The sequence below is a fragment of the Oryza sativa genome, chromosome 8 (assembly GCF_034140825.1).
Source record: "Oryza sativa Japonica Group chromosome 8, ASM3414082v1".
NCBI lineage: Eukaryota > Viridiplantae > Streptophyta > Magnoliopsida > Poales > Poaceae > Oryza > Oryza sativa.
In genome coordinates, this window is record NC_089042.1 from 15464461 (window position 1) to 15536104 (window position 71644).

Here is a 71644-nt window from a genome sequence, read left to right on the forward strand (position 1 = left end):
CGGAGGTTTATGCCAAGCATGTTCACATGTCAGCTGTCAAAGACGAGACGTGTAGCTTACCTTATATTAGGACGGTACGTCGTCCTACGTGGAATGGAAGCAGAGATGGACCTGTACTGTACACAGCACACCGGAGCCGATTAGCAGCAGGCCAGTCTAGTGTACTCCCTTCGTACTACGAAAACGAATTAACCAAATATAACATATTCAAATATAACATATTCTAATACGATAAATCTGTACACACGTATATTTAGATTTATAATATTAGGATATGTCATATCTGGTAATAGATTGGTTTTTTATAGAACGGAGGAAGTAGGCGGTCAGCGCTGGGCGCATGGCTAAATTGGCTACTCCTAGTAGGGTGGGTGGTCCGCCGCCGGCCGGCGACTGCTCCGCCGGAAGGATACCGACACGACCGGCCACCGCCTCAAAAGCCGCGCGCGCAACTCCCCCTACCAGCTACCAGCTACAGTATTTCCCCATACTCGCTGCTGCGCAAGCAGTTGTACTATGCTTCGTAGGTGCAGCCCATAGGGAGAATGTCTCCTCTTTTTTAGTCTTAATATTTTAACTGCTCTTTGTCTCTCAAATGTGGATCAAATTCTCATATTCTAACCCATATTTTTTTTTTCAAATTCAAAATCAGATAAGAATGGTGCCGAATTATATACCACTTATCTCATTTTATGTCCCATATTATTTCCTATGTATTAGATATTAACTATGGAGAAACACTTAAAGTGTTAAATAGATACACCAAGTAAAAAATTATACAATATTACATTTGAGCTTGTAAAATACTCCCTCCATCTCAGGAAAAACTAACTTTTGAAGATTAATTGTGACAAGTATTTATCCAGATTCATCCCTAAAAGTTGTTTCTTTTGGAGACGGTGGGTGTAATGATTAACATATCTTTTATTATGTTTGTAATGTTTGTAGGTGGAGTTATAATAGATTGTTCATATGTGTTTCATAACATAGGATATGAGGGCATATCCTAACCCATATTTTACTGCGTTTCTTTTTTTTCCTCCCACGTTCTTCCTATGAGTCTCAGGTCGAGCGGTCGGTCGGAAAATACCCTTCCCATTTTCATCCATACTCTCCATCCTAAAATGTAATAGTTCTTTTAACTACATTATCTTTCCAACCAATTACAATATTTTATCTTTAAATAAATTTCACAAAACTACAGATACTTTGGTTAAATTATCACAAAACTATAGATTTAAGAAGATGTATCACAAAACTACAGATTTAGTACTAAATTTCTCAGAGAACTACAGATTTAAGATAGGGTATTGCAAAACTACAGATTTAGTACCAAAATTATCACAAAACTATAGGTTTAGTGTCAATTCAATCACAAAACTTAGACATTTATAACTCAAATATAACACTAGTGCTAAGGATTTAAACTCCAATAGTTGTACTAAATCTATAGTTTTGCGATACTCCACCTTAAATATGTAGTTCTCTGAGAATTTTAGTGTTAAATATGTAGTTTTATGAAACATCTCCTTAAATCTGTAGTTTTGTGATAATTTGACTGAAGTATTTGTAGTTTTGTAAAATTTACTCTTTTATCTTTTAATTTCCTCACTTACTTTAGTTTCTTAACCAATCATAGTTCTTTTTCATTTAATTTTATCGATTTTTTTAAAACCTAGTTTGAGACGGAGATACTAGCTTGGTAGTATTATTTGGCACCGTAAAACTTGTTTAGCGCGTCCCGTTTCGCTGTTTTTTTTTCTCCTTGGTCTTTAGTGTCGACCTTAGTTTTTTTTTTTTTTACCTTAATAGGACCTTCCGGTTTATTTGCACCTGGAAGATCGAAGAAGGCCCTGCTGCCTGGTCGTACGAGCACGACATGTTTTGGTACGAGTAATAATCTGTTGTTGCCTGCTCGTACGGCGTGTGTAGGAGTAATAATCTGTTAAGAGGTAACTGTTACTAGTAATTCTGTCCACTGGATTAGGACCAAATTACCACACCTGACGAAGACACAAATCTCTTTTATACAGGTTTAGTATTAATTAGTACTCGTAGGACATAATATACAAAAATACCTACCTCTAATACTTATCCCCGTTATTATAGAATCATATTTTTTTCTTTATTTTTAATCCACTCTTTATTTTTTTTCTATATGTGCCTCAGGGTGGCTCATTCTCTTGTCCAGAGCGTTTAATAATCTTCAAGTCCCATTTACAATGCACATATTCTACAGAAATCGATTAGGTTTTTATCTGGAGCAATTTTAATCCTACTTAGAGCTTACAAACTTATTATAGTCGTCATGATAATTATAGTTTTATATAAAATAACCGCAAAAAATATACATTCAGAACAACATCAATATTTCTCACACGATGACACGGATAAGAAGAAAAGAAACCTACTCCTAAGGGCATGTCCAACAAAAGGAGCACCCCCAACATCCCACATGAGCAAAAGTGATGAAGGACCAGACTAGGGATATGCCTCACATTGTAAGCCATACCATCTCATTTTTACAATTCAGCACCTGTCAGTCGGTCACATTTTGTATTTAAACCCTTGGATTATTTTTATTCACATATAAGTCCAATATTTCAAGTATACCCCCCAGAAATCATAAACATATAAAAACATCAACCCCTCCTCTCCTCACCATATTTCCCCAATTTCTCCGGCGGTCTCTTCCCCGGCTTCGCCTCTCTCTCCCTGCACCTCCCCTCCCCGATGGCGCCGCCTCTCCCCGGCCCGGCCTTCTCTCCCCATCACCGGATCAAGCGGCGGTGGTGGCGGATCGAGGCGGCTGCTGCAGATCCACGCAGCGGCGGCCGGGATCGAGACGGTGGCCGCGGATCCACGCGGCGGCGACCGGGATCGACGCGGTGGCCGACCCATCGACATGGCGGTGCTTGGTATCGATGCGGCGATGGCCAGGACCACATCCCATCAATCTCCGATGCGCCGCTGCACTTCTTCTCCCCCACCGGTTAGCCTCGAGCTCGCCGGATCCACACGGCAACGACGGCCTCGACCTTGACTGTGATGGCAATGGCGCGGGAGCTCGAGTTGATGGCGAGCTGGAGCGACGGCATGGGGCGACACAGCTACCCAACACGCATCCTGGTCGATTCCTCCGAGCAAAAATGCGATGCCTCTGAGAAGGGCGCGTGGACCTCCAGCAGCATTCGCGCACCCCTACAGGGATGCGGCTCCTTCCGAGGTGACGTGAATATTCGCTTTCAGAGGTGTGAGACCACGCTCCAGGGTGGAGCGCTAGGCATGCCCTAACATGTCTTCTCTTGAATTATGAAAAAAAAATTTACAGGGTGATCATCATCTCAATATGCTCGGTCATCACTGGCTTATATAGCTGTGGGCCACCGGATTTCGCGAAATTCCATTTTCCACCGGTGCCCGAAACGAAAGGGGCTGTCAGAATCGTAAACCCTGGCTGTGGCAATGGCATGACCAAATTGTTAGCTTGCAGTCTCAAAAAAAAATGTGAGCTTGCAATAAGCCATTAAAACCCACTAATCCAGCCAAGTAATGCCGATTTTTACCCCACCTGGACCTGGACAAGGTGCCCCCAGATGGAGGAAGCCAGAGCAAACCAAAACCAAAGTGGGCACCACCAGCATCAGAATGCCCTTTATTCAAGGGGGCCCCACATTGTCAGCAGCTAGGCTAGTAACAGGTCATCATGCCTGAATAGGAAGAGGCAACAACCAATTGCCACACTTTCTTGCACAAAAACCCCTGACAGATCACAATATCACATGGCAAGTGTAGCCCAAGAAAACCCACAAGAATGCCATGGAGAAGAAGCTTCTGCTGCTTCTCTCTCTCTCTCTGTGTCTAGTCTACCAGCTTGCTGTATATTATTAGGTGCAACAGGGCAGCAGGCAGTGGTGGCCAACAATAGACAATTGGACAACCTGTTTCCTCCTCTTCGGCTCTCCTCCTCCTCCTCTTGCCTTCTCTTCTTCTTGTTCTTGCCCAATCCTAGTAGAAGCGCCTAACTTGTCGTTTGCTGTGGCTTGGGTTTTGAGAGCCGGAGGAGGCAGGATTGATTTTTCCATGATTGGGTTTTCTTGATTGATTGGCGCCTGCTGCTGCGGTGCGGTTGGTCCAAGAACCGGGATTTCCCGGCGCGGAATCCGGTCATCCAAGAGGTGAGATGATCTTTCTTTCCTTGCCCTGCTTCTCTCGCGGTTCTTTAGGCGTTCTTGGCGTTTCTGTTCTTCAATTATTATTATTACTATTTGTTAATTTTGAAGAAGTGGAGCGGGATTGTTCGCCTGTTCGTTGCTTTTGGCGAGTGTAGAATCCTGAAAATTTTAATGAGGTGGATGTGAGAGTCTGTTCTGTTGGTGGTGATTTTTGTCCCGGCCGTGAAGAACAACCGCTGCTCTACTGGGTGGTTCTTGATTTGGTTTTGGTCCGTTCTGCCAGTGTTGCTTGTTCTTTCTCAACTGCGAGGTGTGAGCATGGCGTTAAATTCCATCTTTTAGTGTTTATCCTCTAAATTTCTGAATTTTTGGGGGCGGTTGGATGGTTACACTCCATCCCGTATTTGAGGGCAAAGACAACTTCTATGTTAAATTCTGTTTTGTTTCTCTGTCAATTGGTCAGTCAGTATAAATTTGGCCCGTTCTTCACGCCAGTGAGGCGAAAATTGTTCAATCGGTTCAATCTTCAGAGAATTTCTTTATGGAAAAATCACAACTTCCGATTAGTGGATCAAGTCTCTTTCTTTGCGGTTTTTCCCCTGCAAATTTTTATGTCAAGTTTTGAGGCGGTAGCAGCAGCAGTCGTTTTCAGCATAGAAATATGCACATTGGAGGTATCGAATATTGTTTAATTTGTTTGGTAGTTTTGCTGAGGATATTCACCCAAGAACATAGTCTTCCCGGTCAGAAAAAATAATCTGATATATTAGTGGCAGTCCTCTTCTGAAGTCATCTCAGCTGAAATCTAGCCTGTTTTTCTTGCGGGTATTTTGTCGCTGGAGTTTTAATTTAGAAGTTTAAATTAAAGTTAAGGTTGTTTATATATATACGCTTATTGCTCCTCACCAATTAGTACAGTGAATTAACAAGCCTTAATTTCTTTATTAATCTGATATACATTGGGGGTGAACTGCTAAACTCTGGTCAAAGGCTGCTTGCCTGACCACACACTTCTTTTTTTCTGCAACTTGTGACAGGTCAAGTAGTGCATGTTACACGGTTTCTTCCGAGTGGTGCAAGAACTAGACCTTGTTTAGGCTTAACGTCTGATTTGTTTTTTTTTAACTTAGAAATTAAGCTACACTAAAATACCTAGTAGTAGCATGTTTTTGGTTTTGGTCGGTTGCACATTGTGGTGAGACAGGAAGTGCATAACACTTTTCCATTATTAGAAAAAGATTAGGTTGTTTTTGGATGATTTCCTTGATTTTGGGGGTGCTAAATAGTAGTAGTGCTGTTTGATTACATTTCGTCAAAATTACTTTTTTGACCTGCCTTTTGCTGTGCCATGGCCGATAGCCGTGCAGGGTTTGTCTGGGCTTTATCAGTGCACATATTTTTATGGTTCTTTAATCTGTGGTTACTCTCTGCTAGTGGTTTATTACCCAGCTGTAATCACCTGTTCATAGCGTGGAGCGTTTTGTTAATGCCTATTTAATGGAGTGATTCATTTTACTTTCCTGCCATGTCTTGGTAACTGCAAGCCAGATGTAGTAGTATATTAAAAGTTTCCCCTCCTAGTTTTGCTGGGGACCAAGAACATTGTCCAGCTTGTCTAAATACCAAAAGAAGTCTTCCCTTGCAAAGAGAGTGGAAGTGTGTTTTGCACTCTGAAAGTCTAGCTGGCATATTCTCATGATACTTTTCTCAATTTCTACTCCATTCCAGGTGCATCTGAATAGATAAGAAGAGAACATAATCTTTGGGCATTCTCTGTGGTTGATCTCTGAAAAAGGTATCAAACAGCCTGCAAATTAGGTCTCCTGCTCTTTCCATCAAAATGTCAGGTATCATTTTTTTTCTTATCTTATTTATATATTTGTGATGGGTTGCTGATGAAATGGTTGCTCATTAGTTTACTAATGGGTGCTATTGTGCTTTGTGTGTAAAGTTCGGCGCCGATCAGAGAGTATGGAGGGCCTGTTCTCGTTTGACGAGAGGAAAGATCGAAGGTCAGATGTGGAGAACTCGGAGGACGAGCGGAGAAGGCTATCCATTGGGTCACTCAAGAAGAAGGCACTGAATGCATCAAACAAGCTAACACATTCACTCAAGAAGAGGGGGAAGAGAAAGGTGGAGAATCGGCCCTCATTCACAATCGAAGATGTCAGGGATGAAGAAGAGGAGCGTGCTGTCTTTTCCTTCCAGCAGGAGCTTTTTAGCAGGAACTTGCTGCCTGACAAGCATAACGATTACCACATGTTGCTGAGGTTGGTGTTGGAACAATGCTGAAAGATTGAGAGCTACTGAAGCATGCAGTTGTTTGTTTCTTTCTTTCTTCCTTTCTTTTTTTCTTTTGTGCTGAAGCTCTTTCTAGTTTTATTTGCAATATGTGTCTAAAAGTTGTATGCCTTCATTATCTCTATAGGTTTTTGAAGGCTAGGAAATTTGACACTGAGAAAGCCATTCAAATGTGGGCTGAGATGCTCCAGTGGAGGAAAGAATTCGGCGCAGACACAATACTAGAGGTGAGGCTAAACGGCTAATGCTGCTATTAATTGATACATAAAAATTGAAAATTTAACTTCGCCAGATACTTCCTGAAGGATATTCAAATATGTTGGTCCATGTACACATTGTTTTGTTTACATAAATAGGAGATTCCATCTGGCATCTTAAACTAGGAGTGCTTTAAGGTATAGACTATAGAGTGATGAGTAGTAGTACGTATTTTATCCCCAAGCTCAAATCGGTTTATTTTGAAAGGATAACTGATGTCTACAAATAAATATTGCAGGACTTCAATTTTGAAGAGCTAGACGAGGTCCTTGTCTATTATCCTCAGGGTTACCATGGAGTTGACAGGCAGGGAAGACCGGTATACATAGAGAGACTAGGAAAAGTTGAACCAAATAAACTGATGCACATTACTACAGTTGACCGCTATATGAAGTATCATGTACAAGAGTTTGAGAGAGCATTCCATGAAAAGTTTCCAGCATGCTCTATTGCAGCGAAAAGGCATATTGATTCTACTACGACCATACTTGATGTCGATGGTGTGGTATGCTGATTCTTCTCATATCTGAAATCACATTTGTTTGTGCTGCAAATTCTCACGAATTATTTTATTACAAACTGTAATCCTAATAATGTTCCTACTATTCATTGCCAATTCTGTTGCAGGGTCTCAAGAACTTCAGCAAAACAGCCAGGGACATGCTGGGTAGAATGCAGAAGATTGACAGTGACTATTATCCTGAGGTATGCTACTTTTGTTAATTTCCTTGATCAATCCAAGGACTAAGTTTGGTTTACACTTTACCTGTATACTCAGACACTGCATCAGATGTTTGTTGTGAATGCTGGTAATGGTTTCAAACTACTCTGGAATACAGTGAAAGGCTTCCTTGATCCCAAAACTGCATCAAAGATACATGTGAGTATGAATCCTCCCTGGAGATATTCCTTTTCCTGCTCTTGTCCAAATAAATATACTATATTTTAATGGAGCTTCGTTTATAGGTTTTGGGAACAAAATTTCATGGAAAACTCCTTGAAGTGATAGATGCAAGGTAAGCTTTCCATTCAGAAACATTTTATATGGTTTCTTGATCATAATGATTTTGTCGTCATGTCTTTGATTTAATGCACATTGTTTTGCTATTTACAGCCAACTTCCTGAATTTTTGGGTGGAGCATGCACTTGTGCTGCTGAGGGAGGATGCCTCAAGTCTAACAAAGGCCCATGGAATGATCCTAACATTATGAAGGTAATTTTTGTTGATTTATTTCCTAAAAATATATGTGCTTCTTCTTAGTAAGGTTTAATAGTGGTTCAAAATTTGGATTATTTTTGTTGCTTTTGAATTGTGACAAGTGACAATATGATAATGCCTAGTTGATTTAGATTACTTAACTTACTACATAAAAACCCCAATATCTTTGTTCTCGGCATGCTTAAATTATAAATAGAACATGTTATATAATCAATCATTCAGGATTCTCTCTCTCTCTCTCTCTCTCTCTCTCTCTCTCTCTCTCTCTCTCTTCTGAAGAAAGCACACAGATCTCCTTATCTAGTTCAAACAATATTTTCAAAAGAATATTTTTTTTCCATACATGTTATACTGAAGTTTATAGCAGCATCCTCAACCGTGGTAATTTTGGTGGTTGCTTGCAGCTTGCACATAATAAGGAGGCAAAATTTACTAGACATACTCGGCGCTTGTCTGAGATTGAGCAACGAAGGGGTTCATTTGCTAGGCTACATCTTTTGAAGGTAAAGTCCACTTTTTATGTCTGAAGTCTGAACAACTTATATTGTTATGTTGAATATTCTAAAACATGAATGAAGGCATTGTGCTCTCCCATGAACCAGTTCACATTGACAATTAATAGCGTTTTTTTTTTCATGTACTCATGACAGGGTAGAAGCAGTGACACATCAACAGTGGAGTCGGGTTCAGATGTTGATGATCTCAGTTCTCCAATGATGAGAAGGCCAGTGGAATGTAGTCGATTAGCTCCAGTTCGTGAAGAAGTAAGCTTTTCCCTTATTCAGTTGTAGCATGAACTTGTTTATTCATGTGCCCATGCAAATTATTTTCTTAGTGTTTACGAAATCTCTTATATTCTACACAGATGCAGATCAGAGCACGAGACTCTGCAGCTTACTACAGCTGCGATGATCACTTTGTTGTGGTAGACAAAACTGTTGACTATGGTAGAGGAGGAGCGATGCCTGATAAAACTAGTGCCCCAGAAGTAAGAGCTCAAGCTCGGCCTTTTGGAGGTAGCACAACATCATATGCAACGGGTATGTTTATTTATAGTCTTCATATGTCATTTTATGTAATTCAGCAAATCTGTTTTTTTTTTATTCTCCCCTTACAAGATTCTATTCACCTTTGTAATTCTTATGGATAAGCTTTCCCTTGTGAATATTATGTCTGTGTTAAGCAAGGACAGCATTATACTTATCCCTATGCATTAATGTTTCTTGAAACATCCCTATGCATTAATGAAAGAACAAGCTATTGAACTTACTATTCTTAGACCTTAGTTCTTCCTTAGAACCATTCTTAACTATTTGCTTCGAGTAGTCTGTTCAGTGTTTTTTGTTTGTATAGGTTCCTCAAGCAACAGAGGCGGTATTTCCTCGAGCAACAGAAGCCGAACAGTCGTACCTAAAGAGAACACGGATGAAGGATTTTTCCGCCGTTTCTTCAGATTACTGCTGGCCTTGATTATAAAAGTTTTTGCCTTCTTCCACATAGCATATGGTCAGCAGGAGATGCGGGTTGACAATCCATTGCCTCCAGCTGAGCCTGAACCAACTTCTGATGATCATCCAGCAGTGGAGACTTTCAGTGTAGACCGCATCAGTCCTGTCATCGAGCGGCTTCAGAGGCTCGAGGGTAAGGTCGATGAGCTTGGCAACAAGCCACCAGAGATTCCCTTGGAGAAAGAGCGCTCCCTCTTGGAATCTTGGGATAGGATAAAATGTATCGAATCTGATCTCGAACGCACAAAGAAGGTAAGATGATCACATTATTTTCTGTCTGAGTCTTATCTCTATTTTCAAAATCCAGAAACTATTTCATAGTATATGAATATGAATAACTCTTTATCGTGCCTAAATATTTACTGTCAATAGCATAGAATTTAGATTATTAAACTCAGTACCAAACTACAAACTGAATACTATTATTTTAAGTGTTTCAAAAGAGGCAAGCCCACTGGTAAGATAGATAGAAAATATATGCACGGCACCTTGAATTTTATCTCTTTTTACAAAAATCAAGGTAGGTCAGAATCTTCTTATAGTCTTCTATATTACGGTGCTTGTGAAAATTGTCATAGCCTCCTGATAAAAAAAAAATGTCATAACCTTCTACCGAACTACCATTTAAATCTTGAGGCCCATCTCAAGTGTAAATATGAAACCTTTCCTCCTTACATTTATCAGGTGCTGCAAGCTACCGTGATGAAGCAACTGGAAATTGCAGAATCAATAGAGGAAGTGATTAGGAGGCAGCTAAGGGTAAAATTGGTCGCTCCTTCTGTTTCATCTTCTAACATGGATTGGCGTATCATATGCATATTCCATCTCACTGTTTTCCTGCATTGACTCTCCTTACACAGAGACGAAGATTTTGTGCGTAATAAAGAGACCTAACTCCAGAATTAACAACACATGTCATTGAGAAATAAGACTCAGGAGTACATTTGGCGGCAAAATTATGCATAGGACATGGTTGATGAGTGCAGACACTTGGATTCGGTGTTTGGATTGGCTCAAAGAATGGGTGGCAGGAGCCCAGAAACAGCAAAATATCAGCTCCCCTTCTGAATCTAAGAGGCTTGTCTATCCTTGATGTTAGCATAGGATGTTAGGATGGATGGCAAAAAGAAATGTAGAATAGGTAAAAATGGGAATGGATGTGAAACATATGTCATTGTCTGCATCTAGAAACATAAGCATCGAGTTCTCTTTGCCAAACAAATTTTCTTTATGTGATCCTGTGGTATGGCAAAATTGTAAGGGAAATTGTAAGAATTATGGAAAGTGCCTTGCATCAGGAATTGAGAGGCAAAGAGAAATGTAATCATCAAAATGATTACATTGTGAAAGTTGTGTCTTCTGCTCTAGCAAAGGGATTTTGTCAGAACTGAGTGATCACTACTAATTGTTTCTAATTAACCTGAAATTTCACTGCGCAATGGAAGTTTTTTTTTCTTTTCGCTGGGCTGCGCAATGGAAGTTGAGATCAATTCATCAGTAGATATGATAGTTGGACTTGTTTGATGTTCAGTTGCCAGTTGCCACCAGTCTTCTGTAGCTGTAATGTCATGCCATGAGTTCAGTTAGTAATAAGACTTTTTATGAGAGATTGTACGGTGAATGAGCTTCCCATTCTGTTGTGTCAAGAAAGTGGCAACATGATGGCGCAGTCCTTGTCTGTCCTCGTTGCATTGCTTTTACGTACACAATGTGACATCAGTCAGACATACTATCTCTGGCAGCGACCGAAAGGCACGCAACCCTGCAAATGATAAGTCCAAAGAGGCTGCATTCACAGTCTGTGTTTTCAGTTCACATTTCAGTACTGGTGTATTTTTCAGAACTAGTCCCTCCATCTTTGAATATATCAATATAGATTAAATATACTATAAATCTGAATTTATATTTAATCGAGATTGATATATTTTAAGACTAACAGAATATAACCGAAGCTTCATTCATTCAGAGAACCACAACTACTCCCGATAGGGGTGAAAACCGGGGGGGTGGGGGGGGGGGGTGAAAACGGTAATGGTAATTCCCGGCCAACCGACGTTTGTTTCCGGTAAGGGCGAGCCATATGGAAACGGAAATGGTTTTGCTGTTATACCGATCGTTTCTGTATTTACGTATTCTTATGGAAATTACCGTTTCTTATAATATGGTAATTACCGTATTTCTAAATATGATTTATAGGGCATGTCTCTACTTGACCCATAATTTAGAGATTGACGGACTCTTTAATCAAATCCCTAACTTGAGTGCATGGTTAAAATGAAGTTAATTTATAATTTATATAGTATAAGTTTGAATTTATTTATACATATAACATACTTATGTAAAGTTAAATATATGTTTTCATAGTTTAATGTTTCCGTATTTGTTACCGGTTTACGATCTGCACCGACATGTTTCCGTATGTATTGTTTCGTTTCTGGTTTTCCAATAATTCCGATATAGTTTTTGTTTCCGACTTTACCGTATTTGATTTTGTTTCCAAGAAAAATAAGGTTATGGAAATGGTTGAGGCTATTTTGCGATCGTTTCAGACCATTTTCCTCCCTAGCTCCCGAGTGGGTGGTTGCAATAGCCCTATGTGAGAGCATTTATGAACAGTAATAATATCTTTTCAAACTTCGAATAAAAGTTTGTCCAACACCCTAATTAAACCGGGCGCCTAACCCATGAACTTGGGTAAAATTCAAAATTATTCTAGAAAGATATCAATCTAAAAACAAACAAATTCAAAATTATTCTATAAGGATATCAATCTAAAAACAAACAAATTCAAAATTATTCAAGAAGGATATCAATCTAGAAATATTATATTCAAATTAATTTCGCTTAAAATTTCATGTTTTTTAGCTGGGATGGCATAAGAAGAGACTATCCAATGGTATTAAGATTACAAGAAAATTTTTAATTACAACAATAGAAGCCTGTCGAGGTTGTCCGTGCACCGGAGCGTACGCCCAGAAAGCACGTGCTAACCTCACAAAACACAAGCCTGTAAGACGGGGAACCTAGCACCAACCTCACCGCTGCTATACGTGGCCAATCACCGCCAATGCCAACACCGCACCACAAGACAAAGTCTTCAAAAACAATGTCTCCATGGAGGTTATGAGGCCAAATATACCGTCGCTGCTCATATAGGAACCTAGATATGGTTGCCCATAGAGATTTATGTCAAGAGAAGCAGGAGGGAGGCACCTCGACAACGTCCGGGGGTTATGGTAACCCATAGGCATCACCACTATCGGCCCAATGATTCGCCAGTCTAGACTTACACGGTTACACCTGAACCCGATACGATCCTTATCCACCATCCACCATCTCAGTTACCTCTATCCAAAAGTGGTAGCATGAGGCCTCCACCACACCGAACCGACCTCACTTCGCCAGCCGATCGAATTCAATGGGGAAAACATATAAAAGAATCAGGACCATCTGTAGTGCGTCGTCCATTTGAGTTAACCAGCACGTTCTCTTTTAGTAGCGTGTCTATTTCGATAGGGTCATCATCATATAAGTTGAACCTTTCTCTCAAAAAATTCATTGAATTTTTCCGCAAAAATATATACACTGAAATTCATGGGATATGAAACAAAACAGAGTGTGGCGTACCACTAGTACAGAAATCAATTTTGCAATCGGACTTTTCGCATGAGATTGGGTGGCCCGCATGCACCTAGATGTCTGTGAACAGTATTTTTTTCATGTGGGCAGCGCAACCACATGCGAACATCTCATCTTCACATGCGGTCCAAACTAGCCGAAACCCTAGCCTGCCACCACCCAAAAACCCTAGCCCCAAGCTGATGTCGTCGTTGCCGCCACCACCACCTTTGTCATGCTCATCGTCGTCCACCTTGCTGCCTGCCACACACGTGAGAGAGGGGACCGCTAGATCCATGAGGGAGGGGGGCCATCGCTGCCGGATCCGCGTGGGAGGAAGGCTGCCGCCGTCGATGCGCTGCTCCTCCGCTGGTCTCCCACTCGAGCCCGCCGATGGATCTGCGTGGGGGGAAGGCTGCCACCGTCGATGCGCCGCTCCTCCGCCAGTCTCCCATTCGAGCCCACCGCAGACCACTCGCTCCAGCTACCACCGCTTCGGCCGCCGGAGAAGAGAAGGGGGGGAAGGGAGAGGGAGTGGGAGAGGAGTTATGGCGTGGAGAGAAGAGAAAGAAAAAAAGGTGTGGTGCAGAGAAAGAGGAGAAGGAGAAAAAATGGTGCGGAAAAGTGTGTGGGCCCAAGTGCTCTCCATGTAGCCCGCATGTGAAAATCTATTTAAGAGACCTGTATGTGAAAATGGACTCATTTTTGCATGCGGGTATGTTAAGAGGTCCGCCTGTGAAAATTAATTTTTGTATACGAACGTTTTAAGCAACCGTATGCAAAAATGGAATTTTTTTAGAACTAATATTATTTTAATGGAAAATCGCAAAAGTAGTGGCCAACCGGGGGAAATCGCGAATATAGGGGCCTGTCGAACGGGTGTAGTTCGATAGGGCACATATCGAACGGCCGGCGCGTGATTGAAAAGGCGATCAAACGGCTGCAGTTCAACAGGGCATGTCAAACAGTGGCATTTCGACGGGGCCTGTCGAACAGGGGCATTTCGATAGGGTGGGCTGTCGAACAGGGGCAGTGCGACAGGCCCCTGTCGAATACCACCAGTTCGACAGGCTAAGCTGTCGAACAACGGTTGTTCGACTGGTCCACTCGCCCATTTTTTTTTAATAATATGTTGTTTGTTTCATTATTGTAATATTTTATGTGTAAGGAAGGAAAGATTATTTTAATGTTTCATGTATAGGGTTTAGGGTTTTGATAATGTATGGTGGGAAATATTAGTATTTATTTGTTTATTTAATATATTTTATGGGAAATTGTAGTATTTATTTGTTGGTTAAAATATTTGGATTATTTAGTTTCATTATTTGTATATATTTTTGGTTTCATGGCTTTGTCGCAATTTATTTAGTAAGGACGGATAAAGAATAGGAGGGGATCGAAGAGATTGCAGCGGATGCACAAATGAGCTTAATAGATGAAAAAGAGAATGAAACATTAGCTAACACATAGATAAACATAATCCATTCATGAGGCATACAACAACATTGTGAGGACGTCCCAAAGCCTAGGTGGTGCAACGCTCCAAGGCATGTCAGCGCGAAATATCTAGATGGATGGGGTCTCAAATAAAGCCCAAATAAATACGGTAACCATCCAACCTCATCACAGACCCCGACATGTCTTGAAGAGTGCACTACATAGGCTCTAAGCCATCAGATATGAAATAGAAGACACAACCATTGGAATAGCCACACTAGTCATCTATGTCATACGCCCGTCAACCACTCAATGGTGGCGACCAAAAGCGTACCCCAGAGACTCGATCTCAACAAAGGCATATTCCCCGGTTATCTCAACCATTTCAAACCCATCCTCATGTGGGACTAGTTGCCCAGGAATGCAACATAGTCTCACATAAATCATCTCAAGCATGATATCCAAATAATAAGTGGTTCTAAGCAATAAGCATAAATAATCTTAATAAGGTTCTAAGTAGTACTTGGTGACAAGCCATAAATATTGGTTCATGCGGTAAGCGTGCTACCCAAAAGCCCATAGGCAAACCGACTAGGATAAATCCCTAGTTAGAACCATCCTAGAAATCTGCAACATCACAAGCTGCATCAAACTCCTCATCCAAACAGTCATTACCTGCAGCGGGGTCCGAGCATAAACAAGTAATAGAAAGCAAGAAATCAGTACATTAATCAAATTAATGTACTGGCAAGTCGGAAACAATCCTAGCATACTACATGTTGGCCATATTCAAGGATAAGCTGTGTATAGGTTAATTTGCATAAATGCCAATTTTAGTTCACAACATGTTTCGCAACGGAATTTTATAACAATAGTATAGAGTAAGTAAAACTTGTAATGTGAATGAATAAATAATACACATCTACCCCTCAAGGTAGATCATCACCACTCTCCATCATCTCATCACCATTCACCGAACTTTACCCAAGTTCACAAACAAAACATTCCAACCATTTTCCAGGTTCACAAGAGTTTATCAAAATCACAAATTATACTCATGACACTTCACCATGCCGCTCATGACCGTGAGCACGGCTAATCGATTAGTTTTAGACTCTGCAGAGTTTGTACAACTTTTAAGCCCACATGATATGGATCGCTCTAGTTTTTCCGATACCCGTCGGTATCACCACACTCTACACATTGAGTGTGATCTAGAGGTCATAACGGAACCGTTACATTGTTTATTGTCTAGCCTTGCACCAGCACGATGTGTGTTTTACCCACGCTACTAGCAAGGTAGCGCCACTAGGTAGCGGGCCCACGCTTTAACCTAGCGCCGTAAGGAACCCAGCCCGGAATACCTCACGAGGCACGACACCGTTGTATTGGATAGACTACCCGCTAAAATCATCACATACCACATATCATTAATCAATTTCATCATATCACAAACCATAGGAAGTTCCGATAAGTGGCGGTGTGTCTCGGTATGCCCATGCATGTGTATGCAGAGGCTTGGTTAGTGCAAAGGGTTAGTGCATGTGCTCTCATATGGTACCAGGGTGCTCACCAAGCAGAGAAACGGAGGCAGCGAGGTCCAGGGAGCGGAGGAGGTGGTGGTTGTTGGCCAACGGCGGTAAAACTCCGGCGTCGGCGTCGCCGGGTCAACTCAAGGCGCGAACTGCAACTTCGAGAGTACGGGGGTGTTAGAGATGAGCCACAGAGGGTGCATGCACGAGGAATCCGGCGGAAACTCACCGGAGCTTGGTGTTGCTTCGGTGGTGAGGAACGGCGGCCGGAGCGGTGTCGGCGGTTCGGGTGGCCGGCGGCGAGGACGGTGACGCCCACCACGTGCTCGACAGATTGGTCCTAGGGCAAAAGGGGTACGGGTGAGCTCAGCGTGATGCGTAGGTCACATTCCATAGGAGGGAAGAGAGAGGAACTCACCAGGGATGCACGGCGACAACGGCTAAGTCGCCGGAGCCGGGTAAGACGGCCGAGCTCTGGGCATTCTGTGCGTGGGGTGTGTTTTCTTGGACTTGGAACGCGATGTGGGGAGTGTGCTGTTGCTTCTGGTGCTTTGGCATGGGATATAAGGAAGAGTGGAGTGGGGGAGTGAGAGAGAGAGAGGTCGCTGGTGCTTTCATTGTGTTCCTTGGGCATCCATTGGGCATGGGGGACGGTGGATGCTGTGAGGGGAGAGTGGGAGGCTGTCATGTGGGTCCCAGAGGGTGTGGGGCCCACTGTCAGTGAAAGAAATTCGAAAATAGCCTTGGAGGCTGTCAAAGAGGGTTGCCTGCCAAGGATCTTTGGAGGGGATTCAAGGTGGATTTTGTGCAGCAAGAAATCTGGGCTAGATATCCTCTTGGTCAGGGGTGATGTGGAGAGTAAATGTGCTGAAGTGGATTGGGTTAGAAGTCTCTGGTTTAGGTTTGATGGAGTGATGAACATGTATTGACAGTGTTGGTTAGCAGCAGTTGACAGTGCAGTTATGTCACGCCCAGAAATTCTCAAACCAGAATTTCTAAGCTGAATGTGCATTAAATCCCTGTCCAGGACCAGCCAGGGTACACAAACGACAATTGTTGACATACAGATCCACGTCTTACAAAAATAGAAAAGATTACAAATGCAGCGGAAAAGAATAAAAGCGAGCTAAACCGGGAAGCTTGACTTCAGCAGCGGGCGGCTCCACTCCACAGGCAATCCTTGACGGCAGCGACGAAACCAACTTTGACAAAACAGCTCCAACTAGGAAGATCTTCAGCTCTGGTGTGGGGGAAAAGAGAGCAAGACTGAGTACTACCCACTGTACTCAGCAAGTCATACCGGAAGAGGAGGTATGATGCAGGATATAACCAAAGGAGGCTAGAGGTTCTTTTGCATAAAGCTAGCATTTAAAAGCAGTAGTTGGAAGCAGTAAAACAGCTGTAGTAATTAATCAATATTAACCAAACACTGTCCAACGCTACACCACGTTGCAACAGGCCCAACCAACCTCCTGAACTACACCAGTTCATTAAGCTAAACTAGGGGTGAGACTAATCACGGTGAATCTGGTTGATCGCCCATAACCGCGGGCACGGCTATTCGAATAGTTTTACTCTGGCCAGAGGTGTACAACTGTACCCACAAGACACGATTCCACACATGTCGCCATGCCCCGAAGTATCACCATGATACTGCAAAGGGGGAAATCGTGACAAGACCCTCCACATAACCCTCCCCTAACCATCCACACCACGCTAAGGTTTCACCCCCACCCCTCAAAAGGCAGTGGGCGGTCCCCTCTTGCGCCGCGGTGAATCCGGCAGCTGGACAACCGGACACCCCGGCCGACCCAACTCCATCACGCCCACCCTCGCCACCGGTGCCTAGGAAAGGGTCGAGCTATACTTCAGATCAAGCAGTTACCCACTCCCGCTTGTGGTAAGCACGGTAAGTCTCCCAGGGTTTCCCGTGAACTGGTCCTTAACTGCCATGGGTGCGACCAGCAAAACCATGCACCCACAGCCCACCATTCAGTGTATTTTAATTAACTAACACCATTGCGGTGGCACCAATCTAAAGCTATGCCAATAGACAAAGTCTATGTAATAAGGTGATCCCCATTTGTGTGCTAGTTGAACTAAGCATGGCTAAGCATTTCCTAACCAACATCTAGTCATTTTGATACCCAGGTTATCAATGGCATAAGGTAAACAATAAATGGCTGAGTATTAGGACCCATCCCACATGATATTGTAAAAGAATGCACATTTAATAGAAATGCGGGATATTTGTAAATTGGGTACAATATGATCAAACGTATTGCATGACTTGCCTTTCTCTCGCACTGATGAGATCACAGCAACGTCTTCGAGAAACCGTGGATCGACGAAACGGCCGAAACCTACGCGACAAACAAAGCACACAAGCAAAACATGCTATAAGACTACAGAAACAGGAAACAAAACCATTTTTAATGGATTCTTTGCATTTTTCTTGATTTACTGAGACTTGAATGGACTTAAACGGAGCTCGGATGATTTACTTATGATTTTTAGAAGATAAACTGTGTTTTTACTAATAAAGAAAAGTCCTTAATTAATTATTGCGCAATTATTGCCCCAGGGCTGACGTCAGCGAGGGGAGGGGGCGGCGCCGACATGCGGGCCCCACTGGTCAGCGACACTAAGAGAGGGAGAGGGGGCGGCTGGCAAGCGGGCCCCACTGGCAGCGGCACAAGGGGAGAGGGAGGGGTGGTCCACCGGCTGGTGGGCCCCACCGGGCAGCGGCACAGGGCGGGAGAGGGGCGTGGCTGTTGGCTTGGCACGGCTCGAGCCGGCCGGCCATGGCGAGGCGACGACGGCGCACGACCGCCGGCGGTGACCGGCGGCGCGGGGAGACGGCGGCGACCGGCGCGAAGGCGGCGGCGGCAGCCGAAGACGACGACGCACGCGCGGAGGGCGGCGGCGCTCACGGGGGAGAGGAAAGGAAGGAGGAAAGGTGATTCCTCACCGAGGCGATGGCGGCGACCGGCGTGGGAAGAGACGAGCGGCGATGACCGGCGACGCGGAGGCACGGACGGGCGGCGGCGACACCCTAGGGGAAGATGGAGAGGCGTTAGGAGAGGAGACGACGACCACGGCGGCTTGAATTGCCGGCCGGAGATGGAGGGGAGGGAAAAACTCACCGGCTCGCGAGGGGAGAGGTGCTCCGGTGGGATTCCGGCGACGCGAGGCGGCGGCCGGGAAAGCTCTTGTAGCGGCGAAGCTAACGGCGGCGGCGGTTTGGCGCGGCGGCGACTCTAGCGGCGGCGGCTCGCGGCCGAAGGCGGCGGCCAGCGGCGGAGCTCGGGTGCGACGGCGCGAGGGCGGTAGACGGCACGGGAGAGCGCGGCGAGTGCGAAAAAACGAGAGAGGAAGACGCGGGGAACGATTTATAGGCGGAGGGGGAGGCGGTCGTGGCCGGGAACCCATCCTATTGCGCCGGCGACGTGGGAAGGTGGGGGAGAGAGAGAGGGGTGGGATTCAAATTCGAATCCCGCCCATTTGCGAGGCGCGCGAGGGCGGGAGACGCGGGGGAGAGGCGGCGACGTGGGAGGGGGACGCGGGAGCGGCGCGGCGTGGGCGCGGGAAGAGCGGAGGAGGCGGCGACGTGGCGGATTCGGCGGCGGTTGCCGTCGGAGGCGGGTGGCTGGAGGAAGGGGACGACCTGACAGGTGGGCCCCACCTGTCAGCGTCCCGGAGAGAGGAGGAAGGAGAACGGGCCGGCCCACAAGGGGAGGCCGAGCGCGGGCGACGGGTGGAGTGGACTGGGCCGACGGCCCAATAGAGAAAAAGGAAGGAAAAAAAAAGGAAAAAGAAGAAAGGATTTTTCCTGGGATTAAAAATTGCACTTTGGTGATTTTTAATTGGTTAAAATTATTTCCAAGGCTCTGAAAATTCCACTAAAAATCCTGTTAATATATTGTGACATGTAGAATCCAAGAAAAATTCCACATGCCGATTCCGATTATTATTTGCATTTATTAATTAGGGAATTAGCTCTAGGTTAATTAAGATAATTTCTTCGGACGATTTATTTAGCCAAATTTTTAAAGCAAGCAAAAAGGGGGAAAACTTCAGGGCGTGACAAACCTACCCCCCTTAAACGGAATCTCGACCCCGAGATTCGGAAGAGCTGGCGAAGAGGTGCGGGTGGGTGGCCTTCAACTCATCTTCTCTTTCCCAAGTGGCCTCTTCCTCTGAGTGGTGGCTCCACTGAACCTTGCAGAATCTTATTACTTTGTTTCTGGTCTTTCTCTCGCTGGTTTCGAGGATACGAGTTGGCTTCTCCACATACGTCAAGTCTTCCTGGATTTCGATTTGATCCGGACTTGCCTGTTCCTCAGGAACTCTCAAACATTTCTTCAACTGGGAGACGTGGAACACATTATGGATGCCAAGCATGTTGGAGGGAAGCTCGAGCTGGTAAGCAACTTCACCTCTACGTTCCAAAATCCGATATGGTCCCACAAAGCGTGGTGCCAACTTTCCTTTGGTTTGGAAGCGATGTACTCCCCTGAGCGGAGTGACACGGAGATACACATAATCCCCTGTTTCGAAAGCGAGCTCCCTTCGGCGGTTGTCTGCATAGCTTTTCTGCCGAGACTGCGCGATTCTCAATCTTTCCCTAACAGCTCTGACTTTCTCTTCTGCCTCATTTAAAACTTCTGTACCAAACAACTGGCGTTCCCCTGTCTGATCCCAGAAGAGCGGAGTACGACACCTCCGTCCATACAGTGCTTCAAACGGTGCCATCTGCAGACTAGCTTGGTAACTGTTGTTGTACGAGAACTCAGCATACGGCAAGCTTTTGTCCCATGCTCCACCAAAGTCAAGCGCACATGCTCTCAACATATCCTCTAGTATTTGATTGACTCGCTCGGTCTGGCCATCTGTTTGTGGATGGTAAGCGGTGCTGAAATTCAACCGGGTTCCCAATTCTTCTTGTAATTTCTGCCAGAACTTTGAAGTGAATTGGCTTCCTCGATCAGACACGATCTTCTTAGGTACACCATGTAAACACATAATTCTTGCCAGGTAGAGTTCTGCTAATTTCTTCCCTGAGTAGGTAGTGTGCACCGGAATGAAGTGAGCCACTTTGGTGAGTCGGTCAACGACTACCCAAATAGAATCATGCCCCGATGACGTCCTGGGCAAACCGGTGATGAAATCCATTCCGATTTCTTCCCACTTCCATTCTGGAATCTGAAGTGGCTGTAGCAAACCTGCTGGCCTTTGGTGTTCTGCCTTTACTCGTTGACAGACGTCACAGAGTGCTACGAACTCAGCTATTTCCCTTCTCATGCTGACCCACCAGAACTTTTCTTTGAGGTCTTGGTACATCTTAGTACTACCGGGATGAATGGAATATTGAGTTTGATGAGCCTCGGTTAGTATCAGGTCTTTTAATTCCTTGTTTTCGGGTACACACAATCTTTCTCCCATCCAGATTGTTCCTTGTTCATCCTCAACAAAACCTCGGGCTTTTCCAACTCTCATGTTCTTTTTGAGCTCTGCTATTTCAGGATCACTTGCTTGAGCTATGCGAACCTGCTCCACCAGTGTGGGCTGTGCCTCTAGGGCAGCCACGAATCCGTGCTCAACTATACCAAGGTTCAGATGTTCCAAATCGCGTTGAACCTCACAACATAGTTGCTTTACCCATGCAACATTGCAGTAGCTCTTCCTGCTCAAGGCATCCGCAACCACATTAGCCTTGCCGGGATGATAATGTATTCCCATATCATAATCTTTGATCAGCTCCAACCATCTTCGCTGTCTGAGATTCAAATCAGGTTGAGTAAAGATGTACTTTAGACTTTTGTGATCTGTATATACCTCACAACGGTTACTGATGAGATAGTGCCGCCAAATCTTTAAAGCATGAACGACTGCGGCCAATTCCAGGTCGTGCGTCGGGTAGTTGCCTTCATGAGGACGCAACTGCCGTGAAGCATAAGAAACCACTTTGCCATCCTGCATCAACACACATCCTAGCCCCTGGCGAGATGCATCACAATAGACCTGGAAATCTTTCGTCTGATCAGGCAGGATTAAGACTGGTGCAGACACCAACCGTCGTTTGAGTTCTTCAAAACTCCTATTGCATTCAGCAGACCAGATAAACTTTTCTTCCTTCTTCAATAGCTGTGTCATTGGCTTAGCAATTTTAGAGAAGTTCTCAATGAACCGGCGGTAATAACCCGCAAGTCCTAAGAAACTCCGAACCTGAGTGACTGTCCTTGGTGGGGTCCATTTGGTAACTGACTCCACATTTGCTGGATCCACAGCTACTCCTTGAGCATTCACGATGTGACCAAGAAACTGAACTTCCTTAAGCCAGAAGTCGCACTTGCTGAACTTGGCATATAGCTGGTGCTCTTTTAACTTTTCAAGTACCAGCCGAAGATGCTGCTCATGTTCTTCCTCGGACTTGGAGTAGATAAGTATGTCATCGATGAAAACCATGACAAACTTGTCTAGAAATTCCATAAACACCTTGTTCATCAAATTCATGAAGAAGGCAGGTGCGTTAGTGAGTCCGAAAGACATAACTGTGCATTCGAACAACCCGTACCGAGTGATGAATGCTGTCTTTGGAATATCCTCTTCGCGGATCCTCAACTGGTGATAGCCTGACCAAAGGTCTATCTTAGAGAACACAGTAGCTCCTTTCAGCTGATCGAACAGATCATCAATCCTTGGCAAAGGGTACTTGTTCTTAATAGTGACCTCATTGAGTGCGCGGTAGTCCACGCACATCCTCTTGGTTTTGTCTTTCTTTTCCACAAAGATAACCGGAGCACCCCAAGGCGACGTGCTCGGGCGGATGTATCCCTTCTGTAACTGTTCATCAACTTGCTTCTTGACTTCCGCCAACTCGTTGGCTCCCATTCTGTAAGGCCTCTTGTGGATCGGTGCAGTTCCAGGTACCAAGTCAATCCGGAACTCGATATCCCTTTTTGGTGGCATTGTTGTCAGATCATCCGGAAAAACCTCTGGATACTCTCTGACTATGGGAATATCCTCCAGCTTCTTAGTGGTTTTCTCCACTGCTACCTCTTGTTCTTCACCAGCAGCCTGGTTTAAACTAATCCCTGGCTTCTGCGGCACTGGAGACTGGAAGATTACCACCTCTCCTTTTGCATTGGTCAACTTGATGGTGCGGCTGGCGCAATCAATCACTCCTCTGTGCCTTGCCAACCAATCCATTCCAAGTATGACATCTAGGTCCTTGGATTCGAGAAGAATGAGGTTGGCTGGAAAAATCAACCCTTGAATTTCAACTGTCACAGATGGGCAGTAGTGAGTTGTGGTCATGCCACCTCCAGGAGTATGAACTCGCATTGGTATCTTAAGCTTCACTAAAGATAACCCATGTGCACCAGCAAAACGCTTGGAAATAAAGGAATGGGTTGCACCAGAATCAAACAATATTACTGCCGGTGTCGAGTTGACGGGGAATGTGCCCAATATAACCTCTGGTGCTGACTGCGCCTCCTCTGCAGATGCATGATTAACACGGGCCTGAACGAACTTGGGTCCGGCACGTCTTGGCTTCGGGCACTTTCCAACCGTGTGTCCGGGTTTGTTACAATTGAAGCAGAGTTCGGGTTTTTCTCCCAACCTCTTGGGCTGTTCTGGCAGAGCTGGCTGAACTGATTGAGCTGGAATCTTTAGTGAACTCGGAGTAGGGTTGAGGCTGTGCTGCTCACTATTGTTGTGACTGTCACTATGGTGGTTCTTGTTGAAGTTACCCGGGTGGTAGGGACGGTGCTGCCGGATAATCATGGTGGAAGGTCCACCGTGATGTCCCATCGTGAAACGAGGCTTCTGACTCTTCCCCTGGGGAGTCCGGAACTGAGCTGCCTTCCTCTTACGGTTTATTTTGTTACAGTGCTCCTCCTGACGGATAGCCTTATCCACCAGCTTCTCAAAGTCCTCATAATCTCTAGAGATCAACTGGTTAGTCAATTCATCATCAAGACCAGACAGAAACTTCTCCTGCTTCTCGGCATCGGTACGCACGTCCTCAGGGGCGTAGCGCGCGAGGAGGTTGAACTCATGCAAATACTCTATAACTGTTCTGGTTCCTTGTTGCAGGGAACGGAACTCTCTCTTCTTTTGTGCCACAATTCCCTCGGGAACCTGTGCTTTATTGAAACTATGACGAAACTCTGTCCAAGTAAACTCTGCCCCAGCTGGACGGGTCACCATGTAGTTGTCCCACCAAATAGAAGCGGGACCTTGTAGCTGGTGTGTAGCAAAAGCAACCTTCTCCTGCTCGTTGCATTGCAAAAGATTCAGCTTCTTCTCAATGGCATGAAGCCAGTCGTGGGCCTCGATTGGGTTGGTGGTGCTTGAGAAGGTGGGCGGCTTGACACGAAGAAATTCTAGCAGTTTGGACTGAGGAGGTGGAGAACCAAACTGCAGGTTCTGCTGCTGCAGCTGTGCTTGCTGCTGCACCTGCTGCAACACCTGATGGTACTGTTGCTGCATCTGTTGCATCATCATTGTCATCATCTGAGTCTGATTGTCCAACACCTGAGCAATTGTTGGGTTCTCGGGCGGTGGGGACGGACTGTTGTCAGATGCACCGTTGGCACGTGCTCCATTGGTCGGCTCTTCGCTGCCACTGGCGTTGTTCGAGTCGCGTGAACCATTCCTTATCTCCATCTGAAGGGGATAGGTAGAAATATGAGAAAAGGAAGAAAAACAGGGGGCTCAGAAACTAATCTTGCTTATGAATTTAAGTGCAATTATCTTAATCTTGATTAAAACACTGAAAAAGAGGCACGCAACTCCTAATTGAGGCAGTCATACCACTGACACATGATATCGACCGCCGACTAACCCACAAGCAACAAACCTAAACACGAAAACTAGCAAGCAAACAGACTAAGAAGGCGATAAAGCTAAGGGTGGCGACTCTGAAGCTTGGAGCGGCGCTTGCGAACGAGGGATAGGACTGACATCTAAAGTAGACAAGGGATAGGAACCAATTTATGCTCAAATCCAAATTAAACAAAGCAAAAGAAGACTCAAATAAATAACCGAGCAGGATGATTTTTATGCATAGAACATTTTTCATGAACTCAAATAAAGACACTAATGCAACTAAACAATAAATTAATGCATAGACTAGTTGCATGGAAAATGATGCGCATAACATTGCCCCCATCGAATATAGACACGACCTAATGCATAAACCCCCAATAAATTCCCGACTGACTGTCGAATAAACTCCAACTAAAATTTTTCTAAAGCCCTAGGCTGAGCTAATTTTTTTTTTTTTTTTAAAAAAAAAATCCGACCCGAAAGAACGACCAAGATTTTTCCCGCAAACCAAAGAGGCAAAACTCCAAATTTTCCCGAAACAATTCCAGGTGCAAAAAGGGCATATGCAGATGAAAAAGGGGTTCAGAGGGCTCTTAGGGTTTCCAGTTGGCTTGTCCTACGGTCAAGGTCGGCTCTGATACCAACTTGTCACGCCCAGAAATTCTCAAACCAGAATTTCTAAGCTGAATGTGCATTAAATCCCTGTCCAGGACCAGCCAGGGTACACAAACGACAATTGTTGACATACAGATCCACGTCTTACAAAAATAGAAAAGATTACAAATGCAGCGGAAAAGAATAAAAGCGAGCTAAACCGGGAAGCTTGACTTCAGCAGCGGGCGGCTCCACTCCACAGGCAATCCTTGACGGCAGCGACGAAACCAACTTTGACAAAACAGCTCCAACTAGGAAGATCTTCAGCTCTGGTGTGGGGGAAAAGAGAGCAAGACTGAGTACTACCCACTGTACTCAGCAAGTCATACCGGAAGAGGAGGTATGATGCAGGATATAACCAAAGGAGGCTAGAGGTTCTTTTGCATAAAGCTAGCATTTAAAAGCAGTAGTTGGAAGCAGTAAAACAGCTGTAGTAATTAATCAATATTAACCAAACACTGTCCAACGCTACACCACGTTGCAACAGGCCCAACCAACCTCCTGAACTACACCAGTTCATTAAGCTAAACTAGGGGTGAGACTAATCACGGTGAATCTGGTTGATCGCCCATAACCGCGGGCACGGCTATTCGAATAGTTTTACTCTGGCCAGAGGTGTACAACTGTACCCACAAGACACGATTCCACACATGTCGCCATGCCCCGAAGTATCACCATGATACTGCAAAGGGGGAAATCGTGACAAGACCCTCCACATAACCCTCCCCTAACCATCCACACCACGCTAAGGTTTCACCCCCACCCCTCAAAAGGCAGTGGGCGGTCCCCTCTTGCGCCGCGGTGAATCCGGCAGCTGGACAACCGGACACCCCGGCCGACCCAACTCCATCACGCCCACCCTCGCCACCGGTGCCTAGGAAAGGGTCGAGCTATACTTCAGATCAAGCAGTTACCCACTCCCGCTTGTGGTAAGCACGGTAAGTCTCCCAGGGTTTCCCGTGAACTGGTCCTTAACTGCCATGGGTGCGACCAGCAAAACCATGCACCCACAGCCCACCATTCAGTGTATTTTAATTAACTAACACCATTGCGGTGGCACCAATCTAAAGCTATGCCAATAGACAAAGTCTATGTAATAAGGTGATCCCCATTTGTGTGCTAGTTGAACTAAGCATGGCTAAGCATTTCCTAACCAACATCTAGTCATTTTGATACCCAGGTTATCAATGGCATAAGGTAAACAATAAATGGCTGAGTATTAGGACCCATCCCACATGATATTGTAAAAGAATGCACATTTAATAGAAATGCGGGATATTTGTAAATTGGGTACAATATGATCAAACGTATTGCATGACTTGCCTTTCTCTCGCACTGATGAGATCACAGCAACGTCTTCGAGAAACCGTGGATCGACGAAACGGCCGAAACCTACGCGACAAACAAAGCACACAAGCAAAACATGCTATAAGACTACAGAAACAGGAAACAAAACCATTTTTAATGGATTCTTTGCATTTTTCTTGATTTACTGAGACTTGAATGGACTTAAACGGAGCTCGGATGATTTACTTATGATTTTTAGAAGATAAACTGTGTTTTTACTAATAAAGAAAAGTCCTTAATTAATTATTGCGCAATTATTGCCCCAGGGCTGACGTCAGCGAGGGGAGGGGGCGGCGCCGACATGCGGGCCCCACTGGTCAGCGACACTAAGAGAGGGAGAGGGGGCGGCTGGCAAGCGGGCCCCACTGGCAGCGGCACAAGGGGAGAGGGAGGGGTGGTCCACCGGCTGGTGGGCCCCACCGGGCAGCGGCACAGGGCGGGAGAGGGGCGTGGCTGTTGGCTTGGCACGGCTCGAGCCGGCCGGCCATGGCGAGGCGACGACGGCGCACGACCGCCGGCGGTGACCGGCGGCGCGGGGAGACGGCGGCGACCGGCGCGAAGGCGGCGGCGGCAGCCGAAGACGACGGCGCACGCGCGGAGGGCGGCGGCGCTCACGGGGGAGAGGAAAGGAAGGAGGAAAGGTGATTCCTCACCGAGGCGATGGCGGCGACCGGCGTGGGAAGAGACGAGCGGCGATGACCGGCGACGCGGAGGCACGGACGGGCGGCGGCGACACCCTAGGGGAAGATGGAGAGGCGTTAGGAGAGGAGACGACGACCACGGCGGCTTGAATTGCCGGCCGGAGATGGAGGGGAGGGAAAAACTCACCGGCTCGCGAGGGGAGAGGTGCTCCGGTGGGATTCCGGCGACGCGAGGCGGCGGCCGGGAAAGCTCTTGCAGCGGCGAAGCTAACGGCGGCGGCGGTTTGGCGCGGCGGCGACTCTAGCGGCGGCGGCTCGCGGCCGAAGGCGGCGGCCAGCGGCGGAGCTCGGGTGCGACGGCGCGAGGGCGGTAGACGGCACGGGAGAGCGCGGCGAGTGCGAAAAAACGAGAGAGGAAGACGCGGGGAACGATTTATAGGCGGAGGGGGAGGCGGTCGTGGCCGGGAACCCATCCTATTGCGCCGGCGACGTGGGAAGGTGGGGGAGAGAGAGAGGGGTGGGATTCAAATTCGAATCCCGCCCATTTGCGAGGCGCGCGAGGGCGGGAGACGCGGGGGAGAGGCGGCGACGTGGGAGGGGGACGCGGGAGCGGCGCGGCGTGGGCGCGGGAAGAGCGGAGGAGGCGGCGACGTGGCGGATTCGGCGGCGGTTGCCGTCAGAGGCGGGTGGCTGGAGGAAGGGGACGACCTGACAGGTGGGCCCCACCTGTCAGCGTCCCGGAGAGAGGAGGAAGGAGAACGGGCCGGCCCACAAGGGGAGGCCGAGCGCGGGCGACGGGTGGAGTGGGCTGGGCCGACGGCCCAATAGAGAAAAAGGAAGGAAAAAAAAAAGGAAAAAGAAGAAAGGATTTTTCCTGGGATTAAAAATTGCACTTTGGTGATTTTTAATTGGTTAAAATTATTTCCAAGGCTCTGAAAATTCCACTAAAAATCCTGTTAATATATTGTGACATGTAGAATCCAAGAAAAATTCCACATGCCGATTCCGATTATTATTTGCATTTATTAATTAGGGAATTAGCTCTAGGTTAATTAAGATAATTTCTTCGGACGATTTATTTAGCCAAATTTTTAAAGCAAGCAAAAAGGGGGAAAACTTCAGGGCGTGACAAGTTAGCAGCTGATTGGATTTTTGGAGGGAGAGAAGAAAGGGTTAGAGAGTGATCCAGGGTGTGCCACTCCTCAGGGTGTTAGAAGAAAGTTAGTAGAAGACTTTGGCTGAAACCAAACTTCAAAAAGAGGTTTTGAAATAAATTTTACAGAGAGAGCAAGTTTGAATCTACTAAGCAGTTCTTTTCAGGATTTTGGAGAGATTAAAGGAGATCAACAAGTTAGCAAACCTTACTGAAAAACTCTGAAAATTTGTGGGTTGATTTCTGACATATCAAGGTTTTTTTTTTTGAGAATTTTTGTGGAAGTTTTGGATGCATATAATTACCAGATTAATTGTTTTTGTGACTCTAGGCCTATCAAGATGCATATGATGAGATGATTAAGATCCAAAAACAATTAAAACCACTCCACAACCACATGATGCATTTAAATTAAATTTAGTTCTCAGGTTTACAGGCTTGGGTATGTTACAAACATAACATAACAAAAGGCCGAACTAGAGCGATTAGGGGTTAAGCTTCTCTATTGACCCCTTCTACGTCGTTGTGTGTGTAATGCAACTTCGTGATCCTTCAATCTCTTATATTATGTTTGCGTTTCAGCTTTAGTTACTCTTCCGCCTTCATACGTCGGGCTGACCATGTCGATCCATGAAGTAAAAGCACACATCCTTGGATTCCCCTGAACAATCAATCAAATTAGATAATGGGAAATAAATGTTATGGGAACGCGAAGCAAAATGTAAATTAATAATTAAGCATGTGACATACAACGAAGTTGTCGTCTATGTTGGGACAGACGAAGTACCGCCTGCCATATGTATCTTGTGAGAAGGACGTTGCAACCTGGCAGCGATCTCTACAACTGCATTTGGGATGATCAGACCATTCAGGTATACCTAATGGATTTGATCTCCAGTGTAAGCTAGCGGACTAAACCTGGCGCTCGTACTCCATCCACGCTTGAATGAATTGTGTGGTTGTCTTAGGTTGAGTTATCGTCGTATCAATCCACTTTACATAGCTACATTTGCGGTCTTCTTCCTGTGTGCAGAAATTAATGACCGTTGGCATATGTAGGTATATGACAGAAGTAATGAGAGTGAGTGAAAAATTAGTGGTACTTACAACAAAATCATCGTCGACAATGTTAGGACACACGAAGCATCTCTGTCCTAGAGTTCGTTGTCGAACGGACCTTATCACCTGGCAACGGTCTCCACACCTACACTCTGGACGCTCCCGTCAAGTGGGGAGTCCCAGTGGATTTACTTGCCATTGTAAGGATTTGGCAGTTTTTCATCGTTCGTACTCATCCTTCCTCCTTAGGTAGTCCGATAATGGTTCGCTGCATGGATATGGGCGTGCCCTGTCACGTTGTGGATTCATCGTATCAACCCACTCAACGAAGTCGCATAAACTATGGTAAGTCTGAAAATTCGAGATATTGTAGACATGTGGTTAGCGATGTATGTATTAAACATGTGCAAATGTAGAGATAACAATGGATTGAACAGTTCCCTGGTAAATGTTTGGGCATTGGAAAAATCTCCTACCGTGGATTTCAGTAGTAAGTGATGTCATGAGTATACATTGATCACGGCATGCGCAGATTGGACGGTCGCACCATGGTGGAAATAGACCTGCGAGTAGGGGTGGACAAAAAGCTTGGGCTCGTGAGCTCGGCTCAGGCTTGGCTCGGGCTCACATAGCTCGGCTCGGCTCGAAAGCCAAACGAGCCAAGCCCAAGCCTCCTTCCTAGCTCGTTTCTGAAACAAGCCAAGCCCGAGCCGGCTCACGAGCCGCTCGTGAGCTCGCTTGGCTCAGTACAATAGTGTCATATGCACAAGTTTTACACCTTTTCTAACTATTTATTTGTTGAAAATAATAATTTTGATTGTCATATTATCTATTTATGTGTTGTGATGACATATTAAAGAAAAATATCACTTTATTACACATTCTATGTGGTAAAATGTTGCTCCATTTCTCTTAGACCTGCTTGAGATTTACTTGATGCCAGGCTCGCGAGCCAGCTCGAGCCCATAAATGAGCCGAGCCGAGCTGCAGTTTTAGCTCGTTGTTTGTAGCGAGCCAAGCCAAGCCGAGCTTCCCTTGCACCAAGCTTTCACGAGCCGAGCCAAGCCAGGCTCGTCTCGGCTTGTTTCCACCCCTACCTGCGAGTGGATCTCTCCGCCAGTCTAAATGCTCGCAGAATGGAGCTTCCATTGTGTTGAACTTGATGCTGAAGACAATGGGAAATGTAAAGAGGAAAGGACTTGATGAGCTCTTGTTTGGTCAAGGTATGTATTTATAGTGCCGTAACAACTGCAGGAAGCGTACCGGTGAAGATAGGGTTGATGTGTGGATAGACTTGACGGGCACGAGCGAGCAGTCTATACTGAAAGGTGATCACGACTAGTCGAGCTCTCGCATGGTCGCTTTCATAACTCTGCAGTTGATAAAGTTGAAAAATGGGGTGGACCACAAAGGGACATGTGCACCGAAAGTAGATAGCACACCACGTGCATGCATTTATGCACCTGTCCTATAGTGCGCCGCAAAGTTCGAAGCGAATCATTTGTCCTGATTCATTGGAAGGGTATGCAAAAAATGAATTCATCTGAAAAAGATTATGAAACAGTAATGATAATAACTAAGTTAATAATAAAGTGTTGACAAATAGTAGGGATAAAACATAAATGTCTCAAATTTTAATACAAATAGATAAGTCAAGGGCGATCAATTCCCTTCGCACGCTTGCTAGGTCCCCCTTCTTCCTACGTCTAATCTGCTCAGTGGGATATGTCAAAATATCGGGGGGTGCCTCTCTCTTGCTGTCTGCTGTGGTGTCACCTCGGGTGCCTGAACGGCCTTTGTCTCCTGTGTCGGCTGTGTGACCTGAGGTGCTGCGTGCCAATAATCCATCCCTGCTTCCCCTTGAGGAGGCTCAGTGGAAAAGAAGTCCTCAATGAATGCTGTGCGAGGGGAGTACTCATCATCTGTTTGCATAAGAGGGAGAAACCAAAAATGGCATACTTAGTAATGATACATATAATTAGAAACTAAAGCGTGTTATTGTTTAAAATGACTTACATGTGTGCTGTGTGTGGCCTTGATCTAGCGCACGCGGAGTGACATGAAGTCCCCATGCCGGTGTGTTCAACACGTTGTCCCCTGTTGGCATGTAAGGGAGGTGTGCCAACCCAGATGCTCCCTGGGTGGGGTGAACATAAGGCGGAGTTTGGAATACCTGCGGACGTGGCTGTGCCGTGCTCGATGTGGGTACCCCTGATCCAGCTGACCCCCTGGTGTACTCCAGTGCTGGGGTGTGCTGAAAGGAAGGACGACTGTGAGATGTGTGGGCTGCTTCGTACCCGCAACGTAACGTGGATAGACCACTGTGATCCACGCTGGAACAACGGGGTAGTGGTGGTGATGCCCTACAGGCCGACAGCTGCACCACATCTGCTGCGCTCCCGCAGGAGACACGACAAAGTAGTGCGGCAGCACAGGCACGGAAGTTGCGAAGGACGCTCGCCACATCGTCAGGCCTGACGACTGGAGGTCTCGTCTCTAGTCTTTGCAACAGGGTGTCGAACTCTACTTGAACGTGCTCAACAAATTCCGCCTATTCCACAAATAAGCAAGGCAATTAAAATTATTGAAGTAGTTGCACATTTATTAAGAGTATTGAACAAGTTGCACATTGATTAGAAATATTGAACCGGCGTGTCGGTCATGCAGAACACAAACATTTGGTCTATTTCGAACAACACACAATTTAATGTGCCGCAAAAACCAAAGCCAGCTTGATGTGTTCTCGCTTTCAACAAATGCAAAAGCAACAGCAACGACATGGCTATCCGCATCGACTCCGATCGCGATTAGAATTGTTCCTCTGTACTTGCCTAGTACCATCAACACAAAGCAAAGGAATGCAATTTCTGAAGGCCTCTATCATACACCCAAATGACCAGAAAGCCCGACGAAGAACATTCTCCCCATTTTCATTCACCTCGTCGAGAATAGCCATGTGTGTGCCCGGGTTTCTTGCCTGCATCACCTCCAATAGTGGGGGAAGATTGTGATAAGAATCCTCATAAGTTCCAAACCTCATCTCCAGTGCTTTCTGTTTTGCCCTCCAAGCCTTGTCGTACGATATCTCATATCCATACTCTTTCTCTATGTCATGTATTATTGTGAAAGGGGACAAAGATGTTTTTCTAACCACCTTTGAATATACCATTTGTGCCACAAATGCCGCAGTCATGTTCCTGTGTACCGGACGGGTATTCTCCAACAAACACATATGTTGCTCAACCCTTGAAGCTACCCATAAATTGTCATGTTGTGGCTTGTAACCATGCACTCTCCAAGGATATCCAGCCTGTGTGCACTTCACGTCGTACGTCGTCCTAGTTGAAACCTTCACCCCAAACTCACGCTTCTGGTCAAATGTCCACCTCTTCACCGCATCTTGTAAGTGACCTTTGTCATGAAACATATGTCCAACTTGCACCTGCTTACTATCATAACACCAGTGGGCATCTAAACCATCGTTAATATTCATACGACTCATCGATATGGTCATCTAATCATCGGGTATGTTGGTTTCGTTGTCCCACAGTGTTGTATCTTCTCCTTCCACTACAAGTGCAATGTATTCCTCATTTTCCACTGCCATCTGATCCACTACTGCCTCATTCTCCTCCGCTACGTCAACACGCATAGGCGAATCCGGTTCTTCGTCGTCCGAGTCGTCGGCCTCACGATTATTGTCACGAACAATGACCTCTGCTTGTGTATTACCCTCTACTACTTCTTCCCCTCGACCTTGCTCAATCCGCCAAACATTTTTCGCTTGTGCACCTTCCAATGGAGTTTCTTCCACCATGGCATGACTTGACTCCCCCGATCGATCAACACATGTTGTCTTCTGCATTAGTATTGCCAGGCTATACCGTTTCTCCCTTACTTTACTAGGCTATACCGTTTCTCCCTTACTTTACTAACAAACTTCCTCCAACTCCCAGTTGATGCAACCTCCACTACTCTCCACTGCCATCCATGTTGAACCCTTATTGATCACACGGCTTTTAAGACAAATTTATCGAGCACTGGATCTACCCCCAAACATATTATACAACCACCCTAACACGTCGTTCAAACCCATATGCTCGAGTGCATTCAGACTAGTATCATGGAAGTCATATACAGTCAAATCCACCCCGCTATCACATATTTGTATAGGAGCATCACCGTAATACAGACGAATGGGCATTTCACCTGACATCCTGATAAAACATGACAAATTGTCTAACGTTTAATCATTTAAGCCTTCGATAATTACCCTATTACAATTTATACTACATTGCCATGTACTAACTTACAACTATTATTGACAAACAACTACTTTAATAATCCAAATAAAATATAGTACCTTCTACCTATTTTAGCACACAACAAATTAATAACATGTATTAACTAACAACTAATTTAACCATACGATTACTTAAATATCTCTACTAATATTTAGCAATGACAAATGCTAACAAATCATATGTACTAACATTGAACAATGCGAAACAATTAACAAATCACAAGCCATTTTTTATTAAACTTTCATATGCCTCGTACTTAGGGATTAGTAATGTATACCTTAACTTCACTGGTGGAGGCCGTCGCCAACCCTTTCCTCCCGGCCGGCGCCTCCTCTCCGGCCTGCTAGCCCCTCCCCTTACTCCCTCCGGCGCCGACAGCGACACAGTGGCGACTCTCGGCGGCGGCTGGCGATGTGGTCTAGAGAAAAACGAAGAAGCAACGCGGCCTAGGCGCACGCGGTTTAAAAGGGCCTGTCGAAAGCCCATTGTTCGATAGGGGCGGTGGAGGGACCTATCGAACGCTCCCTGTTCGACAGGCCGCGCGGCGCCGGGTGGTGGGCCCTGTCGAACTCCCTCTGTTCGATAGGCACATCGACAGGGTCCAGTCGAACGCTCACCGTTCGATAGGGGCCTATCGAACTACACCAGTTCGACAGGCCTCTAAATTCGCGATTTCCCTGGATGGCCTCTACTTTTGCGATTTTCCATTAAAATAATATTAATTCTTAAAAAAAATCTGCAAAAATGCAAGTCAATTTTCTTAAATGGGACCAGATACGGTCCCTCTGCAAACTATAGGATTCTTATACAGAAAAATCGTTTATGTAGTAGTGTTCTTGGAAGCACGTATTGTACTTCCTTTTGATATGCTGAGTAAGCTTAATTATAATCTTTAGGTAATCGAGTTTATAAAAACCTTTTTCTTGGAGGACCTTTATGATCGAAAACCTGCATTCGCTGGCACAATCTGTCTTCACTAGTGCATAAACTTCCATATTTATCTATACCTTTTATAAAAATTACAAGCCACTAAATTTAAAGCTCAATATGTAAATATACCACATCATCAATTTATCATCCACTAGTAATAATTATTTATCAAAAAACTCATGCAAGAATGCAATATCATCTTAATTTATTGAATTCTACAAATTAACATGCAAACATATCTAATCATCACCTCTCATATCATGTTCATAATATTTTAACGAATCTATCATCACTTTTATAATACTTAACATATATTCATCCATATATTCTGCATCAAAGCGTGGAGTATTATTTAGTTTGTTTTATGATTAGTATTACTAATATACTTTTCATCATTTTTCCTATATTTCGCTTATTGCGATGCTTATATTGGCCAATAGCCTAATATTTTATTTGCAATCTATATTAAATTTATTTATCTTCAAATATGGCTTGATAAACAGTTTTATTTGTTGTTAATAAATAATATCATGTTTACTCTTTAAAGAAATATATTAAAGATTACTTAATAATTCTCCAAGCAAAACACGGAGAATCATCTATTATACTAGGTGATACCCCGTGCTTTGCTGCGGGATTCACGGATGAGTATATGTTAAATATTGTCGAAATGATGAAAGATGAAATGCTGAGAAAATAATGTGAGGAAGATGATTTGACACATACTTGTTGATCTCTATAATATAATATTATAGATGATATGTCATGCTTGTATGAGATTTAAAATAGGCTAGACTAGTAATTGCTAGTGAGTGAAGATGTGGCATGCTTGCATGGGATTTTAAATGGGCTAGAATAGTAATTATTAGTAGGTGATGATGTGGCATGCTTGCACGTTGAGTTTTAGTTTTAGTGGGTACCAAGGGTAACCGCATTCTGTTTATCGTCAGAAAAAGATATACTAGGAGTACGATTTTTTAGAGGCAAAACAACAATCGATACGCTTAATTAATGACAATGTGGTTTCGGCCTGAAACCACTATTGTTTTAGGCCCACGTAGAGACACTCCAAATAAAAGTTGGCCCATGTTATGTTAAGTAAAGACGCATTCATGAACTCTTTAGAATCATCACAAGATTAGCTATGGACAACTAGGGTTTAATATAAGGGTTCATGCTATTATAAATTTGTTGGTTTTAAAATATACCATTAGTATTCAACTATTTGTAACCATAGCATTATAATTTCGTGGTTATTTGGTACTCCCTTCGCCCCATAATATAAAGGATTTTGAGTTTTTATTTGCATTGTTTGACCATTCGTCTTATTCAAAAAATTTGTGCAAATATAAAAAATGAAAAATTGTGTTTAAAGTACTTTGGATAATAAAGTAAGTCAAAAAAATAAATAATAATTTCAATTTTTTTTTAATAAGACGAGTGGCCAAACAGTACAAGTAAAAAAAATCCCTTATATTATAGGACGGAGTGAGTATATGCCACTACTTGCCCCTTTATTATATTTCCTAAACTTTTTGGGCAGAATTACCCCCATCTTCCTTCTTCCTCTCCTCTCTCCACTGTTCATCTTCCCCATCACTGCATCTGACAAGGTCATTTGGCACAACGGCCTGCGCAGTGCTGTCTGGCGCTCCGAATTCCCACGGCAGATGCGCACGGCTCGACCCAGTCGGGGAGCAATAGGGAGGCATCACCAGCGATGGGATTTGAGTCTTTTTCTTCGTCGTGGTCTCCAAGCAGCAAACTAGCCCCAGCAAGCTCATTCGCCCCTTCATCTTCAAGCAAGCAGCAAGCAGCCCGTGGCAACCAGCAGCCGCAGATCGAGCCTCCATCAGGTCTTCGGCGCCCAGGCGCCGCCGTCGTCGTCCACAATGGCAAGCCGCTCCGTCCGCAGCGGCTCTAGATCTAGGTCTTTGCATCGTAAGCACCGCCGCTCGTCGCCGTGGGTCCCCTTTCCGCCGGTGCAGCACACAGCCATTTTTGGCCTCCTGTCGAGCTAGCAGAAGCAGCAAGCGTCCTTGCCATCCATCTTCAATCGATCTAGAGCAGCAGCAGCAGCATGAGCAGAGAAAGATGACAGGATGAGGGAAGAGAGGGAGGTAGAAGATGAGAGTGTTTTCGTTAATACGTATCTTAATGGTATCATTGAGATTACAAATAAACAACAATGTCATCGTTATAAATACGTAAATAGTAATGGCATACTTTAAAACTGGTAAATTTTTAATGGTATGTATCTAATTAACCCTTAATATAAATGGTATCAAGTACTCCCTCCGTCCAAAAAAAAGAGACAAACCCTGAGTTTCCGTGTCTAACGTTTAACCGTCTGTCTTATTTAAAAAAATTAAAATGAAAAGTCACGCATAAAGTATTAATCATGTTTTATCATCTAACAACAATGAAAATACTAATTATAAAAAATTTTCATATAAGACGGACAATCAAATGTTAGACACGAAAACCCAGGGTTTATCTTTTGTTGGACGGAGGGAGTACACATTTTAGCACGTGCCATATATTGTTTGCTACTCCCTCTATCCTAAAATATAGCAATTTTTAGCTATGAATCTAGATATAACAATTTTTAGCTACAAATCTAGATAAGTGTAGTGAAAAGTTAATATATTTTTAAATGGAGGGGTAGATTGTGTATGTCGCTCATCCGTCTTTAGCATATATACCAATCAAGGAACTGTATTTCTTGTATGACTTTGAATAGAAAACACAATCATATCAATTGAAAAATACACTGAGAGTTGCATTGCAGGAAGTGTATTTAGGGCATGTTGGATTGGTAGCCTACAAAATATTGGTAATGTGAAAAGCTTAAGTTTTGGCATAGTAAGGCAAGGTTTCTCAAGTTATATTAATCTGGCACACATTGACTTCAATTCGAATACGTATAAGTTACTATTGAAGTTATAAATGTTTTAGCAGGGCTAAGTTTTGGAACCAAACCACACAAGCCATTGCATTGTCGGAACACCTGTTTGAGAAGCTTTTGGCTGTTGCACCTTTTCTCATAAATAAAATCTCTCTTAAATAGTTTAGATTTTTTTATACTACCTCCTTTTCATTTTCAGGTTATAAGACATTCTAGCATTGTCCATATCCCTATAGATGTTAATGAATCTAGGCAAACATATATGTCTAGATTCATTGACATATATATGAATGTTGGCAATGATAGAAAGTTTTATAATAGAAAACAGAGGAAGTAGTCATTAGGGCGAGATTGCTAAGGGGCGATCACCCCTAGGGCGCCCCCCTCTCCTCCACGTGGTTTCCTTTTTTGGCACCGCATTACTTTCCTATTTTAGTAAATTTATGCAACTAAAATTTGTACACCTTAAGTTTACACATCTAAAGTTTAAAGACCTAAAGTTTATAAATCAAAAATTTATATATCCGATTCAAATTTAAATTTGAATTCAAATATTTTTTATATATAGTATTTCTATACATCTAAAGTTTATACACCTAAAGTTTATAGACCCAAAGTTTATAAGTCAAAAGTTTACATACCCGATTCAAATTTGAATTTGAATTATATCCGATTCAAATTTGAATTTGAATTCAAATATTTTTTATATATAGTATTTCTATACATCTAAAGTTTATACACCTAAAAGTTTTAGATCCAAAGTTTATAAATCAAAAGTTTACATATCCAATTCAAATTTGAATTTGAATTCAAATATTAGTTTATAGACCCAAAGTTTACATACCTGTTTTTAATTTGAATTTGAATTCAAATTTTTTTATATAGTATTTCTATACATAAGTTTTTTCAACTTTGTGTTTTTTATTTTTTTTAAATTTATGGTGTATTAGGAAGAGAAGAAGGGGTGGAGGAAGGAAGAGAGCAGTGTATAGGGGGATGGGGGGGGCTCCCATTAGGCGGCCCCTCGTTAGGGTGCTTCAAAAGGTCCAACTATCTGTAGGCCTGCCAAGTTGACCCTTTTTTTAGGCAATTCAAATTTACCACTAGAAAATTGCAAAAATGCCACTAGAACTGTCATTCGAGTGGCATCTTTACAATATTAAAAAACCGGTGGTAAATTTGCAAATGCCCATTTTTTTCTGACAGAAGTTATACTGGGCCTAACTTGCTAAAGGCCCATTTGCTAGGTTAGGCCGAAAAATGAGGCCCACATCAGATCAAACAGACAAGAAATGGACTGATATTCTCCCAAAAATTCTTCGCCATATGTTTTAGCAAAATCGTTTTGTAAAATAGATATAAACCTGGGCGCTCGCTATAGTATAAAAAGTAATCATACTTGCTGCATGGAACGAATGAGTGGGTTTTCTTTCTGTTCGCATCAAACACCACCTTTCTTACAGGGAAGAACTTGATAGAATGATAGTGTTTGAAAAACACAATCTTAACATTTATTTTTGCAAGAACAATCTTAACATAAGCTCATACCTCATATTCACGCCCATTTGATCATCTTAAGCCTTTCTACATTAGATAAAAGTGGTGTGGAAAGACTCTTGTGCAATATTAACAAAAATTTAGGAGTTTTTTTTTTTGTGAAACACCTTTAGGAGTATTTTATTAAAACATCATATCGAGAAGATGGGTGGCTTTCAATAATTCGTTGTGACGTTAGAAGTTTGCCATTGGCCTCTTCAACATCTTGAGAGACACACTCGGCTAGTAATGTGCATCTTCCGTGTAATCGGAAAAAAAAATAATCACGACCACCACTGCCACTAGTTTTTTTTTTAACGAGAAAAGGCTTTCATATGAAGCATTTCTAACTACCACAATGCAACATCAGTTAACTAAAGAAAAAAGACCACACGTCAAAGTTATAGAAAAGCCAACAATTAGATGAGATAATCCGTTAGTAAATCTGGTTTTTCTTCGGGACTTTGAACAATTGCCGCGATAGCATAGGTAGTGTTTGGTTGAGAGGATGGGATGGGATGGGATGGGATGAACCCACTTTTAGAGGTGTTTGGTTGAGAGGTGAGTGGGATGGGATGGTCCCTGGAGAGGAATATTCCTCCCAGATCCGGGACGAAACGGTCCGCCAAAATCGGCCGGACCAATCCATCCCACTTCGACGGAGAGAACGGCGTCTGCTCCCGCTCGGCTCCGCCGCGGCGCCGCCACGGCCGCCCGTCCCTCCTCCGCCTGCTCCCTCCCCCGGCGCCGCTCCGTCCTCCTCCGCCTGCTCCCTCCCCCGGCGCCGCTCCGTCCTCCTCTGCGTCCGCGACCGGCCGCCGCCTCATCCGCAACCGTCTCCGCGACCGGCCGCCGCCGCTCGTCATCAGCTCCCGCCGCCTCCCGCTCAGCTCCGCCGCGGCGCCGCCACGGCCGCCCGTCCCTCCTCCGCCTGCTCCCTCTCCCGGCGCCGCTCCGTCCTCCTCCGCCTGTTCTCTCCGCCGCGTCCGCCGCCTCATCCGCCGCCTCATCCGCGACCGGCCCCCGCCGCTCGACTGCTCCTCGCCTCGTCTCCGCGCCCGCCTCCGCCTCGTCCGCGACCGGCCGCCGCCGCTCGTCGTTAGCTCCCGCCGCCTCCCACTCGACTCCGCCACGGCCACCCATCCCTCCCCCGCCTGCTCTCTGCCACGTCCGCCGCCTCATCCGCGACCGGCCGCCGCCGCTCGACCGCTCCTCGCCTCGTCTCCGCGCCCGCCTCCGCCTCGTCCGCGACCGCCTCCGCGACCGGCCGCCGCCGCTCGTCGTCAGCTCCCGCCGCCTCCCGCTCGGCTCCGCTGCGGCGCTGCCTCTCCTTCGCTCGCGCCGACCTGCTCCTCCGTCCCCCATTCTAACGGTCCGTGAAACACTGTCCATCCCATCCCACCTCAATCCCTTCTACCAAACAAAAAACTATAACCATCCTATACCACAAACCAAACACACAACCGGAACCATCCCATCCTAAAAAAAGGGATAGGTCTAACCCATCCCACTTGGTCCCCAAACCAAACACTACCATAGAGATTACTTTTCCAGATGTTTCATCCATATCAATGTGATCCTCAGTGCATTTTCGCCCTAATGTTATCTGAACTGCTCAAGTTAAACGGAAAGCAACCAAAAGAGTATACATGTTCACATTTCCTTTTTTTTCTTAACCCACTTGGCGTTGGCAATCCACCCAATTTAAGGTCAATTTTTAGGTACAAATATATGACAATAGTGTGCATGGGATCTCGCTTTTGGAAACACAAAGATCACACTTCTAGAAGTACAAACTCTACAAGCTAGGTTATCTTGTGATAACATGCAAAACAGAGTATGTACTTAAATGGTGCCTAGTGATATGATTTGATAACATGGTTTTTATACACAAACATAATTTGATTCGATGAATTGTATTAAATCGACCTTTTGACCTTTTTATTAGTGATATATACTGTTAATAACTACCAAAGCTCCAAAAGCAATAGCTGTATGTAACTAATTTGAAATATATTGACAAACTCAAAGTAATTTCAAGCTTGAACTTTACGTTGTTAACGTTTACAATTAATCTCCGTCCTTTAACCCAATTGGCAAATTGGTCAAACTGGGGTTGCCAAGTGTAAAGGTTTGTGATCATATTACGAAAAGAATTACAAAATGGCACAACTTGATTAGTACTTTAACAAACCACTCTTGTACCAGATGCACTTCACTCATCAGAAATTCAGAATGTGAGACAAGGGGTCACTGTCCTGCAAGTCTTCAGTCTTGCACCTAACTTGACACAACACCCGTGCACAGATCCCCTTCTATCTTACGCATGGACTGAAGGGAAAGCATCAATGCCATGAATGATCAGGAAGCTAAGAAAATATTTTCTTCAGGTTGAAAGCGTGAACAACTCTATCGTTTACGCATGGACGGAAGGAAAAGCATCAATGCCATGAATGATTTCTTCAGGTTGAAAGCGTGAACAACTCTATCGTTTACCCTTCAGCTTATAAGCCGCAGCGAAAAATGAATTATAAAACTTTATTTTAGAGTTGATTTTGGGATTTTTTTTCATCTTAGTTTATTTTCCAGTATTTGCTTTTAAATCGCTAAGAATAGTAGAATACATATATAAAATTTTTATTCACAAATTACTTTTTTGGTTATTAATAAACCGTTACGGATTATAATAATCGGCATGAGTGAAATGGTGACTGTGGAAATCTGATCCAATCCCATGCCCAGATGACGCTGTCAGAAGCGCACGCGCGAAGAATTCAGGCCAACCAACGCATCTTACCTGTAACCTAACACCGAATCCTTTGAACCACAGCATGGAAGCAAGCAACCCCCTGAAAGTGATATCTGATTAGTGATCACCGTGCTTGATATAAAAAAACCAAAAGAATTTAGACTGATGAGTTTGTTGATTGAAAATCTGTCGCATAAAGCTAGCAGATTCATCATTTTTCTCGCGGAATAATCAAGAAAGGGAAGAAAATTACACCAAGTTGATAATATCATAATGCTACCAGATTGCTGATTGACCCTGATTTATCATCATCAGGGAAGAGTCAAGTAATGAGGTAATCTAGTACTCAGAGTTCAAAAGAGTATGGCTTTCAGCTTAATTTTGACCACACGTGATAGGCATCATTGGACACATATTAATAAAGCACGCAGCCATCTTATTGACAGCAAAAAAAAAAAAAATCCTTGTGGTGGAACCAACCCACCCGGTTCTCGTATTTAGGACAAATTATTCTTTCAGTAGTAGGCAACGTACCCGTTGACAGCAAGGCGTCCGTGCCTCCGTGATGACTTCATCAATCTCGAGATATGTTGGTCTAGTCTTCCAAAGGTAATCATAGGGATAGAGTGTGCGTGTGTGTGATCATAGGGGTGAGTGTGCGCAGTGCGCGTGTTGTGAGTGTCTGCGTTTGTACTGTGTTTCTAAAAGAAATGCAAATATGTTTGCAAAAACTGTCCAACTTTAGACAATAAGGGATTGCTGAGTATGAACCGATATCATGATATATGCCTTCCACAGCAATGGGCCATGGTAGGCCAAGACGGCAAGTAACATCAGGAAATGTCAAAAAGAAGGTAGGCAGGTATGTACCTCTATGACTTTGCATGGCGCCACACCAGCAGTTTGTAACTCAAGGAATCTGAAATGCAAATGGTGAATGAGTTACGAATATCAAATTACGATTATCATTTTGTCAACAACTACCATTAGGAACAAATAACCAAATCTAGCAAAATCTGTTTTAACTAATATTGTAAATAAAATAGATTGGAAAATTTAGTACATGGAAATGATGCCTTCACTATGCCATTCATTATTGTCAAGATATGACAACCAAAATCTAACACTGTAATGTATTGTCAACAAGACTAACAGTTGATGACAATAGCAGATATGAAGTTTATGATTTCTAAAAGAAATAAGATGTCAGCCACAGTAATAATTTTGATTTGCTATTATCTAAATTTTTTATTTGCTACAGTAAACGAAAGGTAAAGGGGAAATAGTAAAATACTTACTGCAGAGTGTATGGTGAGATTTAAGACACTTCTTTTAAGCTTGTCAGCAGAAAGAATCAATCAGAGCTGAAGATAGACGTGGTAACATATTTTTATTTATTACGAAAAAGGACAAATATGGTCAGTTTTTAAGCAAATTGTTCAAACAGTAGGCAAAAATTGCAACATCACCATGCAAATCACAGAACGATGTCATAACATAAGCAATTTCCAACTTACAAAAGCTTGTGTTGTGTTCTTTCTCAGTAGGAAAACATATGTACAAGCATGGGAACTTAGTTCCAAGATATATATACTTGGCTCTACAACTAAAGAGGCAATCTTCTACACAAAAGAAGCCTACAATTGTGTCTGTGTCTCTTCCTGTTATTGTGTATTATGTACATTGACTGAAACCAAAACTGCAAATTCACCTACCAAAAGGGGCTACTTTTCTTTCCTGTAAGTTAAAATGATTAAACTAGTTTACTTACATTCCATTAACAATCAAAATCTGCAAGAACCAGAAGCATTTACACTGATTTTTCAGATGATTCCTCCATGTTTGTTGAATTGAGTGAGAAGTCATCGAGGAAATTGCTGCCCGAGTCAACCTGAAATTCTTTGAACATTGTCATGACCTGGATCATGGTAGGCCTGCGGTTAGGCTGGTCATCCAAGCAGCGGCAAGCAATCTTCAGATACTGATAGAGCTCCAATTCACTAGATGTCGTGGCCATCAATGTAGGATCATATATTTCACTGCATCTGTCCTCCACCATCTGCTTCACCCAGCCAACAAGATTACTGTCACCAAATTCAGTTGGGTCAATCGGTTTCTTCCCTGTGAGGAGCTCCAAGAGCACAACTCCATAGCTGTACACATCGCCCTTGGTTGTGCACCGGAAATCCTGGCAGTACTCAGGTGGCACATATCCAGGTGTTCCTGAAAGCATGCTCACAGTGAGATGTGAATCGAGCGCATTCATGAGTCTCGCCATCCCAAAGTCTGACACATAGGCATCAAAGTTTCCATCAAGCAACACATTGCTGGACTTCATGTCCCGGTGTATGATATGTGGAACACAGCTGTGGTGGAGGAATGCTAGCCCCCTGGCCGAGCCTATTGCGATCTTTTTCCTTGTTGCCCAATTGAGATCCATATTAGCCTCACCCTTGTCATGTAGGACGAAATCTAAGCTGCCATTCTTCATATACTCGTAAACAAGGAGCCGCTCATCACCAATCTTGCAGTAACCTAGCAATGGAACAAGGTTGCGATGCTTGATCTTGCCAATGGTCTCCATCTCTGCGGTGAACTCCCGGTCACCCTGGCCTGTGAAATGCATCAGCTTCTTGACAGCCACAATGTTACCATCCTTGAGTTTGGCCTTGTAAACCTCACCAAACCCTCCTGACCCAATGAGTGTCTCCGCACAAAAGCCATTGGTGGCCTGATGTAGGTCAGAGAAGGTGAGCTTCCTCAATGGATTCTCAAATATGGCCATATTGATGCTCAATGGCTCACCGATACCTGAAAGCTTCCAGCTTGATTTGCTGGATCCTGGGAGGCTCTCAGAGCAACCAGCTTGTATCTCTTTTGTTTTGTTTTTGTGGAACTTCCATAGCTTGTAATGAATAATCAGCAAGGAGAACAGTATGAGCACTGAGAGTGTCACTGCAAGGAACACGCTTTGTCGAGCAAAATTCCTATGCCCATAAGAAGTTTGGGGCAGACCACCTGCGCCTGAATTATGCACACAAGGATTCAAGGGAATACCACAGAGTCCAGAGTTGTTCTCATACCGGGATGCTGGAAATGTGATGAGCTGCCCTGATGTTGGGATTTCACCAGTGAGGTTGTTGTTGGAGACATCAAAATCTGCAAGGAAATGCAGACACCCAAACCCCGGAGGGATGACACCGGTGAGGTGGTTGTGTGAGAGATCAAGTGCACCAATCCCCTTGAGCCCAGTGAATGCATCTGGAATTGCACCGGTAAGTTCATTGTGACCCAAGTTAAGGACCTCAAGATATGTCATGTTCCCGAAGCTCGCTGGAATTGTACCGGTCAAGCTGTTATATGAAAGATCAAGGAAGATCATGCTCCCATTGTTTCTGAAAGTGTATACAGTTGTGCCAGTGTATATCCTTGTGGAGGAGCACAAGTGCACAGCCGGGAAATTGGCAAGGCGGTCTGGCCGAATGTCTAGGAATTCAAACAGAACACCAGCACCAGGGCAGATGTTGCCAGCCTCATTACGGAGGAAAGCAAACTGCTTGCCAGAGACAATTGCTCCGGTGATGAGCCCCGCCTGTGCTGCTAGCTGTGGCGGTATTGTGCCGGTTAACTCATTGCTGTTGAGGTCAAGCCAGATGAGGTTGCTGCAGCTGCCAAGCTCTGCTGGAACCTTGCCAGAGAGTGAATTCTTGTTAAGCTGCAAAATGGCAAGATTCTGGAGGTTGCCGAATCCTGAGGGAATACTCCCAGTCAGGTTGTTGCCGGCAAGTGATAACCAAATGAGATTCACACACCTGGTAATGGACTCAGGGATGTTTCCAGTGAAGCTGTTGTAGCTTATCACCAATGTCTCCAATGCCGTGCTATTGAAGCAGAACTTGTCTGGTATCTCACCGGAGAGATTGTTTGCCCATAAGACCAAATCAACAAGCTTCAGAAGAAACAATATTTCTGGTGGAATCTGACCAACCAGCAGGTTGAAGCTAAGGTCAATAGACTCAAGGTTGACACAATTGCTCAGTGATGATGGCACTGTTCCATTAATGTAATTGTTTGGCAGGAGAAGTTTCCGAAGTGACGGCAATGATGAGCACAGATCCGGCATGATTTCGCCATCAAACTCATTGGATCCAAGATCAATGACTTCAAGCAGAGGGCACCTGGAAGCAAGTGCAGGCAGTGGATTTGCCCCTGTAATATTGTTGAACGGCAGCCGCAACACACGAAGAGAAGAAATGTTGGTGATGACAGTTTCGACGAAGTCCCCAGAGAGCTGGTTGTTGCCAAGATCAAGCACCTGAAGAAACCTACATTGTCCAAAACTTGCAGGCAAGCTGCCAATCAGCTGGTTGCTTGACAAGTCTAGCTCAACCAGCGTTTTGCACAAGATGCTCAGCTTATCCGATATTTCTCCAGTGAATCGGTTGCCCGCTAGTGAGAGTCGCCTCAGTGCTTGCAATTCAACCAAGAACGTCGGTATTGGACCAGACAGAAGCTTGTTCCCAGACATGTCAAGTGCCTCCAATCGACGGCAATCGACAAGACTCCGCGGCAACCCTGTGCTACGTAGTCTGTTGTATGACCAATCAAGCAATGTGAGATTTGCACACCCACCAAATTCATAGTCTGAGATGTCCATGGAGAAGTTGTTACCGGCAATGCTCAAGTATGTCAAATTGGCTGGAGCCATGGCCACAAACCTTGGAGGTAGTACACCGGACATGAGGTTCCATGACAAATCAAGAACAGAAACTTCAGTGCAAGGTGCAAGCCCCGGGAGGCTTCCGGTGAACTGGTTGGCCGAGAGGTTGAGGTACTGAATGCCATGGCAGCCGGTCAGGGAGTAGTTCAGCAAGCCGGCATCCGACAACTGGTTCCGCGACATGTCGAGCCTGCGCAGGGACGGTGGGAACGGGTAGCCGCCACCGGTGAGGGAGTTCCTGGACAGGTTGAGGGTCTGGAGGCCGCCGCAGGACGCCAAGAACGCCCGGGGAAGCGTCCCATTGAAGGTGTTCGACGAAATGTCCACCTCCACGAGCGCGCACGGCGCCGCCCGCCGCGGCGAGCCGTGGCGCGAGAGGTCGCCGTGGAAGGCGTTGCCGCGGAGGTCGAGGCGCCGGAGCGCCGAGAGCGCGAGGAGGGCGTCGAGGCGGAGGCGGCCGGAGAGCGACATGCCGCTGAGGTCGAGCGCCCGGACGCGGCCGGCGGCGCACGAGACGCCGGCCCACGCGCACGGCGAGCCGGGGGTGGTGGAGTTGGCCCAGCCCGCGAGCGCGCCGCCCGGGTCGGCGGCCACGGACGCGTCCTTGAACGCGAGCAGCGCCGCGGCCTCGTCCGCCGCGCCGGCAATGGCGCGAGCCAGGTGAAGCAGCACCACCGCCGCCGCCACAAGCAGCAGCACCGAAGGCGCCGGCGCCACCACGCGAACGGCGGCCATGGCTGCTTCTTGATGCTGAACCAGTTGATTTCTTCACATGGTAAAGAAGACTAGGAGCTTCGATTCGAATCAAACTGCAAAAAAAATTTAAAAAAAAATCATTCGTGTGCAACAACCTGACATAAACTTCGCACCGAATTCAATCTTAATGAAATTACCCAGTTCAATTCTTCAAGAAAATATCGAAGAAACAATTGGGAGAGAACGCCAAACTCGGCGAAAATTTTAGAGAATAAAAGAAACCTCACAGGCGTCAAAAACACCGAAAGAACTCAAACTAAACGAAATGGCTCCAAAATTGTCCAAGAAATCATAAAAAAAAAGTGCTAAGCAAAGCAGCAAAAAAAAAAAAAACCCGGCAATCTTCCCATCAAGAACACTAACACAAACCCTCGCAAAAAGCAACACCGAAAGTCTTTTGCCGCGAAAAGCAAAATCGGAAACACATCGAGGACAAAGAACATATTACAACGGAGAGAGAAGGCGAGAGAAGCAGATTACCTCTCGTCGGCTCAAGTATCTCGTCGGAATCCAACCCCGCATCGAGAAGGGGTAAAGCGGCATGCAGCAGGTAGAGGCGAAGAGGAAGAAGAAGGCGGCCAAGTAGAATACTGTCCTTAGTATTATTTAACTAAGCGAGCAAGAGCAACCGAAGCAGGAGATAGTATTATACTAGTAGAAAAATTTTGGCAAAGATTTCTTTGGACAAAACAAATGGATTTTGGAAAGACTTCATCTTGGACTAAATTTGGAGCATGACGATGCTGAGCTAGCTTTAGCTATGCTGAGAGGAAGAATGGCGGTGCGAATTGAAGTAGACGCGAAGTAAGTTGGGCGCATCCATCCAAAATTGAGCTGAAATTGCTGGGGCAAATTTAAAGGGGTACAGGTAGCTAGCAACGATGATTCTTTCTTCTGCTTGTAGACTCGCTGTTTTGTGCGGTCAAACTTTGGCTTTTGGCCGACGAACGCGACCACCTTTTCGCCCTGCCCCGACCGCTGCTATAGGGTGTTTTTGGTTGGATGAAAGATGGTGATCCAGGTTTTCAGTGTGTTTAGTAGGCAGTGTTTAGTTACTTCAAACATTCAAAAATTCCATCACATTAAATATTTTGACACATGGAGCATTAAATATGAACGAAAAAAAAATCAATTACACAGTTTATATGTAAATTGCGAGACGAATCTTTTGAGCCTAATTACGCCATGATTTGACAATGTGATGCTACAGTAAATATTTGCTAAAGATAGATTAATTAGGCTTAATAAATTCATCTCATAGTTTACAGGTGGAATCTGTAATTTATTTTGTTATTAATCTACATTTAATACTTCAAATGTGTGTCCGTATACTTAAAAAAAATTTTGGTACACAAGCTAAACACGGCCTTACATGGTGGGAAATAGGGAAATGATGGGATTAAACGGAAAGAAAATATTTCACAAAGAAACTGGATGAGTATATCTAGTCAAATTGACTGGATGAGGATATCAACCTTTATTAATCTTGATAGTTAGCAATTAATTAGCAAAATGTATTTTGTTGCTATTTAGTAGTTGACTTGTAAAATTAGTGTTGATTAGAACCTGCGTTTTGGCAGCAGGACATTGAGAGGAGATTTGTCTTATCTCCATGCGCACGTTTCTCGAACTACTAAACGGTACTCCCTCGGTACTCCCTCCATTTCATGTTATAAGATGTTTTTACTTTGGTCAAAGTCAAACTGCTTTAAGTTTGATCAAGTTTGTAGAAAAAAAGTAGTAACATTTTCAACCAAAAAAAATTTATTATGAAAATATATTCAACTATTGATTTGATAAAATTAATTTAGTATTATGAATATTACTATTTTTGTCTATAAACTTGGTCAAACTTGAAATAGTTTGACTTTGACCGAAGTCAAGACGTCTTATAACCTGAAACGTTTCAGAGAGAGTATGTTTTTTGCAAAAAGAAAATCTATAGGAAAGTTGCTTTAAAAACCATATTAATCTATTTTTGAAATTTAAAATAGTTTATACTCAATTAATCAAGTGCTAATAGCTCACCTCGTTTTGCATATCTTCTCAATTTTCTCTTTTCCTCTTAGTCTATTTCATTGTTAATTAGTATATATTATAGTTATATTATTGTTAATTAACATATTTTATTATTAATTAATATGTTATTGTTTTTATTCTATCCATTCTCATCCATCTAACAAAAAAAAATAATGATGGTCATATTCAACCAACTAAAAAACAGGATCACCATATACTTGCAAATATGGATAATCATATTCTATCCAAACCTGAATATGAACCAAACTACATATGAGCCTAATCTCTAAAAAGTGTAGGGGTTCACAGATCCCTTAGGGGGCATTTAAGGGCATAAAAGGTTCAAACAGTTGCTATCAACTCCTTCTGTTCCGAAATAAACCAATTAGGGTTTGTTTGGGAAACTTCTGACAGTTACAGTTTCTCCCCTAAACAGTTCAGCTTTTCATTTAGATTCTAATAAGCTATAATTATAAAATCCAGAAAAGAACTAGAAGCCAAAAGCTAAGAAACCTAAATTTTCCAGATTATCAGAAGTTAGCTACCACCCAGCTGCTTCTTAGAATATCTTGAGCTCTTTCCAAACAAAGCCCATGACTTGTGTAGATTCGTTGAATGACCTTCCACCCAATCCTAGATTAATTTATTTTGATATGAATGGAGAATATAATTATTTTTACATCATACATCTGTATAATATATGCGGAACGGAAAACTTGTGTAGCTATAAATTTCAGTGCTCCGTCTTCCCAATTTTCACCCTTCCATTTTCTTACGTGCACGTTTTACGAAGCGTTAAACAGCTTCTTTAAAAAAATATGGGCAAGTTGTTGAAAAAAATATATTATAATAAACATTTTTAAGTTTATTTTAGCTAATACTTAATCAATTATGCACAAATGAGGCGTTTCATTTTTCGTATGCGGGGAGAATACTTCTCTCCAGGATGCAGCCTTAGTTATATGGGAACCCTATTGTTTTCCTTTTATTTAGGGCATATCTATGGTTTTCCTTAGGAAAGCTTAACACATATGGTTGATAATTAGTTTTTCTAGTTATGACATTACTAATGATATGTAAAAGTATATATATTTTTCTAAAAAACATCTTTTTCTCAAAAAAAGATAATCCTTTAGTTTGTCAATGTATCAAATATTAATATTTTATTATTTTTCGTGTATTAACTATAACAACATTTTTTTGTGTAGTAGTGAGTTAAAAGTTTGATATTGCCACCTTGCCAAATAAGTACTGAAACTATGTAAAAGTATAACAAAAATTAGTACATCATTTCCCCTTGCCAAATGTTAGCCCTCTACACTAAAGAAAAACACAGAAACTGCAGCTGCATGCGCCTAATTAAATTAGTTGTCTATAGGAGATTCGTGTAATTAATGATTTGATCATATAGATAATACATAGTATAAGGGTATATAATGACACACACACACACACACTATTCTCCCTCTCCTCATTCCCTCTTCTCCACGTCATAAAAAACCATACATGGTATATGCCTTCCACTCAAATTAGTAAGTGACAGACAGTCAATTTATTTATACTTCAATTCAAGACACATGACACTATCCTACTTCAGTTCCTGTACAAACGCCGGTCTCTCTGAAGTCTGACCAGCATGATGCCGCTTCGAGTCTCTTAATGCACAACCTCCGTTTTATCTAACCAAGTGAGCTGATTTCAAGTTTAGAATATGGAGTAACCTACCTCCGTTTTATCTAACCAAGTGAGCTCATTTCAAGTTTAGAACATGGAGTAACCTATGGTTTAGGAATCATCATGCTCCTGTTCCGCTAGTATTAGGTTGAGATGTGATTAATGATTGTTGGTGTAGTAAGACATGTAGGAACCAATGGATTCTAATTCAATCCCAAGCCCTTTTGTAACCAAACTCTGCAGGATTAAAGGTCGTAAGACATGTAAAGTGAACCTCCAAGGTCGATCGAATCGGTCCCAGAGACATTGCCACCTTTCAGGTCTTACGCAGCATTGCACAATTGGATTTTTTTTTTCTTCCATCATCACGATTCGAAGCTTTGCATTATTGATTCTTCACTTGTAATGCCGTCTCACCTCACTAGCGTCACCATCAAAAACAAACCTGACGACCACACCATTATTGCAACGAACAAGAATTGTTTTCCAACAAGACCTGCACAACTCCTACCTATTGCCCTTGACGAACATCACTACAGAACAAAGGCTTATTTCCTCACTGTGATTTAGAATGCTTGTGCAAAGGAAAAGAGAAGAAGAAACCAGGCAACCTTACAAGATTCAAAGCCATCTTGACCACCATCAGAAAATGCTTCCTGCTACAAAGCTTATGAGGGAGCGCCTAGGTAGGAGGCCAGCCGTAGTATGTCACTGAAGACACCTCCTGCGGTCACCTCTGCACCGGCGCCCGGGCCTCGCACGATCAGCGGTTGCTCCTTGTATCTTGACGTCGTGAAGGCGATGATGTTGTCGGAGCCAGATAGCTGCGCGAACGGGTGGTCCTTCTTGTACCTCCGCAGCTCGACCTGACCCTCCTTGTTCACCAAATCCACCACTCCAACATACCGCAAAACCTAAACGAATAGATGGTTTAGACTAGTCCCTTAGATTGGAATCTCGCATGGAGAAGTATATGGTGATGTATTCAGAGCAAATGACAACACGATCAGAATAATGTTTACTGAAAATCAGTAGTTATATAGATGATAATATTAACCCTTCATTTTGACAACATATAATACATATAATAATTTCAGCAGGCTTTCTATCATAAATTTCGAACAATAAGTACTGAACCAACAACTAATATGAAGCCTATTGAAATACAGCATGGTTTGTAATCATGAGGTGATATGAAAATATCAGCAAACAATAACGGTTACTTTGAGACATGGAAACAGATCTACTTACTTCTCCGGCAGCTTCAGCATCTTTACTCTCTCTTGCCCAGTCCTGGTCAAAGGATGGTAACTTTTGCATGTATTCATCAGCTGTTGAACAGGACTGCATAACAGAAATCTAATTAGAGTGTTAATATCAAGGTATAGTCGTCAAGAAGGATGCAATCTTACTCTCAATGCCTCCGGCACAAGACTCCTTACAGGAATATCAGAAAGCTCAAGCTTCAATCCAGATTCCCTAGCAAGAATTATTACCTGTTCCAAAAGTAATTGATTGGCAAAAAAAAAAAAAACCAATTGAACAAAGAATAAATGTTCTCACAAAACAAGTGTGAAATATTGATGTTCTTCCATATATTGTTTAAATTATAAAAAAAACTGAAAAGGATAGAGAAGATAGCATAGTGAAAAACGAATTCAATATTGTGCACCTATCAATCATGCAAGTCTTTAACTCCTGAGCAAATATTCATGAATTCATCCATCAAATATTCGGTGTATATTCTCTCTCTCAGTTCTCCTTCCTCTTATAATTTTTACTCCAATCATCAGTACCCCAATCATTAACCCCTGAGCAAATCTAGCCTTGGTTTCTGGCCAACTGAGAGGCTGCTTGTATAGCCAAGGCAAGGAGCAGCTAAGGCAGATAAGAGGGAGAGAGAGAGAGAGAGAGAGAGAGAGAGAGAGAGAGAGAGAGAGAGAGAGAGAGAGAGAAAGAGAGATAAGGCACAAAGAGGAGAAAGGAAAAAAGGAGCCTGACAAGGTTTCTATAGCTGTCTTCTGAAGCATGAAGGCACATGAAATTATTTTCCATCTCTTATGTCATGTGTTACTCAAAACCACCAATAGAAGCAGCCTATGTGAAAAGGCACCATTTAGGGTGAAAACTAAACTCAAGTTACCAAGGTCCATGAGTGAACCCTTTATATCTTGAAAACATAGACAGTCAATTTGTTCCTAGATAAGGAAGTTGTGATAAATTAGGCTCAAGAGGAAACAAAAATATAATTTGTTCCAGTTCAGTACCTACACTGTGGTTCCCTTTTATTTATTTTCAACAGTGTAACCTAAGTGCCATTCAAACAGATATGTACTGCCCCGCAAAAAAAAAAGAAAAAAAAGAAAAGACAGATATACAACTGAAGAGTGTAAAGACTGAGGAGCCTGGTAGAGTAGCCTGAAGCATGAAGGCACATAAAATTATTTTCCATCTCTTATGACGTGTTACTCAAAACCACCAATAGAAGCAGGTTATGCAGAGTAGTCAATAGGAAGTATAGTTATGTAGGTTGATAAGCCTATGATGGAAGAAGTACCTTTCTGGCTACATCAGTTCCAGACAGATCATCTCTTGGATCAGGTTCAGTGTATCCAGCCTCTTTTGCTTCAGAAACAACATCACTGAAAGCTCTTGTTCCTTCAAAATTGTTGAAAATGTAACTCAATGTTCCACTGCAGTTGAACAATCAGCAGAGCATATTATCAGGCAGCATCACACTAAATTCACTAAATAAAAGTATCTGTTAAGTATCTTACTCCACCCATGCGTTATAATAGCATATGAAAATTGATATGCCACACAATGTAATCATGTGCTCAAACTGACCTGAAGATCCCCTCAATACGCAATATCTTGTCACCTGTTTCCAGGAGACCGCGCAGAGTGCTAATGATAGGAAGGCCAGCACCAACAGTTGCTTCATAGAAGTAATGGGTATATGATGCACGTTGTAGAGTCCTAAGTTTCAAATACTGTGCAGCAGGGGAAATAAGTTCATTAGTCAATAAAGGCAACCAATTATATCTAGCACTGTAAATTCAACTGTACTAAAAACTGTGGATGACTCTTCTCACATCCATACAAAGCTGACATGTGTCTAGTTCCATCAATATGTTTAACCATGTTCTACTGAATAAATCAGTCATAAAAAATATATGCTCATTTGAAGATCAACTATTTAAAAATAAAAAGGCATATGCATTTATTTGATAGCAAAGCCTGCTGATAGGCAAAAAAATTACCTTGTCCAGTGGCCCTGAATTTGCTTTCTTATTTGGCGTGATGACATGGATTCCCTTCTTTAACCAGTCATAATAGTGGGATGCAACACTTGTGTCTGCTGTGCAGTCCACCAAAACCCTGTTAGGGAATAATTGATTCTCGGACAAATGATCAACAAACTTGTCAAGGTTGGCTGGTTCTGCTTCAGTTTGTAGCTGCTCTTTCCAATGGGCCAAATCTATTCCTCTACAGAAAGAACATAAGAAATATACAGATAAGAACATTGTAGATTAGCATATAAATAGAAAACATCAGTCAGAAATCATGAAAAACCAATCAACTTTTTGGTAGGACAAAGAAACATTCAGCTTTTGTAAATACTTAATACTAATGCTTATCATACAGCAACATCCGCAAACAATCTTGACTACAACCCTTCTGCAATATTCTGTCTGGTCAGGTTTTTAGGGCAACCAATAGAAAGTAAAGCAATTGTTTGACACAAATTTGCATATGCTATCATCAGACATGACAATTTGACCAATAGAGTTCATGTACATAATTTTTTTTTTGGGGGGTAAAGTCCGTTTTTAACCCTTGAACTTCTGTTGAAGTTCAATTTTCACCGTAAACTATAAAACGAGTTAATTTTCACCCCTAAACTTTCAAAACTGGACAAATTCTACCCTAAGACTTAATATTGTTCAGGGTGAAAAATGAACTTTGATGAAAGTTCGCGGGCCAAAAATAGAGTTTGCCCACTTTTTGAAGCATGGAAGTTTTGAACGAAACAAGAATAGCTACCGAGCTAATAAATCTATTGTGGTGTTCTGCACCAGAGATTTAATTTGGAAAGAAAAGAGGGAAGTGGAGATTCATTTAACATACGTATCACTCAAAACCATTGTCCTCGAACCAGTGATTCCCATGACACGCAGATCAATGTTCATATTTTCCTTAAGAACTGCAGCCTGCAGAGTAATTAAGTATAAGTGTAAAGTGCAATAGGAAAACCCAGTCAAAGAGAAAATAGCACCTTACATATTGCTTTTCTGTGAAAAGATAAATTAACCCAATCAACCGCACACCCTTTTTAGAGATCATACGCAAATCTAATATATTAACAGGCAACTAAGAACAATAGAATATGGAAATGTTTCCTTTGTTATATTTTGCTCATGTATTTCTATCCAACTGAAATTGAACCCGCAGAAAACAACTTACAACCAGAAGATCAGATGTGACAGAAGTACTCTAGAGCTAGAACTAGAAGTTACATTGCCTGTGAGTTTCTGTGGAGGGTACATGCCATTCATTCCCTGATCAAAGAAACTTGCTACAGTGGAACTAAGGTCACCTAGGAATAACAGGTATAGGAGTAAATTGAGCCAAGAACAGATCTGCATACAATCCTGCATATCTAGATTGATCCATCTGGTGGGAGTGGCACCAATAACTGAATGTGGCAACTGACAGTGCAGGAGCTGGATAGTGGAGAATGGAGATGGGAAGGATAGTGGCCAACCAGCCAGAAGATGTGATGGATGTGTCTCATCTACTGATTTATCAGAAATCAGATAGCCACTACTTGAGAGTTGGTGAGTGGCTGCTCCCAGAGTCTTCAAACATGGTGAAAAATATAGAGCAGACTAACGTAACACTAGAAATCTAGAATACTAATAGAAGTGGTCTAAATTAGGCAATTAGCCTTATGGTAAGAGTGACCTAGATAGATATCATGATAATGGAAGTGTAAGTGCATCTTCTTATGTTCTTAGTCCTAGTGAGGTTCCAGTGTTCCACAATAGAAATATAGTTTACTATTCTTTGTGCATTATGATAACAAAAAGGGATATGGAGCATGATATACCTGATCCTTCAGCTGGTTAAGGAGAGTACGACCAATCAACCCAGGTCCAATAATTCCGACAGCAAGTGTGGTTTTGGAGAGGAAGAACCTTGAGTGAGCAGCTCTAAGAGCCCTTACGCAGTCCTCTTGCTTCAATACAACAGTGATGTTGTACTCACTACAACCTTGAGCTATTGCCCTTACATTAATATTTGCCTGGGTCCATCATTAAGTAAATTAGTCTGGTCCCTTGAAAAGACCTCTTGTATGGTTGGCATACAAAACTTAAAATGTGGGATTACCTTTGCAAGTGCATCAAAAAGGGTTGCACTGACCCCAGGAGTACTTGCCATCTTCAGGCCGACAGCAGCAAGGATGCTACAATTATGAATGACTTCGACCTGAAAATATAAATTCGTATCTAAATAATAAAGTAGGCAGATCAATATCATATCCACATCATGGAGAGATTGTGCAGCATTCACTAAACGTCTAACCATGAAGGAAGCAGACAGAACATATACATCCCTCAATCGAGTTAGTTCCAACCAGCTTCGGTACATTTTAGTACAATAAGGTTTGATATGGTCATATTAGAAGCCTCTTAGGTCGATTTCCAGCCTGTAGCTCTAATTTTTCCTCAGGATGTTGCTTTTAAGGATTTAATGCTTTATATCATGGAAGTTTACACGAAGACCACCTTTCTGGTTGGGCTTAAGTACCAGCACTGCAGCAAGCCAGCCACTCGTATGGCGCACAAGAGTGTCTACCAGACTACCACAGGTGGGACAGCAGCTGGAGCAGCATACAGTTACACACTACAGGGGTTAGATCAGGCTTCTCATCTTGTTCAACATATTAGAAGGCTTGTTATCCTAGTATGTTATTAGATTCAGTTGTTAGCCAAAGATATAACTAAAGGATATTGGCTCATTCTTTCCAAAGAAACAAAGAAGTAATGATACACGCCCTTCTCTAGCATGACTCATACGCAGCCTCAACCTTGACATGGTGGCCCCAGGCTGATGCTGCCCCTGGCTTCGCATAAGTGTAATTTTTTTCTTCACCACCAAATTCGAGGGCATAATATCATCATTACATATTTATAGTGTAGAACAGAGAGTATTCTACACAACTGACAGCCCACTAGAGTGCTAAGTTTGTAACATATGTAGAATTTGTTTAGGCAATAACACATCTATGTCAATCAAAACCGCTGAGTTCTCTCAAAGTATTTTTCTCATATTCAAAAGAAAATCAGATACCCATCGAGAACTATTATAACCATCATTTGATTATCATGCAATCCATATCTTGGAAATGGATAGTTCACAATGGAAATAGAACATTTTAATAAACATGAAGAGTGAAAAAAAATATCATAAACACACCTTAGATAGCCTGCCTGCAGATAATGCTTCACGGAACCTGACATGCAAAGCTGCAGAAACTGCAGCAACTTCCTTTTCTGGTACAGCAAAGCATACGGAGTGTTCACTACTAGCCTGCACATGCTTTGAAGTTAGGATGAAGCTTCATCAATCATATGCCATGCTAGAGATGCAAAACACTATCTACCTGCGATATCATGATAACATTAGCTCCAACATCCTTCACAGCACCAAATATGGCACTTGCAGTACCAGGAACACCAGCCATTCCAGTTCTGCACCAAAGATTAATGAGCTATTATGGCAATACAATCACTAGTAAATCCTAAATGCGCTTATTTATGCTTCTATTATATTAATGTTAACCTTGAAAGGTCAGCAAAGTGTGTAAAATCAAGATTCCAGGCACTAGAAAATTATTTGAGAGTAGAAGACACAATTCTTTGGAACTTGCTAAAGATCATCAAAGTAGCCTGGTGACTGAATTCAGATTATATATGGTTCACATATTGAAGGATCAAAATAAGAAATGTGCTAACTTAGAAAAACTTACCCTTCAACGTTAACAAGAGACAATTTATCTATAGTTGCAAATGCTTTGACGCAAGCCTCCAAATCACCACTTTCATTCGCAGGCTGCTGGCAGATCATGGTACCAGGGGCAGAAATATTGAACATATTTCTTATAACAATTGGGATATTGTATTTCATCACAGGTATGATGGTACGCGGATGTAATACATTTGCCCCAAAATACGACTGCATACAGAAAACAAATCAAGTTATCTACAAGATACTGAAGAAACACAATCCAATAGTTTCTAGTGTATAATAGACTATGGAAATGGTTCTCCTTATATATGACCTGAGTAACTAACAAGCAAGCCTAGTGTAGTTTCATCAGAATCTCACAGACTCATACTACTTAAGTGTTGTTATTATTTGAGGAATAGCCTATCTTGCACCAGGCAACTTCTGTCAAGCTCAGAGGGTTATTTGAATGCCTAAACATGTAGTAGTATGATCATAACACCAATCAAAATGTGTCCAGATATAGTATAGAAATTACCATTTCCCACGCCTCCTGATATGATAAAGTGCTTAATATGACAGCCTCGCTAACTGCAAATCAGATGCTCTTATTATATATGTCTCAAAATGGACACATTATACAAAGAGTAAGGTTACTCAAAATGCAGTGTATGCATAGAGAAATAAAGTCGACATATTTAACTCACTTATGTTTAATTAATGATGGGGAGTAGCTATATTGGTGGCACCATATTTTTCACCAAAAAATAGCATCGTTTTTGCATTGCAAATTATCTACACTTACATTGTAATTACACCATAAATTTCAAAACTTACACTGTAATTACATTGTAAGATTCAAATTTATATTGTAATTTTTGTAATACACTAAAGAGAATCAGGATTAGAAGTGATTTATTATCTGATTAAAAGAGATCTGAGAGATAGAACCATACATACGTATAGGAGAGAAAAATGTGGTGTGATAATTTTAGCAATCCCATTAATGGTGTACAGAACAGATTTGGCGGATCTGCCATGGGGGTGTCAGGGTCTCTAGCCCCCACTACCGACGTTGCAACCATGGGAGCCCCCATTAAGCTCCCACTAATTTTTTTTTGTCATACATCCATTAGAGGAGGGGGCTATAGTTTTGTATAGTTTGTTCAGCCCCTCCTATTAGTTCTTCCTGGATCCGCCCATACATTTGCAACCCAATAGCCCCATTAAGTATGTGGATGCATAGAGATTCACATATACATACGTGGTTTGCTAGTTTAGTCTTAATTGTGAATTAGCTGTGAAGTACTCTTGTTTATATTAGGATATTAATAGATTACTGGGTGACCTTAGAAACTGTTTGATACTTTTGATCAGTACAAGAATTATGTGCCTCCACTCTAATGATGATAATTACTGATAAAAATGTCAATTTGGTAAAGTTAATAAGTTATATTGACATAGCCTAATGACCCCTCCTGAATATGCAGACTTAGCCACAGAAATATATTATGTTCTTTCAGCAGGCAGTCACACAAACATACTGTTAATTCTTCATGGAGGCATAAGCCTTGACAAAAAAAGATGATGAGATTGAAATGGCATGCACGCATTTTATCTCCATTTCATATTGCATAACACATAAAAAAAACTGGTAGTAAATTTCCAGAATAAGTGTCAAGGCAGTAAGTTGATACAAGATTACCTTTTCTGGGATCTGCACTAAAGACCCCATCAACATCAGTCCAGATAGTGACCTGACCAGCCTTAACAAGTGAACCAATTATGGCTGCAGAGAAATCACTTCCATCTCTTTTCAAGGTTGTAGGAATGTTTTCAGGTGTACTCGCAATAAACCCAGTAGCAATTATTGTCTCAGCTGGCTGTCGAGCGAACCATTTCTCAAGTCGTTTCTCAGATTCCAAATAGTCAGGATCTACTTGGTTGGAACCTGTAGGATTTACAACTAAAACTTCTCGTGTGTCCATCCAACTGCAAGGGGTTCCAGACTGCATAGTGTAAGATATTTTGGTGTAAGTCCATGTTTTTAAAGGTATAAGCTAGGTAATATTTTTATATGAGCAGTGCCTTCTGAATATAGTAGGTGTATTTCCATAGAGATTACTCTAAACTAAATGCAAATGCACAAATTGGTTTTGTTGATAATAACAACATTAAAGAACCAAATGGTTTGGTACAAGTGTAAAACTACACCCAAATATTTAAAATAAGCTCCTATGCACTTATAAAATAGAATATTTATTTCTCATGAATAATAATGTTCAGAAAAGGAGATCGAGCACTGCTAGTTCTATCTCAAAAAAGAAAGGTGCATATAGACTACATTCAGCTGTGGCTTGACCGGATTTCCACAGAAGAAAGGATGATCCAATGAGCAATTATTACTGAAGCTACTGTAGTGTAAGGAGGTTCTATGCATGAATTCTACAGCGAGAGTAATTGCTTTGTGCCATAGAGATGTTAATTTCTTTTAGTGTGTTCATTGTTACCTTCTTTATGGCAAATGACAACAATTGAGCTGACCATATCTCTCCATGTCCAACAACAAAATCTGAGAAAGACTCCGTGGCATGCCCAGCTGCAAAAAGGGAAATGTATCATAACTCAGCTAAGACTATATATCTGCAATCAAACCACACCATTGGTACATAATTGTAAATAGTCAGCAGTTAGCACAGAAGTACTAAGGGCCCATGTAAATCCTCTCCATAAGTTGGACAAAATAAAGGACAACCTATTTTACTGAAAAAGAAAAACATATGACAGAAAGATAAGAAAAATAGGGTGTGATTAACCTATGCAAATTGCACGAAGCATTGCTTTTAGGTTACTGACATCCGCGTGCAACTGAGATAAGAATCTTGCAAGGTCCTCTCCTCCAAGCAGATCCTTTGCTGCTGCCATATGCTTCTCGAAAACTTCATCAAGTGCAGTGATATAAGAATCATCCCTTGATTGAGCCTTATTTACAAGGTTGTACATCATGTCAGTGACTTTAGACATTGCAGACACAACTACCAGTTTCCTCTCAGAAGGGTCGCGAAGGATTATGTCAGCCACATTCTGAATCCTCTGGGAGGTTCCCATGCAGGTCCCACCAAATTTATGCACAGACCACATGTCACCTTTTGGAAGGTGAGCACTAGCTTCAGCTTGCTCAACTGAAACAGCTGAGAAGAAATTCATAAACTTAGATGGCAATATATTAATGATCCACTTCTATCAATACAATGAACGAACTATTTATTCCTATTTTTTGTTATCTTAATGAGACAAAGACAAGCCTTCTTTACCACTTTAGGGGAAGTAAAGCTAAAAGAAAAATGTGATAGTAACAATAACATTGATAGTGGTTAAATTGTATCAAAATCAAAACCTGAGATGCAATACCAAAAATGAGAATAAGTACCCTGCAATAGCTTTAATCAAAGAACAGTTCCAATTGAGTAATGGAATCTAGCCTATGGAATTTCTCCGTCAAAAAAGGGGTGAAAATTATACCACAATCTAGACTAGACTAAAAGTGAACTGGGAGAAAGGAACAAATTCAACATAGTGAAACAATGGCCATGAAAGATGATAGATAATATTACCAGCAGCTGGCTTGAGCATATTCTTCGAAACATCCCCATAAAGTCCTCCTGGAAGGTCGCTGGCCCTGAATAAAGCAAAAGTAGAAAAAAAAAAGAGGAAGGATTGATTCATTCACTGAAATTTCACATTGCCTGATGGTTACCAAAGATGATATAGAAATAATAATTTTATTGAATGCAGAACTGATAGAGTAGAAATTGACTAGAGAAGAAGACCGTTAGGTTGCTATATTTTGATAAGAAGACAGTTATCTGATAAGAATACGTTAACATTCCGTAAGGAGTATAACTGCTCAACAGCTTTCGATAGAACATACATGATGCACCAAATATGCATTTCCCCAAATTCCCTTTAGAAATAATACTGCACCACGCTATCAATCACAGCTAAGCGAAATGCACAACAACGAAAAGAAAAAAACCCTCATGTCTGTGACCCAACGCCAACTCACAACATGACAATTTCAGTCAAGAAGGGATTCAATCCATGCACAGAAAACCGTTCACGATGAAGAACACCAACCACAGAGAGCTCCAAAACGACCATGCCTGAGTCTTCTCACATCGCCACCGCTGCGGATTCACACCTCTGCATATATAAATAATCACCAGTCAGGAAACCAACAAACCGCATCACCAGAGGGGAGAAAATCGACAAACTGGAAAAAAAAACCACGGTCAAGGAAATGAAATCGCGCATCCTCGACACGAACAAATCCACCCAAAAAAAACAAATAAAAAAACTCTGGGGATTCGCCCAGGGTAAACCAACGAGGAGAAACCGACGAGACGTCCGCAGGGGACGCGAGAGGCGCGCGAGATGGGAGGAGAGGGGACGACCTGTGGGAGGGGGCGGCGGCGGGGCGAGGGCCGCGGCGGGGACGGGCCGCGGCGAAGGCGGCGGCGGGGTGCGGGCTCGCGACGGCGAGGCTCCACATGGTGGCAGCCAGCGCAGCCGAAATGGGTGGGATTAGACTGATGAGCGTGACAGCGAGCTCCAAAACCCTGCTTTAACCCTATTTGCATTTTTTCCGTTTTACCCCCTCCTACTTTTTGTTTTTTAATATCTGTGTTTATTTAAACGTAACAAACAAATAACTACTTCATCCGTTTCACAATGTAAGTTATTCTAACATTTCTCACATTCATATTGATGTTAATAAATCTAGACATATTGATGTTAATGATGTCTAGATTCATTAACATTAATATAAATGTAGGAAATGTTAGAATAACTTACATTGTGAAACGGAGGGAGTATACAATAATGAGATAATAGTATAAATTTGTATGTCTACTCTGAGGGGCGTAGAAATCAAGGATGAAAAATAGAAAGCGAAGAAACAGCCTCTAGATTAATTCAGAAGTTCAAATTTTGTTGTGTTCTTCCAATGGAACACTAAGTTGTGTTATTTTTTAAGGCAATATAGTTATATAGGGTTTTTTTTCTCAAATATCAGCAACTTGTACTGTGGTCCATTCAATGATACCAATGGGCCATGGGCCGTGGCAATGGTCTAATTTACATTTTACTTGATTTTTCTCTACAGAAATCTGATTGATTTCTCGGTCTTCTTTTCTTTGCAACAACTAAATTTAAAAGTGCGTGAGCTATACATATTTACCTTGTGTCGAAAATCTGATAAAATTCCTACTGTCCTAGCAAAGGCATGAATCATCTTTTCGATTATATTTTCAAATATCCGGGCACGTTTCTGCGAGTGCTCATCTTGGTTTCGAATGTAGTTCACGCGTACGTCTACGTGCATGTTGTCGAACCATTTGGCTATAGGCGGCAGATGGTTTGTGACTTCTGTGACTGCCCCTGAAGACCTGCAGGACATTTTCTGCGGTTGGAATTCTGAACCATGTGCTACAGTGCTTTCAGCCAACTAGATTAACCAGAGAAGGCGAAAGCAAACCATACTTCTCCAGCGTCATAGTTTGATTCAGACCAGCTACAAGACAAATTAGTTGGTAATACAAAATTTTGGCATAAAAAACTTTCAGCCCCAGAATAATATATATCAAGGGGCTATTCCCGACCATGATATCTGTATAGTATAGAAAACGTTGATACTAAGGTTGTATGAGATTGAGGTAAAGTAGGTGGGAGAATGGATTTTTATACTGGTTTGGACCTCAGGATAGATAATAACTCTAGTTCACTTTATATATAGCTCTAGGTTGTATCACTTTATTATAATAGGGAAGCAAACTAGCTACCAACTACTCCCTCCATCCCATAATATAAGGTGTGCACGTATTTCAAGATTCAACCTTTAAAACATTTGACCAACACTTAGTATAATATGAAATGAATTTTATTTGTTAAAAACTATATCATTAGATTGTGATTTAAATTTACTTTTATATGGTTATAATTTTGTTGATAAAAATTTTATAGTATATAAGAAATTATAAACTAAATATTAGTTTTGGAGACCGTGCTAACTTTGATCACACTTTATATATGGGATAGAGGGAGTAGTATTCGCCGTGAACTAATCCGACTACTTGAAGTCGACGGCTAGCTATTGTCTTCCTATTGGTTGATTTTGCAATGTGGCTTGTGGCTATGGCTTTTGATTTTTCGATGCCCTCCCCTCCTAGAGAGGCGTTGTATTTATATAAGTAGACAACTTCTTATCCAAGTAGAATTCAAAGAGCCCTCGTAGGATACGGGCATATAAGACTTTGCCTTCCTCATGTTAGAATCCAATATCTTCTATTCCCGTGGAAGGAGTTCTTGTTCTTATATACCTTTCTGCATAATGTTAGGTATGCAATACTTTTGGTGGTCACGAATCTAAGTATAGGAGGTATATCTAATTCGTATCACTGGTAGTAGCCCTTGAAAACGAACTCGAGAAAACGAGTAGGTAAATAGTCCTTGAACAAGTCATCTTTCCCAGCACTAGGCTAGAAAATTACTGAATTTTGAATTTGGAGTGAAGTCAGAACACCACCACCACAGAAGGACAACCACTAAACTTCTGCCAAATATTTCTTGGCCTTTGTTGGAGGATAAACTCCTCGAGCAGGGGATCCCTCCTTCTTCAGTTCGGCCGGGGGCAGTGAATGTAGATTGAGGAACTGGGCGTATTAGAAAGAAACAAGGGGGGTCGGGGCTGCGACCTAGCGGGCGAGACAGGAAAGATTATACAGGATCGGGCCGCTAAGAAGCGTAATACCCTACTCATGTGTATGATGATTTTTCTGAGCTTTGAAAGTCTCTGAATCTCTGGTGTACAGACTAGAGTCAAGTGTTCCTATTCTCCTCTCTCCTCCCCCTCTCACTGGACGTCCACATCCTTTTATACTCCAAGGGGTTGTTACACGCATCGGATGTGCCATCCAGTAAAAAGGGCAAATATTCTCTAGATTAAACGCGTGTCTTGCACTACAGCTTGGAAATTTCGATCATCGGCTGTCGAGCGGGCCCCATCAAATCATGCCGGCTGACACAAGCCGATATGGAGGAGGATCCCTGTCATTCTTCATTTAATGGTTGTAGACTTGAGGCTTGGATGTGTCGGGAACGCTGTCCCGGGCGCTGTGTCTCTCGTCATCTTGATGGGACAGGGCGCACCTACCGCACTCCGCATGACACTAGGGCAGACCACGCGTGGCCTGTTGCTGTCTCGTCCGTTGTTTCAACCGGTCACGTTCGGTCAAGATTCGGTCAGGCGAGCGGCACGCCACATTTAATGTGGCGAGGAACGCCCGCTCCGCCCGCATTAAATGTGGTTAGGTGGGCGCGGAGCGGCGTCCACGAATCATCTTTGCATGGTGGTCATGTGGGGACCACCCCGAGGGGTCGGGGCAGCCTGACCCCTCGGGTTAGGTACGGGCGGCTTCCACTTGTCCACGGGCGCGACCCCCCGGGGTGAGCGCCACATGGATGCCAAGGGCGGCTCCTGCCTTTTAAGTTCGGTACTCCCGGTACCCCCAGGCCCATATCACCGACAACCTTTCTCAAAATATGAATCATCACCTGTGGTTTATAAAACTCGCTTCTGAGATTCATTTGGGTTCCATTTGCAAGTATTGTTGTTCTTCCTCCTTTCCGCTCCCAATCCACCACAACGCACAGAAAAACCCTAACCAAAACTTTCCCTTCCACCACCAAGTTCGCCATCGATCTCCTACAGTCCAATGTCAACAAGGCGGCCATGGACAAGCTCCAGTGCGATGGGGCGCTTCCAAATGCTCGGGCGATTGAGCGCACAAAAGGTGGTACCGATCCTTATCCTACTATTGGAAAAATCATAATCATTTCTTCTTTCGTCAAATGTGGATTCTCTTCCTTGATTACTGTGACCTACACCTCCTTCACTTGAATCCAAATTCGATCGCCTTTCTTACCATCATCACCCACCTATGTGAGGTGTACCTCGGAGCGCGACCCTTTCTAGATCTATTTAGATAATTTTACGAGGTTATATTCATGGAGCAATCAAGGATCACAGGCTGCTATGGTCTTCGCCTTAGAGATGGGATGCAGGACTGTTAACAACGGAATTTTGCATCATACTCGAGGCGGATTTGGTGCAGAATCGAGTTGGATTAAGAATCGAACTGTGCATCAACTAGGCATTGCATCGGCTGGAAACAAAGTTGGAGACAGACTACCGATATGGCAAGCAACCGATATGGTTTAACTTGGGCTTGGGTTGGGCCTAGATTGGAATAAATGATATTGCCGTATAGAGATTGAGCTCATTTAAGGCAATTGTATCTATTAATTAGGATATTTTTGTCGATTTAAATTAGAGTTATGGTAAGAGTTGCTTGTATTTTATCTTTAGGAAAGTGTGAGTCGTGTCCGTAATGGACAAGTTTTGTACTCGAGGTATAAATATGAACCCCAGGGCATTGTAATAAGGGATCGAAATCAATCAATACAACTTTCGGTGCAGCGCCACCCTTTTTGTTTTACTTTTCGACAAGTTCTTGCTTCAAGTCGAGGCATCGGCTGCAATTTCTCGACAAAAGGTAACTTGTCTCGATGGCTTGCGCTATCGGGGCTATTATGTCGTTTTAGATGTATTAGTCCTTTTATCGTGGTTATTGATATCATATATCTTAGTTAATCTAGTCTTAGTATCTCGATTTAGTTCTATCGACTGACACTTGTTTTAGGGTTTATGCTGGTATCGGCTAAATCGTCTTACTAGATTAGATTAACTAAGGTATCTACCATCCTGAAAAGTGTTTAACTCCTTGATTGTTTAGACTTTATGCTTCTTTGTATACTTTGTGATGCATCACCCCTAGCCGTATTTAGAATTGTAAAAACTAACCTGGAGTTAATCATAATTAAGGATAATATCGGGGTTTCAACTGATCTTACCTAATATGCATGATAGCATATGTTTCATGGTCTATCTACGTATATTTGCTACTTATATGATTAGATTGTTCTATATAGACGCATCAAGTTAGATTGATATTGCCCAAACTTCATATCTGGTGATCAATTCCTATTTGATATGTTTATATAGATTAATTTACTCACATAAGTTTATATTGGAGTATTAGCCAGTATATTATCTATCTTTGCTCTAAATATTGATCTATCAGCTATTTCCGTAATATTGTCTTAAAATAATTCATAAAAGCTAAAGAGGCAGTATTACAGCCGATAGGGCATATTTAGGGTTTTGCTTTCATTGACTATCATAAAGCCACAGCCGATTAGGTTTACCCGTATTTGCTGGGTCCTGACGATATGTCGTCGGCTCGATTGGCCAATTGGCTATCGTTCATCTAATTACGTTTTTCTGTTTTCTCTTGTTAGTTGTAGATCAAACTAGCTGGCACGCTCTTAGCATTAGAGGCAAGCCTTAGACCTACACTGGAGTGAAGCGAATCTCCCGAGTCGTCGTGTTTTACGTCAACAGGGACAAGTACATCCCCTTTAATTGCCCCACCTCTAGGAAAGAATGGAGGAATAGATGGTTTTATCTCCACACAGTGACTGCCTCCCCTTGCCTTTCCCTCCCTGACTTCAAAGCAATCTAAAAAAAGTTCTAGATTTCGAGTCCTCCAATCACCGAATCCTTAGGACCTTTTGTAACAAAGATCAAATACTTTCAAGATCGTGGTCTGATGGGATACGAGATCATTGAGGATTTCGTGTGTTGTCCAATTCAACCGCTCTATGCTCGTGCTTATCATGCGTATAAGTACACAGGAGATGAAGACACGACGTGGATATAGCCCTGGGTTACATTGTCCAATGTTATCAGTAGGATTTATCATAATAAAAACTTTTGTTGAGCACTAATGTTGACAATATTGGTGTAGATCTCTCCGATGACACAGTGAAGACTCGCATCAGCAACGTTTCATACGGTTGCAGCTATCCCAATCAACCTCATTTATCTATTTTGGGCCACAAATTGGTTAATCCATCTACCGCATAGATCATCCATCCCACTTGGTGATGGTCTGAAAGCAAAATTAAATCTAATATCATATTTTTCCATTGGACAAGCATCGTAAGTCAATCCACTAATCATGAATACCACAAAAACATAGATAGTTCTGATCATTTTCATCCCCCTATGAGTCAAATTATCTTCTTTAAAATACTACTACTTAACACCCCCTATAAGAAAACTTTTGTAGCTTGCCAAAACTGATTGTTTAGCCTTTAAAGCCATTAAAAAATATTTTACATAGAACTCTAGTTTTCTATTTAACAACCACTGAAGACTCCTCAAACAAAACCACACAAACATTTATGCTGAAGTTCTAGTCACATGTTATAATTTTGCACATAGCAGTTTTCTTCTAATTCACATATTTGAACAACTTGGGTGTACTCGGTTCGAAATTTATCTTTGTGTTTCCCAAATATAGTTTATACGCAAATTAGAGTTAAAGGCTACACTCATAGTTGAACTTATATGAGCTATTGAACTTACATTTCTTTAGCTTTGTGAAAGCTCCCTCCAACTAGCCAACAAACAGAGGAATTCCATCACCTAAATAACAAATAAAATTTAGAACACATGTAACATTACAACCTGGAAAAGATAGGAATGAAAATATAGGTTGTTGCGGTCTTGTTAATCTTCTTAGGCACTTAGGAGACGAGAATCTCGAATCATGTTGCATGTTGATGGATAACCTAACAAAGCAACATAAAAGAGGGATTGTTCTTTAAATGGAAAAAAGATATTAAGTTAAAATGTGATCACAACAGAAGTTTTTTAAGTTAAAGTATAAATACTTTGAACGCATTCTCGTCGGTCGTGTCATCCCCGATATAAATCGGGAGCACGTCTTCAGAGTTGAGTCCAAGGCGGTCGAGCATGTACTTAACTACATTTCCCTTGTTTCGGGAATCCTTTAAATGTATCTCGTGAACCTTATAAAAGTAAAAGATGTCATGAGCTTGCTGTAACTTTTCCTAAAAACAAAATGCAGGAGTAGTAGAACAATTTAGAATATATAGAAGTGTTAATAGTTGTAACATCTATAAGCCATTTTTCTTCCAAATACATGAATAATACATGATATTTGTGCAGTTAATAGGAAATGATAGCCATGCCAACTAATGATGTTAGCGGTAGCTGGCCGGTAGATATAGACATTTATCACCAAACCGGGGGGCAAATGCCCCCTTATTAGTCTTTACTTTCTTATTCTTCCCGAGTATCTCTCGGTTTCACCCATGGCAGTTGTAAATCTACAATCATTAATGTTAAACTCTACTAATGACAACTAATGAACTTAGAAATTAAGATTAAATATTAATAGCTGAACATAAAGTTTTGTAGGTATCTACTATGAATATCTCTCCAGCAGCCCATGTCAAACTCTTGTTATTGAATTTTGATAAAGGAAATATTGCTATGAATAATAATTAAATGTAGCATGTTAGTCTTATTAAACTAAATCTTCTTACCAACAATATTTAGGTTTCCTCTCTTACCTTTAGTTTTGAGTGTAGACTAGTCTGTGGAAAGATTCAGCGTTGGGACCAATAAACAAAGAGTATGGTTGGTATCGACAACTACACCAGATCACTGCTTCTCTCACCCATAAACCTATCAAAACCTTGTAAAGACGAGAACCCAAAACAAAATTGACACTTTAAATGTGTCAACTCTGGTGTGCAATCTACTAGCCCATACATTATGTACTTACTAGAATCTAATACCTTGAAGGCATTCTCATCGGTCGTGTCATCCCCGATATAAATTGGACCTTGTAAAGACGAGAACCCAAAACAAAATTGACACTCTAAATGTGTCAACTCTGGTGTGCAATCTACTAGCCCATACATTATGTACTTACCGGAATCTAATACCTTGAAGGCATTCTCATCGGTCGTGTCATCCCCAATATAAATTGGGAGCACGTCTTCATAGTTAAGTCCAAGGAGGTCGAGCAGGTACTTAACCACATGGAGGTCATGAGATGCCACCTCCAGCCGCCACAGCTCAAGATTGTGTAGATTATTGCCAATGAGCCAGAGCTGCCCGTCAATGTCAGGGAAGGGGTAAGATTGCACAAAGAGGATAAAGGGCTTTCACCTGCGCGAGTAGCAAGAAGGCAAGGAAGACGTCAGTACATGCCGTGGGACGGGCGCAACTCTAGACGATGGGGTGGGCTGGCGCATAGACGGGCACCACCGGCAGCGAGAAATGTCGGGCTGCAGCGGCTACTCAATGTTGGGTCAAATTCTGTTCAGAGTTGACGATAAAGAAGTAAAAAAATGATGGTAGTGCTAGAAATTGGAATGGAGGAAGCTTTTAGATGCTATTAGAGATTTAGAGTAAACCGGTAACTTTTGGTTCTATAAAACAAAAAACATGAATTTTCGATGCTCTAGAGCCAATTTTGCCTATTTTTTTAAATGGGGAAAGAAATTAAAATGTGATCACAACACAAGTTTATTAGTTAAAGTATTAATATCTTTAAGGCTTTCTCGTCTGCCGTGTCATCACCGATATAAATCGGGAGCACGTCTTCAGAGTGGAGTCCAAGGCGGTCGAGTAGGTACTCAACCGCATTTCCTTGTTCCAGGAATTCTTTGAATGTATCTCATGAACCTTACAAAAGTAAAAGATAGATGAGTATACAAGCAATAAAGTATTTTAAGAGTTTTTTGTCTCAGAAAATATTGTTAGTGTCCTTATACTCCCTCCATCCACAAAAGTTACACCTATTACTTTTGTCACCAAGACCAAGAAGAAATTAAATCATCTTGGATGTTACAAAATCAAGGAGTAAAAGCAAACATACAACCAATGAGTATTTAGATTACTCCTTGGGTTCTAATCAAACATTTAATTTATCTCTTCATTTAAGTCTTGAATGCATAAAGACTACAAATAGGAACAACTTATTTGGAAAAACTCAAATGTGAAATATGTCTAACTTTTGTGGATGGAGAGAGTATTTGTGTACTAAGGATCGGTTGGCCCACTATATACCAAATCCTATACATAATCAAGCCTCATATGGAAGGTGTTCCACATAAGGAAAGATAAGCAAAGTCCTACTTGACACCACAAGGTCTACTCGGATCAGATCCATACTTGCTCCCTAATTCTATTTTGACAAATGGTATGTGAGAGCGTAAATACAAGACCCCTAGGAGGAAAGGAGACAAGCCTAAACAAGGTATACTTGCTTCCTAATTCTATTTTGACAAAGG

General features: G+C 42.7%; 3 protein-coding genes and 4 long non-coding RNA genes across 7 annotated transcripts; 1 reads left to right on the top strand and 6 right to left on the bottom strand.

The window, feature by feature from the left end:
- The first annotated feature begins 3910 nt into the window (after window positions 1–3910).
- On the top strand, window positions 3911–10811 carry LOC4345327 (phosphatidylinositol/phosphatidylcholine transfer protein SFH13). Its single transcript, XM_015795449.3, has 15 exons — window positions 3911–4178; window positions 5904–6022; window positions 6127–6445; window positions 6604–6703; window positions 6973–7239; window positions 7362–7439; window positions 7513–7614; window positions 7701–7750; window positions 7849–7948; window positions 8359–8457; window positions 8605–8718; window positions 8820–8994; window positions 9308–9714; window positions 10147–10221; window positions 10323–10811. The coding sequence occupies exons 2-15, from the start codon at window positions 6016–6018 to the stop codon at window positions 10341–10343; spliced, it is 1914 nt and encodes a 637-aa protein (XP_015650935.1). The 5' UTR covers window positions 3911–4178; window positions 5904–6015; the 3' UTR covers window positions 10344–10811.
- Window positions 10812–16037: 5226 nt separating this feature from the next.
- On the bottom strand, window positions 16038–16601 carry LOC136357542 (uncharacterized). The gene is made up of 3 exons (XR_010742904.1): window positions 16468–16601; window positions 16279–16389; window positions 16038–16207 (listed from the first exon to the last, which is right to left on the bottom strand). It is a non-coding gene; the product is annotated as an uncharacterized lncRNA (long non-coding RNA).
- Window positions 16602–17220: 619 nt separating this feature from the next.
- Window positions 17221–19264, bottom strand: LOC136351336 (uncharacterized). Its single transcript, XR_010734347.1, has 3 exons — window positions 19196–19264; window positions 19021–19104; window positions 17221–17289 (listed from the first exon to the last, which is right to left on the bottom strand). It is a non-coding gene; the product is annotated as an uncharacterized lncRNA (long non-coding RNA).
- A 6477-nt stretch (window positions 19265–25741) lies between these two features.
- On the bottom strand, window positions 25742–27785 carry LOC136351339 (uncharacterized). The gene is made up of 3 exons (XR_010734350.1): window positions 27717–27785; window positions 27542–27625; window positions 25742–25810 (listed from the first exon to the last, which is right to left on the bottom strand). It is a non-coding gene; the product is annotated as an uncharacterized lncRNA (long non-coding RNA).
- Window positions 27786–29058: 1273 nt separating this feature from the next.
- On the bottom strand, window positions 29059–30080 carry LOC112939833 (uncharacterized). Its single transcript, XR_003243663.2, has 3 exons — window positions 29790–30080; window positions 29433–29705; window positions 29059–29343 (listed from the first exon to the last, which is right to left on the bottom strand). It is a non-coding gene; the product is annotated as an uncharacterized lncRNA (long non-coding RNA).
- A 13559-nt stretch (window positions 30081–43639) lies between these two features.
- LOC9272003 (brassinosteroid LRR receptor kinase BRL3-like) lies at window positions 43640–48469 on the bottom strand. The gene is made up of 2 exons (XM_015795435.3): window positions 48125–48469; window positions 43640–47697 (listed from the first exon to the last, which is right to left on the bottom strand). The coding sequence occupies exon 2, from the start codon at window positions 47621–47623 to the stop codon at window positions 43979–43981; it is 3645 nt and encodes a 1214-aa protein (XP_015650921.1). The 5' UTR covers window positions 47624–47697; window positions 48125–48469; the 3' UTR covers window positions 43640–43978.
- A 3303-nt stretch (window positions 48470–51772) lies between these two features.
- LOC4345328 (bifunctional aspartokinase/homoserine dehydrogenase 1, chloroplastic) lies at window positions 51773–62945 on the bottom strand. Its single transcript, XM_015794980.3, has 19 exons — window positions 62806–62945; window positions 62489–62554; window positions 61966–62030; window positions 61168–61542; window positions 60862–60950; window positions 60057–60360; window positions 58890–58942; window positions 58374–58579; window positions 58008–58095; window positions 57821–57934; window positions 56732–56830; window positions 56451–56645; window positions 55469–55551; window positions 54601–54826; window positions 54185–54330; window positions 53895–54030; window positions 52750–52833; window positions 52589–52681; window positions 51773–52251 (listed from the first exon to the last, which is right to left on the bottom strand). Exons 1-19 carry the CDS (start codon window positions 62901–62903, stop codon window positions 52006–52008), a joined length of 2766 nt encoding a protein of 921 aa, XP_015650466.1. The 5' UTR covers window positions 62904–62945; the 3' UTR covers window positions 51773–52005.
- Between the last annotated feature and the right edge of the window lie 8699 nt (window positions 62946–71644).

Bases quoted from the DNA above. Each gene is read 5' to 3' on its own strand.
- LOC4345328 (XM_015794980.3), bottom strand. From the start codon at position 62,903: ATGTGGAGCCTCGCCGTCGCGAGCCCGCACCCCGCCGCCGCCTTCGCC. The intron at 58,096-58,373 runs GTAAGTTTTTCT...TCTTTGGTGCAG, and splicing joins TCTCTTGTTAACGTTGAAGG to AACTGGAATGGCTGGTGTTC. The intron at 57,935-58,007 runs GTAGATAGTGTT...AAGCATGTGCAG, and splicing joins ATGTTATCATGATATCGCAG to GCTAGTAGTGAACACTCCGT.
- LOC4345327 (XM_015795449.3), top strand. The intron at 7,615-7,700 runs GTGAGTATGAAT...CTTCGTTTATAG, and splicing joins AAACTGCATCAAAGATACAT to GTTTTGGGAACAAAATTTCA. The intron at 10,222-10,322 runs GTAAAATTGGTC...CTCCTTACACAG, and splicing joins TGATTAGGAGGCAGCTAAGG to AGACGAAGATTTTGTGCGTA.
- LOC9272003 (XM_015795435.3), bottom strand. From the start codon at position 47,623: ATGGCCGCCGTTCGCGTGGTGGCGCCGGCGCCTTCGGTGCTGCTGCTT.